This window comes from Orcinus orca, chromosome 5 (assembly GCF_937001465.1).
Source record: "Orcinus orca chromosome 5, mOrcOrc1.1, whole genome shotgun sequence".
Taxonomy (NCBI): domain Eukaryota; kingdom Metazoa; phylum Chordata; class Mammalia; order Artiodactyla; family Delphinidae; genus Orcinus; species Orcinus orca.
Window position 1 is genome coordinate 8,730,841 of NC_064563.1, and position 55,188 is coordinate 8,786,028.

Sequence of the window (55,188 nt, forward strand, 5' to 3'; positions counted from 1 at the left end):
CCAGCGGGCCTGAGGGCTGCATGTGGAGATATGAACACTCAGCCACCCTAAGAGAGATACCTGACCCCGCCCGGGAGCTGGAGCTGACAGGAGACTCAGGACTTGCTTGAAAGAACTGCCTCAGTAACCTTCCCACACTGACGTGGCATGGGTGTGATGCAGCTGCTGGGAGTGATCAGGCAGTACACCTGCATGAGTGGTGTGAAGGAATTATGGAATAAGGAATTCATTCTGTGGGACTTCCCTGGAGGTCCAGTGGTTAAGACTGTGCCCTTCCAATACAGGAGGTGTGGGTTTGATCCCTGGTTGGGGAACTAAGATGCCACATGCCGTTTGCCACGGCAAAAAAAAAAAAAAGAAAAAAGAATTCATTGTTGAAATCTGACCTCACACAATTTGTGGAAGGAGCCGGGCAACTGAACATCTGGGAAAGGAAGCTGGAAGGACCAGAGGAGTCCGTAGCCAGTCTGAGAAGCCAAGGCTATCCAGCCACTGAAGTAGGACCACAGAAGGCATGCTGCTGGAGGAATCCGGAGGGAGTATTTGCTTTGGGGGTCCACTTGCTGGTGGATCTGGGGCTGCTGTGGGCAACGTAGAGGGAGTGAGGAGAAGCTGGACCTGCTAGGCACCTCTGCATCTGGGGTCATCTCATTGAACCATGGCAGCGTTCAGATGTACTGCCCCCAAATTCCTTTCTTGCAAGTCTAACCTGGAACCACACAGGGAAAAGGATTCTGGAAAACATAGTTTCTAGCCTAACCAAGTTAATGGTGGGAGATGATTCTGGAGGAAAGGTGGTGAGTTCCATTTTGGACATGTTAATTTGGGGTTGACTGGAATCGTGCTCGTGGTGATGTCCAGTAAGTAGTCGGGCTTGTCCAATCTTCTTCAATATGCAAACAAGCTGTTCTAAGACTCTAGTTCTAATACAGGCCTGGGGTGAGAAAGTGGAAGGCCGCTGTGGATTAAGAACCTAGGAACTAAAGATATCGACCAGGAATAAAGTTAGCCTCAAGAAATACAGTGCAAAAGCCAAAAGCCTGTACCTTTCAAGCAGTGACTTGGGGCGGCAGGATGGGAGTGGGGATGGCGAGACTCTCCAGGGCAGGTAGGAAGGGGTGCTGGAGAGATGGCTTGAGACACCTTACCCCTGAGTGGGAAGACAACTGTACATTAATTGAGAGTCACTCTTTTCTTTTCTTTTCTTTTTCTTTTTGTGGTACACGGACTCTCACTGTTGTGGCCTCTCCCGTCGCGGAGCACAGGCTCCGGATGCGCAGGCTCAGTGGCCATGGCTCACGGGCCCCACCGCTCCACAGCATGTGGGATCTTCCCGGACCGGGGCATGAACCCGTGTCCTCTGCATCGGCAGGCGGACTCTCAACCACTGCGCCACCAGGGAAGCCCACTCTTTTCATTTTTTAAGTCTTATTATGCAGGCATAAGGCAGTCTATTCAATGAATGATCCTTATTTCAGAAATTTCAAAGACAAGTTTGTTACTTAACACAATTTGTGACCTTATTGCTTCACAGTTCTTCAGAATCATAGAGTGAGTTCTGACTGAGGTTCCAGGTGATGTAGTAAACATTCCAAGCAGAGAGGTCCATCAGCAAGTCAGGGGACCCTCCCACCGGCATCACCACCATCACCACTATCACCCACCCCTCCACTCCTACCACTGCCAGCACTAGCCAGGTTGGAGGAACAGAGGCTGGGAAAGGTGGTAAAGAGAGGGCAAAGGATGGTGGCAATCCCAAAGGAACATGGAAGTTAATAGCGCTTTCAGGTAACGTTTCTTCATTTGTATTGGATAACAAATGTAGTCAATGAACAATTATATCTGCAGTTTTCTTTTTCCTCCACTTTCTCAGTCATCAAATGAAACTTTGGCTTCCTGTTAGACTATGTACGTGGAGGAGCGGTATATTCCTCCGACTACCTTATACAAAAAGGGCTTCTGTCTCTCTCTCTCTCTACTTTTATTCTGCTATATTTTTCATGATAGTACTTATCTCTGATATTATGTGTTTCCATGTTTCCTTTATTTTTTTAATTTTTATTATTATTATTATTTTTTGCGGTACGCGGGCCTCTCACTGTTGTGGCCTCTCCTGTTGCGGAGCACAGGCTCCGGATGCGCAGGCTCAGCGGCCATGGCTCATGGGCCCAGCCACTCCGTGGCACGTGGGACCCTCCCGGACCGGGGCATGAACCCGTGTCCCCTGCATCGGCAGGTGGACTCTCAACCACTGCACCACCAGGGAAGCCCCATGTTTCCTTTATTTACTGTCTGTCTTTCATATCAGAATATAAGTTTCATTACAGAAAATGCCTTTGTTCGCATCTCTATCCCAAGCAAATAAACCAGTACCTGGCAAATTGCAGACATCCAAGTGTTTGTTGAATGAATGAATGAACGAACGAATATATGAAGATGCATTACATTCTAAGAATGGCTCCACGTGAGAGAGAGTTGTATTATGGCTCTATATAGGAAAATAAAATTCTGATATAACTTTATTTTTATCTGATGACTCTAGGTCTAACTATAGAATTGGTATGCCTTATATATTGTCCCAACAGTTCTACAAGCCTCAGAAAAACTGTATCCTTTATATGAATATTACCAAATAATAGCAATTTTAAAATATTTGATATACGTTTTGGTCAGAGAGCTGAAAAGCTTTGCCGGTACCCATTTTTTCCACTACTTCTCTGTGTGCCTGTCCACCTCCTCGGCTGGGTCGTCTTCATCCTTCTGCCTGCTAGCTGGTCATCCCTTTGGTTTGACCTTGGAGCCCTTGCTGCTTTCTCAACTGAGTGTTTTTCTAGGTCAGCTTCTCAAGTGTCATGGTGCCATTCCTAGCCAGATGAAGGTTGGGCTCCTGGTTGAGTCCTGTCATGGGGCTCTGTCCTGGCTTCATCTGACCTGTCTGGTTCTTTGTATGAGCACATGGGTGGGACTACAGACTCCTCCCCTCATAGCTTCAAGGGCAAGACACCAGCCTTATTCGTAAGCTGCACTGTAGCTGCACAGTAGCTGGCCTGTTGTAGGTATTGAAGAAGTGAATGGTTGCTGACTAAATACTGAAATATCGATGAGTGAGATTGATAGAACTGGGGGATTTGCTTTAAAATACTCCAGTAAAAATGAGTAAAATGAAATAACGTGGCTGAGGACACAGTGGAAACGAGGGTGAAAAAATGTTGGTAATGGTTGAAGCTGGTGATGGGTACGTGGGGCCTCATTATATGTTTCCATTTTTGTGTGATTTTAAAATTTTCCATTAAAAAAGGAACAAGTTTCTTTTAGATTCTTATGGTGGTTTTCTGCTGCTAAATCCAAATATTTGTACATTTTATAGACAACATTAATAAAATATATTGTTTTAATTAAGATAACTGAGTAAAGAAAAAGTTAAAAATAGAAAAACAAAACAAAAAAAGAAACCAAAATTGGTTGGTGAGGCAAAACCAGGAAAGCTTGCTACTAGGCTAATAGTTCAATGAGCATTTATGGAGTGGAAATTTGTAAATGAAATTTTACTGTAGGGATGAGTAGCTGTATCCAATAGAGTTGTGCACATCAGGGAATTAAATACACATAAGGAAAGGAGCAGACTAAATATACCCATATCAAATACAATTCATATATGAGTTGAGTTGAAGTTAGCTAATTTTTTAAAATTAAATTGAAGTATAGTTGATTTACAATGTTGTGTTAAGTTTCTGCTGTACAGCAAAGTAATTCAGTTATACATATGTATACTTTTTTAATATTCTTTTCCATTGTGGTTTATCACAGGATATTGAATATAGTTCCCTGTGCTATACAGTAGGGCCTTGTTGTTTCTCTATTTTATATATAGTAGTTTGTATCTGTTAATCCCAAATTCCTCATTTATCCCTCCGCCACCTCCTTTTCCCTTTGGTAACCATAAGTTTGTTTTCATTTTTTAAATTTATTTTATTGAAGTATAGTTGATTTACAATGTTGTGTTAATTTCTACTGTACAGCAAAGTGATTCAGTTATACATACATATATTCTTTTTCATATTCTTTTCCATTATATTTATCACAGGATACTGAATATAGTTCCCTGCGCTGTACAGTAGGACCTTGTTGTTTATCCATCCTATATATATAATACTAGTTTGCATCTGGAAGTTAGCTGGTTTTAAGATATCACATTTCATAAACATTTAAAGTCACTAACTTTGATTTTTCAGGTTTTAAAATATTTTGTAACCAAAGCATTTTTTTTCAGGTCTCTCATACCTCCACAGGCCCTTTCAAAGATCTCCTGCCCTAGGAATTGCCCATAAAAATGGATTCAAATGGCTTCATGTGCTGAGTACTGTTGTAGATGCTTCAGGTAGGAAGGAGTGTAAGAAAGGGTGTCTGCTTTCTGGAAATTTATCATCCAGCTCCTTTTCTTTCCTCAGGCCATACCTCTTTCCCTTTGCAGTCCTAAAAATTTCTGTCCTTACTATCCATTCTTTTCATCATTCTGCTTGGTTTGGGCATCTCCCATTCATTTTCTTGAGAACTCTTTAATTAGGACAAAAGCGTTTTTAAAAAATTATTCTATTTCTTTATATAATATTATTATATAAATTAATATTATATAAATAAAATTATTTTATTAGTAGGACAAAATCGAATACAAAAATAATTATGCTTTATATTTGAAATCACATTCCTAGATCTCAAGCATATACCTTCACTTGCCTAGATAAAATATTGTGCTGATTTATCTGAGTGTTTGTTCTTAGAGGTCTAGCTGACTTTCTGGAGATTTTGCTGAATTTCATTTGGGCCTACACAGGCCAATCACCAATTCCTTAAGTACTTACTATGTGTTTTGGGGGGGAATCACAGAAAGAGGAATAAGAATATTCTAGGCCAATATGAAATCTCAAGGATCCAAAACAAATTGCAAAGATAGGGGCCTGCTTGAAGAGATATTCAGTGCATCAATCCAGGCATGTAAATATCTTTTATCCTGTTTGCAGAGTGTTTTGGAAATCAAGGCAATTGTACACAAGAAAACTGACATATGATTCAGATGAGGGAGTCCCACTTACCTGGAGAAGAAAGCATTTTAAAAGGAAAAAGAAGAGACCATCACGAAGTGCAGGTCTACAATGAGATGATCACGTTTCCCTGTTCCATATGCAAGCATGAAATTGACCTACCTGGAATATTCCTCCATAAAAAGCAGCATGTAGCTCTGGCTACATTGGGCTTTCAGTGGATGGGTGGGGAGAAACCAGGGCTCTCAGCGATTGCTGATCAGAGGCAGTCCGTCATTGCTAAACTATTGTCATCGTTTGCATTTACTGAAAAAATCTTACAGGGCATTAATAATGCTTTTGAGCTCCTTTGCAAGAAACAAATACCAGCACACTATAAGATTATTGATAACATTCCCAAGAGTTCAATATATCCTCAAAAAATCTGTCACCTATTAATTAAAGGAGCAGCCATTTGCGAAGACAGGAATTCTACGTGGAGAGTTGACATGAATGATAAATTCACTGTCGTGAATAATTTTGGCAACAAACCCAATGTGTGTTTTTTTGGTTTGTTTGATGGACATCACGGTGCCTCGGCAGCAGACTTGACATCAGTGGAACTCCCAGTTTTACTTCTCCACCAACTTTCCAGACTTGATCCTTCCTACCAAATGACCCCTGAAGAGCAAACAGTAATCAATTCTTTTCACACAGTGTTTAGAGAAGACTACAGAGCTATAGAAGACACCTTCTCCTCCATAAAGAAAAAGACGAAAGCATTGAAAAGTGAGTATGAGAACATACACAAAGCCTTTGCAAAAGCATTTTGGAGAATGGACAGGCTTTTACGTCTTGGAAGGAAAGAAGTGTCCAGGGCTCGATGGAGCGGCTGTTCTGCAGTTACTTGCATATTGGAAGGCAACATTGAAAGTCCCAAAGCTAAGAAGTCTTCGAGAAGATTCAATGACCTTGATGCTTCTTTGGTCCCTTTCCAGGAGACGCCGAAAATAATTTCTGGAGTGCTACATATTGCAAACACTGGTATGTATATTGAATGGTACCAGGTTACACCTTAACATGTTTTATTCCTGGCAGCAAAACCTCTCTTGCTTCCAGAATTACCTAGTGACCTATTATTTAATGACTTACTAGTGCCTAGATATTTCACTGACCAATTTAAGAAACGACCAATAACCACAGTTTAAATGTAGATTTGCAGGCACAAAATGAATTGTAATTATGTCTCAAGGAGGCACGTACATGAAATAATGTGACCAAAACATGACGTTTTCTAAATGGGGTAGCAACACAGCTATTGATAAAGGCAAAGCAAATCTATTACATTTGCTCAGATCGGAATGAAACCAAAACATTCCCCACACTTCCCTTTTTCGGGAGAATGGAAAGTTCTTTGAGTGTTGTTAGTATAGCTGCTAAACTGGTCAGTTTTTCTGGTAACTAACATATTTGCAACAGGTCACTCTTGTGCTCACTGGCCAAGTTGCATCGATTTCACCTTAGGAAAAACAATCATCCGTGATTCAGTTTTATAGGCGTGTATTTCCTTCTCCAAAAATTTTGGCTGGATTCTTTTAATTTTATTTCAAGAAGCAATTCTTTTGACTTGCTGTGCTAAAGTTCTAGCTAAGGAGCTTGCCAAACTCGAAAGCCCAGAGGTAAAACAGTTTTAGCCAAGTTAACCCGAGTTCCATGCTCATTTCCATGAGATGCTTAACTAGGGTTCCACCACCCCTTTCCTCGGTAGAATTATTATTAATGACAGTGTCCACTTGCTGAATATTGCGCACAGAGTAATTTCTCATGTAGTCTTCCAAGAACTCTGATATCTAAAGATATCTAAGTATTGTTTTTAAAAAAATATATTCGACATGTAACATTGTGTAAGTTTAAGAAGCAAAACATGTTAATTTGATACATTTTTATATTGTAACATGATTGCCATTGTAGCGATAATTACCACTTCTATCACATTACATAATCATCATTTCTTTATAGTGGTTGAAAAAATTAAGTTCTAGTCTCTTAGCAAGTTTGATGATTAAAATATATACGTTCTCTCTGTTCCCAATATTGTGCATTAGACCTCTAAGACGTATTTACTGCTCATTGCAAGTTTGGACCCTTAAACCGCATCTGTTCTCCTTCCCAACCCCTGCCGCCATTTCTAAGTGGTGTTGACCCAGTTGTCCAGATGAGAAAATAGAAGCTCGGAGAGGTGAAATTATTTGTTCAAGGTGTCAGAGGTGATAGAAATTGGAGCTGGAAATCAAACTGCCTCTGAAGGAGATTGCTTCCAGAGTCTGAGGAGTCTGGGCCTCAGGGAGTGGGACTTTGGCCCACACCGGGGCCAGATATATTCACCAAGACCATTACAATGTCAAGGTCCCTGGAAGCTGGCCTGTTTCTGATCTAACTCTGGTTGTGAGCCCAAAATGAGAACACCAGATTAAGCAATACCACGGAGCCAAGTGCAATGCCAATTTCCTTGGAGCATTTGCCATTTCTCAGGCCCTACCCTGAGGTTTCCAAAGTGCTTCAGAGCAGGCCTACTTCATGGATGGAGAGTTTTCAGATTTCAAACTAATCTGGGAACTGACCCATATCTTTGGAATTTGGACTTCTATTAGAAAATATCATTTGATATCATGGTTCCTGGGAAATGAAAGGAAAATATACGAGATACTCAATAAGTAGATACTATCATCAAATGTTCAGTTTACTATGATTCATTACTTCCAAGCCCACTGTTGTTTGGCAGGTTCTAATTTCCAGGTCAAACATTTTTTTGGATCTAATTTACAGGCTTACATACATAACTGTGTTAAAATGTTTTCATTTGGGCATCCTTCATTCTAATAGAAACAAATAAGTAGGGGGAAAAAATCCAACTTGTGAAAGGGAGGTCATGATTTATGATACAAAAGTGCTCCTAAAAGAAAGTAATTTAAATGAGTTACAAAAAATAAATGTTCACACAAATTTATCAAGGGCATGTTTTGTATTTTATAAAACAAGACCTATAAAGATAGCAAGGGGATTCATTTTTCTTGTTTGAAATTTGTCAAATACCAGTATCATCACAACTCTGGAATTAAAAGCAAGAAAAAAACTCCACCTCACTTTATAAGGAAACATGAGTGTGGTGATACAGTCATTGAATAAGTGTTGAATTTGTGCATGTGGAAAAAGATCCTTCCAAACAGACATTCCTGACTTTTTTTCTTAGCACTTCTCATTTATATTGCATTTTATCACTTCTCCTGGTGCTCTCTTATTTTTCTTCAGTTAATCCTCACAGGATTAAAACTCAAACATATTGATACAGCATACATAATTACACTTTTTTCACAACATCAAATAAACCACAAATTTTTACATTTCTAATTAACCACACTAGTTCCTTATAAACATATGGGATTCTTATTTGATCCCCTAAATCCTTTTCCCCAGTGATTTTATATTTAATAGCTTTATTGAGATACAACTCACAAAGAACACAGTTCATCCAAGTAAAGTCTACGGCTCAGTGATTTTTACTATATTCACTGATACAGCCTTTTCTCCCCATCTTTTTATCTTTGAATCAAGTGTCTTGTTAGAGAACATATAGGTGGATCTTGTTTGTATTCATTTACTGTGGTTGTTGTTACAAATTTACCATAGATTTCGTGGCTCACACAACAGAAATTTATTCTCTTACGGTTCAAGAAGTTCTAAACCAGCATAACTGGCCCAATGTCTTCATGGCAGTGCTCCCTCCAGAGGATGTGGGAAAGAATTTGTTCCTTGCTCCTTCCACCTTCTGCTTGGCTGCCAGTATTCCTTGGGTTGTGGCCACATCACTCTGATCTCAAATGTGCTTCCATGTGCACATTTCCTTCTTCTGTGTCTGTAGCCAAATCTCCCTCTTGTGGTTGAATTTAGAACCCACCCAGACAATCCAGTGTTAAGCATCTCAGGATCATTAATCACATCTTCAAAGTCTTTGCCATATAAGGTAACATTTACAGGCTCCAGAGATTAGGTTCTGATATCTTTGGGGATTTTATTCAGCCAGCCACCATGTTTGTTTGTTCGTTTTTCCATTCTGCCAAACTTTGCCTTTTGATTCAAGTATTTAATTCATTTACATTTAAGGTAATTAATTATAGGGTAGGATATATGTCTGACATGTTTCTGTTTGTTTTCTCTCTCTCTCTCTCTCTCTATATATATATATATATATATATATACATCTTTTGTTTTTCTATTCCTCCGATACTGCTTTCTTTTTTTTCCCTCAACTAAGATTAGTCATCCTTTTTTTAAAATTTAATTTTATTTATTTTTTTATACAGCAGGTTCTTATTAGTCATCCATTTTATACACATCAGTGTATACATGTCAATCCCAAGCTCCCAATTCATCACACCAACTCCCCCACCCCCCACCACTTTCCCCCCTTGGTGTCCATATGTTTGTTCTCTACATCTGTGTCTCAATTTGTGTCCTGCAAACCAGTTCATCTGTACCATTTTTCTAGGTTCCACATAACGCGTTAATATACGATATTTGTTTTTCTCTTTCTGACTTACTTCACTCTGTATGACAGTCTCTAGATCCAGCCACGTCTCAACAAATGACTCAATTTCGTTCCTTTTTACAGCTGAGTAATATTCCATTGTATATATGTATCACATCTTCTTTATCCATTCATCTGTCGATGGGCATTTAGGTTAGTTCCATGACCTGGCTATTGTAAATAGTGCTGCAATGAACACTAGGGTGCATGTGTCTTTTTCAATTATCATTTCTCTTTTTGAATTACGGTTTCTCTTTTTGAATTATGGTTTTCTCTGGGTATATGCCCAGTAGTGAGATTGCTGGATCATATGGTAATTCTATTTTTAGTTTTTTAAGGAACCTCCATACTGTTCTTCATAGTGGCTATATCAATTTACATTCCCACCAACAGTGCAAGAGGGTTCCCTTTTCTCCACACCCTCTCCAGCATTTGTTGTTTGTAGATTTTCTGATGATGCCCATTCTAACTCGTGTGAGGTGATACCTCATTGTAGTTCTGATTTGCATTTCTCTAATAATTAGTGATGTTGAGCAGCTTTTCATGTGCTTCTTGGCCAGCTGTATGTCTTCTTTGGAGAAATGTCTATTTAGGTCTTCTGCCCATTTTTGGATTGGGTTGTTTGTTTCTTTAATATTGAGCTGCATGAGCTGTTTATATATTTTGGAGATTAATCCTTTGTCCAATGATTTATTGGCAAATATTTTCTCCCATTCTGAGGGTTGTCTTTTCGTCTTCTTTATGGTTTCCTTTCCTGTGCAAAGGCTTTGAGGTTTCATTAGGTCCTATTTGTTTATTTTTGTTTTTATTTCCATTACTCTAGGAGGTGGATCAAAAACGATCTTACTGTGATTTATGACAAAGAGTGTTCTTCCTATGTTTTCCTCTTAGAGTTTTATAGTGTCTGGTCTTACATTTAGGTCTCTAATCCATTTTGAGTTTATTTTTGTGTATGGTGCTAGGGAGTGTTCTAATTTCATTCTCTTACATGTAGCTGTCCAGTTTTCCCAGCACCACTTATTGAAAAGACTGTCTTTTCTCCATTGTATATCCTTGCCTCCTTTGTCATAGATTAATTGACCATAGGTGCATGGGTTTACCTCTGGGCTTTCTATCTTGTTCCATTGATCTATGTTTCTGTTTTTGTGCCAGTACCATATTGTCTTGATTACTGTAGCTTTGTAGTATAGTCTGAAGTCATGAGTCTAATTCCTCCAGCTCCGTTTTTTTCCCTCAAGACTGCTTTGGCTATTCGGGGTCTTTTGTGTCTCCATACAGATTTTAAGATTTTTTGTTCTAGTTCCGTAAAAATTGCCATTGGCAGTTTGATAGGGATCACATTGAATCTGTAGATTGCTTTGGATAGTATAATCATTTTCACAATATTGATTCTTCCAATTCAAGAACATGGTATATCTCTCCATCTGTTGGTATCATCTTTAATTGCTTTCATCAGTGTCTTGTAGTTTTCTGCATACAGGTCTTTTGTCTCCCTAGGTAGGTTTATTCCTCTTGTCTCCCTAGGTAGGTTTATTCTTTTTGTTGCAATGGTAAATGGGAGTGTTTCCTTAATTTCTCTTTCAGATTTTTCATCATTAGAGTATAGGAATGCAAAATATTTCTGTGCATTAATTTTGTATCCTGCAACTTTACCAAATTCATTGATGAGCTCTAGTAGTTTTCTGGTGGCATTTTTAGGATTCTCTATGTATAGTATCATGTAATCTGCAAACAGTGACAGTTTTACTTCTTCTTTTCAAATTTGTATTCCTCTTATTTCTTTTTTTTCTCTGATTGCCATGGCTTGGACTTCCAAAACTATGTTGAATAATAATGGTGAGAGTGGACATCCTTGTCTTGTTCCTGATCTTAGAGGAAATGCTTTCAGTTTTTCACCATTGAGAATGATGTTTGCTGTGGGTTTGTCATATATGACCTTTATTATGTTGAGGTAGGTTCCCTCTATGCCCACTTTCTTGAGAGTTTTTATCATAAATTGGTGTTGAATTTTGTCAAAAGCTTTTTCTGCATCAATTGCGATGATCATATGGTTTTTCTTCTTCAATTTGTTAATACGGTGTATCACATTGATTGATTTGCATATATTGAAGAATCCTTGCATCCCTGGGATAAATCTCACTTGATCATGGTGTATGATCCTTTTAATGTGTTGTTGGATTCTGTTTGCTAATAGTTTGTTGAGGATTTTTGCATCTGTATTCATCAGTGATATTGGTCTGTAATTTTCTTTTTTTGTAGTATCTTTGTCTGGTCTTGGTATCAGGGTGATGGTGGCCTCTTAGAATGAGTTTGGGACTGTTCCTTCCTCTTCAAGTTTTTGGAAGAGTTTGAGAAGGATGGCTGTTAGCTCTTCTCTAAATGTTTGATAGAATTCACCTGTGAAGCCATCTGGTCCTGGACTTTTGTTTGTTGGAAGGTTTTTAATCACAGTTTCAATTTCATTATTTGTGATTGGTCTGTTCATGTTTTCTATTCCTTCCTTTCAGTCTTGGGAAGTTATACCTTTCTAAGAATTTGTCCATTTCTTCCAGGTTGTCCATTTTATTGGCATAGAGTTGCTTGTAGTAGTCTCTTAGGATGATTTGTATTTCTGCGGTGTCTGTTGTAAATTCTCCTTTTTCGTTTCTAATTTTACTGATTTGAGTCCTCTCCCAATTTTTCTTGATGAGTATTAGAGTATTTTGTATTAGATAGTTTCTAGTACATCATTTTAATTCCTGTATTTCTTTTACTATATATATATATATTTTTTTTTTTTTTTTTTTTTTTTCGGTATGCGGGCCTCTCACTGTTGTGGCCTCTCTGGTTGCAGAGCACAGGCTCCGGACGCACAGGCTCAGCGGCCATGGCTCACGGGCCCAGCCGCTCTGCGGCATGTGGGATCTTCCCGGACCAGGGCACGAACCCATGTCCCCTGCATCGGCAGGCGGACCCTCAACCACTGCGCCACCAGGGAAGCCCGGCTCTGTCTTTTTTGAGGCTTGTCTTGTAAAAAATGGCAGGCAGTTTAAAACTCTGCCTATGCTTTTACTTCCTACTTGGGTTAATCATCAAGATTAGTCATAGGTGAGAAATTAAGGCTTGTTCAGGTCCTGGGCATGTATACAGCCTGCACATGTGCATGCTCTTCTGTTTCCCCAGGAGTATGTTTGAGCTTTTCAAAACCCTCTGTAGGGTCTCAGTCCTCAGCTCTTTCTTATACTTTTTGGGGGGTCAGCCTCTTGTCATCCCCAGATGCTTTCAGTGCCTCAGGCAAGTGTGATTTTAAACAATTGCTGCTGGTTTTTGGCAAACACACTGAGGATGAGTTATTTGCATAGAGTAAGCTCTGAGTCAAGTCAAATGATGACAAGATTTGAGAATGGAGCTTTCTTCAGGGACTTGCAAGACAGTTCACATAATGACAATTCTCTGGGGATAGATAATTTTAGGGAGGTCTAAAGCCATCCTTTCTCCTGCAGAGGCTGCTAGACTGTTGATTGCAGAGCTAGCATCACTATAAAATGTTTGGTTTTCAAGGCTACTGCAGAGCTGAAGAGAAGTGGTTGGAAGTAGGCCAAGTTACAAGGCCATGACCACTTGGTTTTACCTACTTTGTTTCTCTTCAATGTTTCTCAGATTTTTGCAAGCCTTTGGTTAATTTCCAGCATTTCAGAAAAGTTGACTTTAACAATTCTTGTCAGTGTTCTCATTCCTTTTCCTGAGGAGTAGATTTTCAGAGATCCTTACTCTGCAATATCTAATCTTTTCTTCTGCAATATTGAACCTGCTGTTAATCACATCCAGTGTAGTGTTCATTTTAAATTTTGTATTTTTCATCTTCAGAAGTTTGATTTTTAAAATTATCTTCCATGTCTGTATTTAACTTTATAACATTGAGAGTTGTTGCCTACTAATTCCAACATCTGCCTCAGTTCTGGGCTGGTTTCAATTGATTTTTCATTTTATTATGGGCAGTATTTCCCTACTTATTTGCATGCTTGCTGTTTTAGTTTCTTAGGGCTGCCATAACAAATTAGCTGAAACTTGGCAGCTTAAAACAACAAAAATCCATTCTCACAGGTCTGGAGGCTAGTTGACCAAAATCAAGGTGTTTGCAAGGCCATATTTCTTTCCTCCACTGTTCAGCATCAGTTTGAAATAGTCCATTATTCTGGCAGTCTGCGTGGTGGGTGAGAGGCATATATTTATTTTCAGTTCAGTGTTGCAGTGAGGGCGTGGTTCTTTGGGCTCCTAGCTTTGTTGGGGAAAACCACTAGTTTTCCCCACCTTGAACAAGCCCTAGGTTTTGTTTCCTGTTCCATAACCCCGTGAAAAGTCTAAGCTCATTTATTCAGCTCAATAAATGCTCTCAGATAAAAACTGGCTTTTGCTCTTGGCATACTCTGGGATTCAGCCATTATTCTTTTGACAGGAGAATTCTTTACTTTCTTACTAGCTCAACAATGTACATGACTTAAAAGTATATACATTATCCAGGATATTTTCCTATTCTCAGTGGGAGTCAATCCAAGACCCACACTGGCACATTACTGCTCCTTTGTAATATTTGAGTGTTTTAGCGTATCTGCTATTCCAGTATCTTTATGTCTAGATTATACATATTTGTTAATACCTTCTTTTAATGAGGCCCCAGAAACTACCTTTTTTCCTAGTGTCCTTGTTCTCTGTCCTGTGAGCTCACTCTAGATCCAGAGGCCAAGCATGACTTTACCCACTACTTCCCTATTACTCACAATCCTTTATTTGTTCCTCAAGCCCCCTTTCTTCTCTCTTCTTAAGGTTAACAATAACTCCTTTATCTAATCCTCACAACCTGTGAGGTAAGAATAATCTCATTTTAATAGAAGCTTGAGGCTCACCAAAGCCTTATTATATATGGTTATATCATTAGTGAGCCAGAACCCATGTCCTTTAAAGTCTCATTACTTCAAATGAACACCAGCAGCTTCCTGCTTTTAAGGTGTCCCTTCATTCTTATGTGTCTTCACCTTCCTCATTCACAACTGATGCTGTGTTTGCAGATCTTTTAATTTGTTGTGATTTTCCTATCTAGATGTGATTGTCCTTAGTGGTTAAATAAGTTGCTTTTAAAATTACTTCCAGCCCCATCTTTTTCCCCTAAAACCTAATTCAACTCCAGAATCACCTTAAGCAGGGGAAAAAAAAAAAAAAAAAAAAAATATATATATATATACTTATATACACACACACACATATACATATTCTTAAACAACACTGACCTTTTATAGAATTTTCCTTCCCCATCTCCCTTTTTTGGGGTATGTTGGTTTGTATATATGTGGACTCACATATATACAAACTGGATTCTGAAAATATAATCAACAAATATTTGACAGATAGTTGAGACTAATGTGTGAAGTACTGTTAGGCTCCAGTTGGAAAACGGTGAACTTGAGTTTCATGCTCACACATCTTACAAAACAATCAAAGGAATCTTTTGAACATACAGTGAAAACTAGCTCCACATCAATAAGGCTCTCATGCTAATCACCAGTAGGAAGAGTCAACACATGGCACCCATGCATACAATTTCAGCCTCTTTTGCCAAAATTAGAATCCTGAAAAAAACTGGATATAAGTTGTTTTCCTAACTTCATCTACAGGTGTTTCTACTATGCTTCCATTTTAGGGATACTTCACTAGGGTTTAAATTTCCTTAGTTTGTTTATGCTGCTTTTCAACTGCTCCCTTTTCTTTCTCCAATAACTATTTCCTCATTTCTCAAGTTCCAAGTTCCTGCTCCCTACTCCCTTAAGCCTATAACTCTTTTTAAGGATTTTCTTAGTTTTTTTTTTAAATGGGTCTGAAATGAAACATTCATAGCTTCATCTCAATCTCTTTCGGATAGACTCTCTTCAGTTGCTTTTCCCCTTCATGGAACAAAAAGGAAAATAACCTTTGTCAAGTGTCTACTTATTAAATTACCTTCTTAAACTCGACAAAAAATATTGCAGGTGGTAAATTGTTACTCACAGAAATAAAGTGACTTAATGAAAGTCACACAGACAAAACTGGGATTGAAGTACCAAGTAGCAAGCTCTCAAGACTTTCCTCTTCCCCATGCTGCTGCTTCTAAGGCAAGCCATCTTTTTATCCAGGGCACTCGTGCACCTTAGGGATGTTTCCTTTTCTCACCACCATCTAACATTTCTCTTACTCTTTCCTCCAGTCCTTTCCTAAAACTTCCGTTTAAATGACCTTCATGGCCCCATCTGGAAAAAAAAAAAAAAAAAAAAGATCTTGCCCATTCAGATCTAGAATTCCGTTTGGGATTGATTCTAGAGGTCATTCTGAAGTTGACGGGGACACTCCTCCTTTTTACAAACTAGAGACAACCCAGCAATTGCAGAAGGCAGTTATGTCATTGCCTTCTGCATAAGGAACACTTTGCCTGACTATACGTGTCATCTATTTTATTATTTATTTTATTGCTGAGTTGGGTCTTTGTTGCTGCGCACAGGCTTTCTCTAGTTGCGGCGAGTGGGGGCTACTCGTGGCAGTGTGCAGGCTTCTTATTGCGGTGGCTTCTCTTGTTGTGGAGCACTGGCTCCAGGCACGCGGGCTTCAGTAGTTGTGGCTCATGGGCTCTAGAGCAGGCTCAGTAGTTGTGGCGCACAGGCTTAGTTGCTCCTCAGCATGTGGGATCTTCCTGGCGCAGGGCTCGAACCCATGTCCCCTACATTGGCAGGCGGATTCTTAACCACTGCGCCACCAGGGAAGCCCCCATACGTGTCATCGTAAAAAGGCTTAAATATCATCTCAAAGCAGTTCATTTTAGTTCCCATTAATGTCCTTAAACATGTTGCCCTTCCAGTAACAGTTCCTTTTTTTTTTTTTAATTGGAGTACAGCTGATTTACAATGTTGTTAGTTTTAGGTTCCACTTTTGTTTGATAACGTTTTTCTGAACAGCACCCTCTCTCCAACTACTGAAAGCTGGTAACTTTATGTCTAGGAATTTGAATACTTATTTATGCTCAGATTCATTATGTTTTTGTGTAAAGGTCTTCTTCATCACAGTTCACTACTTAGTTATTCTCCTTTCCTCCAAACAGATATTACAGGAACCCTTCTTTAAAGCCAATCTCTCAAACTGTCATGTCTTGCTCCTCTCTCTTCCTTCAGTTCTCCAAGACACATGGATATACAGTGTTATTTTTAAATCTCCCTCCAATTTCCCATCTTCCTTGAAGCTCTTTGTTCATTATTCTATTCTAGCTTTCAGCTTAATGTAGACAACCACTTTCAACAACCCCGATTGCAGCTGGCAGCACATGCAACCCGAGGTCTAGGAAATAGAACTATTAACTCTGCATATCCACTTTTTCGCCATGTCTATTCCATTGATACTCTTCCAGGGCCTCTTATTATCCTCTATTTCCTGAGCTATGCACGAATAGTTGAGAAACACTGGGTACTTCCCCTTCATTTTATTCTTCCTTCATGCAAATTCACACAGGTTAAGGATGTGAGTTAGTCAGAAGGCACCATTTATCAGGATGAATCAACTGTCCAAGTAATTAAATAACTCAAATCAGATAGCAAGTCAATGGCAGGGCAAAACCTGCAGCCATTACTTACTGTCCTCATTTTCTAGAAAATTTTATTGTGCTGAGCTTAAGGGATGTTCACAATAATAAAATCAACGAAAATGGCATTTCCTACTCTGTAGCACAGCAATTAAAAAAAAAAGGCAAACAGTAGTACCTAAGATGTTTACCAAGCTCTCTGCAGAGGCAACTAAAATCAAAATACCAACGTATTACCCTTCCACTGTAACTACATAATCATATTAAATGCTTTTCAAATCACACAGAAACAATGCTTTTTCTTTTTGCTGAGTGAGCTTTGGCTTGCTACATGCAAATAAAACATTTAGAAGTCAGTGGATTGACTATTCTGAGCCTGTGTTTCCAGAGCTATGGTCGCACTATTTATATGTGTAAGTACACAAAGAAATTTTCTAATTTAAAAGAGGAACTGAACCATATGTTCTCCTAAGAGAACAATTCAGTCTACCCAGTTGGCATGTTCAATACCAACCCATGCTGCTTTGCTGGTACAATAATAATTTAAAACTCAGCAGAAGTCAAGAATTATTTTACTGACTTCTCTTCTGCAGAGTGTAAACAGAATGACCAGCAAAAAAGTTAACAGAAAATATTAATAACCAAACCACAAATAAAAGAGGTCATTCAGTTTTGAGGACTATCATTTATACAGCTATCAGGTTTCCAAAATATTTTCCACACAGTCATCTTTTGGTCCCATCCAATAACTCAGATATTAACAATTGCCATTATGTAAATGAGCCAACAGGCTCACTCTATGCCTGACACTAATGCTTCACCAGCTCAGGCTCTGTCCAACATATTAGGTGTGTGAACCTTACCTTCTGAAACCTAAATCCCTTTACCTAAAACGTTAGGGGATTAGAAATGAAGGCCTGCAACAACAAAATTCTGACTCCAGGTACGGTGCCATGTTTGAAATCAGAATATTCTAACGTAAATTTTGCCTATGATTCCAGCAATATTAACTCTCATAGGTATTATAAATATATAATTATGTTCCTAAAAACTTGGGAAAGTCAATTTTTCCTAACAAACTAAAGGATTCTGAGTCCTTTTTTGTATACCAAAGAAAATTTTGGTAATACAACCATCCTTCAATCTGTTCAGAGCATTATGTTAAGATTTTCTTAAGACTTTAATAAAGCACACATCATAGGTTCATCTGAATCATGAACAAACTACAATCAGATTTTTAATACCTCAGTTTTCAATCAAAGGGTTTAATGTTGGTTAGCTATTATCCATTTAATACATTAATAACACGTTTTTCTTCACGGGGCTGACAATTTCTTTTTAACACACATAACAAACCTAATAAGATGGACATTAACAGTGGCTTTCTAATTTTTTAATCACCCATACCTATAATATATTCAGGTTTTAACTTTGACCAGTTAAAAATTTACCTAACTGCACTCTTAGAAAAAAATCAAAGTTTGTATTTTTAATTGAAAAGGCATTTATTAAAACATTTTAAAAATGTCTGCTCTATGGAATGTATGTTGGTTATAAAAAAGTTCAATTCTTGATTCTACAAATATGTAACACTCAGAAGCTGCCTCATAAAAAAATTACTTATTTTTCATTATCTGTAGTTTGTTATTTTAATACTAAATTCAGTATTTTAAACACTAAATTGCTTAAAAATGAGGAATAAATTAGCCCCCCCATTTGAAATCTGAATTACTGTAAATCTTCTAATAATGATATCAATACTACATATATTTAAAAAATATTTTTAAGTGGCCTGGTTTCTATTTATGAAGTTAACAGCATGCTTTGATATAAATGGTTATAAATCTCGAGGATCAATTTTTAAAAATAATCTTTTAGGTAATGTGCAAGCAGTCTTATGCAGAAATGGGAAAGGCTTCTGCCTAACCAAAGAACATACTACACGAAACACAGATGAAAGAAGAAGAGTACTTCAGAATGGAGCAATAATTAGTTCACATGAACCATACGGGCTCCTACAAGGGCAAATAAAAACCACACGAGGACTTGGATTTCATGGAAATCTCAAACTGAAAAAATTCATTATTCCAGCACCTCAAACTATTTCTGTGCCTATAGATGACTTATGTCAATTCCTTATCTTAGCTACTAATGGACTCTGGGAAGTTCTGGATACAAAGGAAGTCACTGCACTGACAATGACAGCTTTTCAAGTATATAAAGAAGCACAGTGTTCTATCACAGGAAACAAATTGTCACCATCCAAAGGGTCTCTGCTTTTCCCAATCAATGAACAAAACACATCTAAACCAGAAACTAACATCCACATAGTGTTTCAGAGCAAATCTGAAGAAAATGTGTCAACTACAAATTCAAGAGAAAATTTGTCAGATTCAAAATATTCTATTCATAACCTTAAAAATATAGGAACATTTCCACCAAAAATGACTAAGCATGATCCTTGCAGTGAGAAAGAAACTGATGGACCAACCAGTGTAGATGGTGTGCCAAAAGACTCAAGTGAAAAAGAGAAAGGATCATGCACTAAGAGTTTCTATGGAGGTGCTGCTGAGTATATCAGCCGTGAACTTGTAAGTGCTGCTTTGGCGGCTGGCTCCAGAGACAACATTACAGTCATGGTCACACTTTTCAATGGAAGCGAGTATCTCCAGAGAGCAAAAACATGAAGACAATTCTTCAGTGAACCAGATGCTAGGATAACATCAACACCACACAAATCATTTTTAAGAATGTAGTAAAGGAAATATAAAAGCAGACTGTGGGTTATACAGTACCATTTATATATGTTCACTGTTTCATGCCAAAAAAGAGAAAAACCAGTACCTGCTTTTTGTACCACTTTATTCCAACCTGAGCACCTCAATATAAAACTAAACACTGGTGAACTGTTTTCCTTACTAATTTTGAATTACTGTAAATGTACAAGTTCTGCTAGCAGTTCAACATTTAAATAGATTAAATCATCTCTGACACATGGTAGATTTCATATAATGAAAATACCTAAAACAATTAGTGCAATATACTGAACTGATCAAAATAAAATGAACTTTGGAAAACAAGGCTGCAAGATTGTTACTAACATATCCAATACTTATGTTACAAATTACTGGTACATTGTTTATTATGGTTCTAGCCAGGTAGGAACAATTCAAGCCCCTTCCTTTCAAAGGGGGAGAGAAGGAAAAAATTAGCTGTTTTAGTAACTGTACATTTTGTATACTTTTAAGCAACTCTTAAATATTACAGAAAAGTAATAAACATATATGGAGACTACAACGCAGTACCCTATTTACAGTACAGCTGAAGATCGAATTTGAAATAATCAAGTTTGAATGTACATAATTGTTAGTGCATTGACTATTTCTATGTCCAAAGGGCACAAAAGCCCCTCCCTACTCCCAAAAAACAAAAGCTATGTAATGGCCAGCAGTGATTAAACAGAAATCACAGACACCTGGTTTGTTTCATTTTTGTTGAAGAACTTACATGTTTGAAGGGAACACTATTCTTTAAGATGCATTTTATCAGTTTTCATATTCCTAAAATAAGACAGTTACATATGATTTTTTTTTTTACTCCATTTAAAAAATAACAGGACTAGCTATAATTTAGATGCCACTGATGTTCATTTTTTCCTCCTGAAGATGTGGGAATGTTTCCTTGTGGCTAATTTGTTAAAATGTGGAATGTGTACTTTAAATAAGGATACTAAGTGAAATTACAGGTGGCTTGAATATCGTAGTTAAGCATAAATATCTTTAGAACCTCCTTCCAAAGAAGGAATTTTTTTTGGAAAGCCCAAATGAGTGAGTTCCAAATCTTTTTCACAGAACTGGCTGGTTAACTGTGGGTTCAGAGTCATCTGTTTATATCCCTGGTGAAGAGAAATGAGTCCCGCTAACATTCCAAGGAAATAAGTGTACACACAGCTCTCATCTTCCCCTTTCACTGCTGAAACATTAGTCAGAGGGTCACATGCATGTTATTAAAAATTAAGTTCAAAACACTTAAAATAATTCTGTATTAGAAACTTGACTATCGTAAGTCTCTTCTTTTTGGAAGTCATACTGGGCTGGTTAAATGCTCCAATTCCACTGTTATTAACAATTAGGAAGCAGAAGAACATTCCAGTTAGTTTAAACTGGAGGTTTAGTTACTACAGCACTGACTCCTGGTTGGCTGCGTGGGTTCAGTAAGGTCTACTCCTCTTCCTCTGGCAGAATTTGCTCCTGGATTCTGTGGTTCATTCTTCGGCAACTTTTTAGCTGAGAGATAAATTATCAGAATAAACACAATTAGAATAGCTGTATTTAATTCTTTATATAGATTCACTTAACAATACCAGAAAAGTTGTACTTTAAAGAAAATCTAAGTAAGTTCCTAAAGATAATGGCCAGCCATTATGTTTATAATAAAGAAGCTCAGCTCCAACCCATCAATGTTCTCTGGACTGCCACAAACTTTCTGGAACAAGTCAGGATATAAACGAATACCATCACCCCAGGAGAACTTGTCCTCTACTGTGCAAATTATTACCCCACATCACAACAGACTGTACCTCCTATTTTCTTCACTTATACACTTTACCCTTCAAACATCTATCATTTTCCTCTCTTGTGGCTGATTAAGAATCCTAATCTGATTCATTAGCAGCTCTTTTGAGATAGTGCCTTCAGGATCAAGTCCCTCTCATTAACAGGGACTTGATCCTGAAGGCACTATCTCAAAAAAACATTTTCCAATCTTGAGCCAGATAAGCATGGCTTGCCACACATTTGGACAAAGCCCCACAACTGGTAGTTATGGCTTTAGCTTTGCTAAGTTCTATGGAGCTTAACAGCTGTTCTCTGGAGTATGGCTCCCACTGATGAGAAAATGTACCAGCTAGATGTAGTCTGCTTGGATCCCAAAGATCCTTGATGTGTTGGGATTCATTAAACATTAAATATCTCTAAGAGCACCGACTGTAAGGGTGGCTAGACACACTGGTTTCTATCAGCCTTGGGGATACATCATTGAGGTAAGACTCTAGCTTTACCTTAGCTGTGAGGTTATACAAAAGCTGAACAAGATCTACCTCAAAATCTAAATGCCTAGTTGTGTTCTGGATCTTTTACAGTTTCTTTGTTGTAATATTCCACGATAGCATTAATCATCTTTAGAATCCTAGATGCTGGGCTGGGCAATGGATCTGGGAGCCAGGAGCACTGAGGTTTGGGAAGAAAAGTGTTCCCTTGGGCCACTTCTCTAGGAATGGCTCTAGGAATGGTACTGTAAATGGTAATAAAATGGTAAATTTCCAGTCAAATGTATTTACAAACAAAGCCCCGCCAGGACAAAGAGTAGGCTAACATTACAAACTTTATTATAATTAATACCAAATTAGGTTTTGGACTAAGTGATCATTTCTCCCTTTGGCATACTTCTGGCAAGGGCTTTTTGTAATTAGATCTGAGTGAAATTAGGAGGCTGAAAGAATTAAACTGGAATGAGGAACCTTTAACTTGTATTGGTTAATTTTTATTGTGTGAAGATGAACTACAACATATCTTCAGGGGGTCTCAAAAGAAGTAGTCTCCTGTCTCCTATCTTAGTGAGTGCTACCCAAAGCGGAGCTGGTACTATCTGCTTTGTATATAGATAACTGCAGCTTACCAACCTGACCCTGAATTGATTAGGACTGTGAGAAGCTAAAATTCCTGAATCAAGTTAAGGAAGATGTGCAATGAAAAAAGCCACTGAAGGACTTCCCTGGTGGCGCAGTGGTTGGGAATCCGCCTGCCAATGCAGGGGGCACGGGTTCGAGCCCTGGTCCGGGAGGATCCCACATGCCGCGGAGCAGTTGAGCCCGTGAGACACAGCTGCTGAGCCTGTGCTCTAGAGCCCGCGAGCCACAAGTAGAGAAAGCCCGCACACAGCAACGAAGACCCAACACAGCCAAAAATAAATAAAATAAATTAAAAAAAAAAATGTGGTTGTGATTTAAAAAAAAAAAAAAGAAAAAAGCCACTGAAGACCTTATCAAATTAAAAGCAGATGATAAATTTATTGTAGACTCCTACTAAACAAGTGTACTCTACTTGGGAACCCATCAAAAGTATAAATATGGGGCTTTCCTGGTGGCGCAGTGGTTGAGAGTCCGCCTGCCAATGCAGGGGACACGGGTTCGTGCCCCGGTCCTGGAGGATCCCACATGCCACGGAGCGGCTGGGTCCGTGAGCTATGGCCGCTGAGCCTGCGTGTCCAGAGCCTATGCTCCGCAACGGGAGAGGCCACAACAGTGAGAGGCCCGCATACCGCAAAAAAAAAAAAAAATAAAGTACAAATATGAGTTCACTGTGTGATTTATTTAAGTTACTAATGGAGAGGTTACAACTCAATTTACACTTGGAGTTTCTTTCAAGGAAAGAAACATTCTAATTTTAGAAAAGTAAATAAGAGCTCTAATACGTAGGCTACTTTCTGACTGAAAGAAATAACCTTACTAGCAAGTCTAAATAAAAGGTACAAATTAAACAAAGCCCATCTGGTGGAGTCTTAATAGCATCAGAAAGGTTTAAAAGTTCAGCCTGATTTGAAGGCCCTATTATCTCCTTGTTTCCCAACTTTTCAGATGTGGTTGTGGGTGTGATCTGTCCCATTTATTAAAAAAAAACAAAACAACTATATATTTGTCTCATAATCCTTCACAACTATGCTAGTATTTCCCTAATAAAATGCAAGCCTGAGTTTCTCAGGAAAATATTTTACACAGGCAAGTTTTTCCCTAAATGAAGCTGCCACTAAACTCTCTCACCTAGTGAAAAATAATATGACAGTACCTGCAGCTCTTATTGGGTTTTCTTTAGCCTCTGAATCAGCTGTTCACTGGTTAATTTGTATGACTTCAGTATAAAAGAATACTTATTTGGGACCAAGGATGTGGACACCCCAGTTAATAATCACTGCTGTATAATAAAAGATGTTGTGGGATGAGATGAGTGCTTGGCACACGGACATTGTGGACGCAGCAGACTGTGAGAGCCACCACAGTAGACCCCTCCCATGGGATCTGCACCTGAAAACTACTAGGAGGCAGCTAGAGTCAATAAAAATATTTTAATTGTTGTTATAGAAGAAAGAAGGCTTCAACTTCATCACCTATAATCAACGACTGTGCAACAGCAATCATTATTAGTTAAAAGTACTTAGAGGAAAGGTAAGAGCACAGTGTAGGATCAAATGACCATCGAGGCAATAGAAAGCCTGGATATTGTTTTGCTTTCCCTTGTTCTCTCTGTGCCTCAGTGCTTTGAAACTTTCTCCATTACAATATTTGCGTTAAAACAATTTGTAAATCTGTATGTACAATGTACTTGTCTGTGTTATAGTTGTCAGTAATCAATGATTTAAAAAGAACCTGAAAAATAAACAAAAATAGTGTTCAGAGCAATGGAGAGATGAAAATAGTTATTGATCAGTAAGAAACAAATCTCATCATGTCTATATGTTGCACTGAAAAACATTACTGAGTTTATCTTCCTTTTATATAAAAACTATAATCTAATAGAAAAACATGTATTTATCCAAATTTTTCAGTGAAATCTTTAGAAAATCTATCTGCTTGAACTATCAGCTCCAAGTTCAGGCTTTCAACTCACCTAGAAGAAACTTAACTAAACTGAAAGCACTGCAACCTAATGGGTAATAATTTTTCGAATTTAACAATATGCCTAACAAAGTAATGCTTCTGGAAGAAATCTAGGATAGTAGTATAATCATTAAAAACAAAACAAAACAAAATTCCAAGAATTAAAAAAAAGACAGTCAAACCAAATATGCCCCCAGTGTAACTTGTTCTACCTTTATTTTTACTGTTTGCAAAAAAGTTAATCTTACCTATTGCCATGAATATTTCATTTACATTCATTGATGTTTTAGCTGATGTCTCCATAAATAATAAACTGTTGTCATCTGCATAGGACTGTGCTTCCTGTTTATAGAACAAAAATTGAGATATATCCTTTGCACATACTATTACTATACCTGCCTTATTTTTGTTATAGAAAAAGAGAGGCTTCCTTATTACTACTCCAACTCGATCACCTACAACCAACAACTGTATAATAAGCAATTATTTATAGTTAAAAGTAAAACAAAGGTAACCACTGCGTAGTCTATAATTTCCCTTTTGCCTTAACTTCTTGCACAATCCCATCCTACTTTATCTGGTCTCACATTAAATCTACTTTCAGATGATGAGTTTCGGAGAGAGGGACAACAATCCTAAATATAAAACTCTCTTTGATCTTTATGGCAATTTTACCTATGCTCGTTATTTACAAGGAAGGTAAAGGGAAACCAAATGTTTAACACCAGCTTCAGCCACTAAATGGTACCCTTGTATTTAATTCTGAATGACTTCTACAAGCAATATTTTAATTTTGAATGTCATGAATCATTCCTTTGAAAATTCTACAAGCAGCATTTTAATTCTGAATATGTCATGAATCATTCCTCTGAAAATTCTATTACTACTTTACGTTGTCATGCTTTACAGTTTACGTGTATTATTGCCTTTGATCCTCACAGCTGTTGTGAAGAACAACCAATTATCATTCCAATTTGATAAAGAAAAAAAATGAGTTTCCTTTGAAATGTTATGTGACAGGGCCACTTGTGACTATAATGTAAGTGCGCTGCCTCTCTATGCTGAGGAGGTAAGTATCTTAGAAAGAGTAATAGATACTATACCTCACATGGTTGTCACCAGAATTAAATGAAACCACATGTGCAGATTCTCAGTTTACTACCTAATAGTGCAAGAAATATTAGTGCCCTTTCTCCCAGTACGTGTACTCCATCATCAAAAAAGAACATTAACCCATCACTGATATTATACATATAATGGCCACAACCAAACTTCTCTGGTAGAGAAGCTGAAGAGCAAGAGGAGGGGAAGTTTTAAAATGTCTAACTAGAGACATTGCTTTATTTTAAATGACAGTACTTTATTTTGCAGCTGGGAACACTCTTAATTAGCTATATTAGATAACATACACACTGGATTTAAGCTTTTATTTTTGAAGGCCCTTTTAAGAACCACCACATATATGTATGTGTGTATGTGGGTATGTATATGTGTGGTGATATATATAGGTAGTTAAAAAAAGTTAGGAAGGATACTAAAGTTATACGTGGGGTTGGAGGGATTAGGGTAGGAGGCAATCACCTTTTGCTTTATATATTTCCACACTGTTTGTGAACAATTACTTCTTTTGTAATTGTTTAAGTCGACAAAATCTTTGAATCAACTTATATATTACAATTAAATAAAGATATTAAAAAATTCAGGTTTATCATGAGATTTTATTACATAGTACACATCTGGCTAAAAACTTTTTATCATTTGCATCGTTTTAAAATTGTAACTGTAATTCAAGTGTGGGTACAGAAGAAAAATATGCGCCTCCAAGTGAAAGTTAAATTCAACATACCTGGAAATCGACAGCTCTTTTATTTGCGAGGTCAGCCTTGTTTCCTGACAAAGCTATAACAATGTTAGGGCTGGCCTGCCTCTGAAGCTCTTTAACCCAGTTTTTGGCTCTGGCAAAGGACTCCTGGGAAACAAAGAAACAGCTATTCGGCACAGGCTCAAAGAATGGCTAGGGAGTGTGTCTGTGGGGCGAGGCTTTAAAGACTGTCCAGTGTGACTCCTGGAAAGCAATTCTTAGCACTACTGTAGTAGCTGAGACAATTGCATCTTATTTTTTAAAATCAGCTTCTCTATTTCATAAAAGCTTTGGCAGAAATGTCATGCTTGGCTAACAAAAAAAGATTAAGAAAAAATCTTTTCTATAATTGAAATTCTGAATACCAAAAATGGATACTCAAACAAGTTTCTTTGTAGAATGCATTTCTACTTACCTCGTTTGTGATATCATATACAACTATGGCTGCTTGTGCTCCTCTGTAGTACATTGGTGCTAGGCTATGGTATCTTTCTTGACCAGCTGTATCCCATATTTCAAACTTTACTGTTGTGTCATCAAGACACACCGTTTGAGTTAGAAAAGCAGCTGAAAGAAGAAAATGTCTGCAATAAGTTTATCATTTTCCTACTAATATTTTAATACTACAGAAAACACCTAGAAACCTGATATACTGCATACCCACAGTTAATAGTGGCTTTAAATACCTGTAAGATCTATGCTTCAAAGCTAGATAAATATATGCTTACATATAAAAACCTTCATAGTAAAATCACAGCTTGAAAGTGTTTCCTACATTCTTAAAAAGTGTGTTGTAATATTAAATAAGTTTTTTAAAGTTCTTAAATTGTTTTACAAATTGTGTATCTAAAAACTTTAAATTGTAACATGACTTGAGAAATATATATATTTTCTTTCTTTCTTTCCTTCTTTCTTTCTTTTTTTTTTTTCGTGGTACACGGGCCTCTCACTGTTGTGGCCTCTCCCGTTGCGGAGCACAGGCTCCGGCCATGGCTCACGGGCCCAGACGCTCCGCGGCACGTGGGATCCTCCCGGACCGGGGCACTGAACCCGCGTCCCCTGCACCGACAGGTGGATTCTCAACCACTGCGCCACCAGGGAAGCCCATTGATATTCTTGAAAAACTGGGGGGAAGGTGGATCAGCATACCTATAACTACCATCTATACTGACAACAGCATACCTCTTGCTCCATTCTCCTGGGTTTAATTGGCATAATCTGGGAATTTAGTCCCAGTCCATTACCACTAAATCAATATATTTTTTATATTATTCCATCAAAACATCGACACTAATTTTTATAATCGTTATTACCTCAACCTAGACTTAATTTGTTTAATAGAGATTCAATATTAACTCCTAGCTTTCATTCCTTGCCTTATGGATTTTGTGATTTGTACTTTTTCCACCTGTTCTTTTCTGAGATTTTAATCTTAATAATAAAGTAGCATTTTATAATGATATTCCTCCTTTTAAAATTAAGAGATTGCTGTCACATCCTGCAAAGAATTACTGTATCATTTATTTTCTCAATTGCTTCCTGAGAACAATATGAAGTAAAATGTCTATTATAAGTATGATTCTCTTGGCTCTAAGAATAAACATCAGGAAAAACACCACATGGATGCTTCTGAAAATAAGTTGACTTATAAGAGGTACATGATAATCAAGTGAATTGAACTTTAAAATATAACTCTTAGAGTAAGTTTTTAGATGTTGTTAGCTGCACCAAAGACCTACACACAGCCATTTTCCCCAGCATGCTGGCCAACAGTAAGAACACCTTACAGTTCCTTTCTTTCATTAACTTTGGTAGTTAAACCCTGCTGCTCTATCACTCAATTTTAGTTGGTAAGCTCTTTCCTTTTTCTTTCAGCTCAAGATGTATTCAACTCCTCTGAAACTGGCATAGAATTAAGTTATAAAGTTTTCAAAAACTCTGTCCTCCCATGCAAGAGAATTATGATCCAATCCTGTAAATTGTAGCAGTTTACGAGTGATGTTAATCTTAAGAGATTTACTAGTTAATACCAATGTGCTGAATAAACCAAGTCTAATTTGATTTACATCTCTTCTATATTAGACATAACATTTATTTTCTGTGCTATTTTTATTAGGTCAACTGACTGCTGTACTGGCTTTGGTATCAACAAACTATAATCTTCTCAATTTTGCAACCATCATGATTGGAAATTTCTTTATTTTGAGTTAATTCTATTAGGGTTCTGTGAATTCTCACAATTGGCTAGTCATATTTAAAATATACTCCAATTCAAACTTCTTTTACCATCCAAAATTAGCAAAAATATCCATTTTTAAAAATCCTGTATTTATGATAAAGGATACCAAGAAAGTACTATGTCACTTCTTCCCAGTCACGAAAAGTTCTCATGCAGAATCAGTATTTTTATTTATTTACTTTTTTTTTTTTTTTGCGGTACGCGGGCCTCTCACTGCTGCGGCCTCTCCCGTTGCAGAGCACAGGCTCCGGACGTGCAGGCTCAGCGGCCACGGTTCACGGGCCCAGCCGCTCCGTGGCATGTGGGATCTCCTGGACCGGGGCACGAACCCGTGTCCCCTGCATCGGCAGGCGGACTCTCAACCACTGCGCCACCAGGCAGTTAAGAATCCGCCTGCCAGTGCTGGGGACATGGGTTCTAGCCCTGGTCCGGGAAGATCCCACATGCTGCAGAACAACTAAGCCCATGCGCCACAACTACTGAGCCTGCGCTCTGGAGCCCGCGAGCCACAACAACTGAAGCCCACGTGCCACAACTACTGAAGCCCGCCCGCCTAGAGCCCGTGCTCCACAGCAAGAGAAGCCACCGCAACGAGAAGCCTGCGCACCGCAACGAAGAGTAGCCCCCACTCACCGCAACTAGAGAAAGCCTGCATGCAGCAACGAAGACCCAACACAGCCAAAAGTAATAAATAAAATAAATTTTTAAAAAATGTATCAAGCGTCCATTCCATCCTTAAGCCTTAAACCTGCACTTTGCACAAAGCTCTTAGGGCAATCTCTCTAAACCTAGAAACCAGAAGAGAATGTCCACCATCACGATTATGTAATATCACTTCAGATATTCTTATAATAATTAATGTAATAAATTATTGGAAAGAGACATAATTTGGAAGAGGCAAAAAGCCTGAAATGAAAATCCAAAGGCGTCAGCTAAAATAAAGCACATAGTAAATTCCTTAAATTGGCTGGAACAGATCAAAGAAACAGCCTTACAAACACAGGCAGTGACCAGATTTCAGTGTTATGCTGGGAGGAGACTGGATCCCTATCAAATTAACAAAGAATAAGAACAATCAATTCACTCAACTCCTCTCAGAAGCCATCCTTCATCACACCCTTTTAAGCAGGTCCTACCTTTGTGCTCCCAGAGTTCCCTATGCAAGAACACGTTTCACACTTTATAATCACTGGTTTACATTATCTTCTCCTAGACTAGGAAGTTCCTTGAGAAACTAGCTATTCTTGTCCATATTCAATATCTAAAATAAATCTCAGTTCATATAAATGTCCAAAAAGTTTGCTGAAGTCCATGAAAGATATGTGCAACTATTTGGGGGCTATTTTGACTAGATACAGTTCCCAAATGGGAAAAAATAGGTATTTCAAAAGGCCTCTCTCTACTCAAGTTATTATGTAACAAACACAATCTCAAAGTACCAACAAGATCTTTTTACCTGGGTAACACCATACTGTTAATGTGATATGATAAAAAGAGCATAATTACGGGGGGAGGAGAAAAAAGACCAATATTAGAGGCCAGTGGAATGAGTTTTAGGGTACAGTCAAAAACACATTAGAACTACTTAGAAGTGCTGTAGTGCCACAAGGGCAGAAATATAGGAATAGGATAACCCAGTATTATAAACATTATATAACACAAAGACCATCAAGATTTTCCAAAGTTCTCAAGGTTTCAAATACTACCAAAGTATTTAACTTCCCCCATAAAAGTCAGTGAAGTACAGCTGACATCTTCAAATCCTCAGTGCTTCTAAAAGTACATTACTAGTCCTTTACAAAGTTGTAAAAATAAACTCTAGCACTCAAAATATAAACTACTACATAAATACTGTAGCAACATTAACCAACCACCAACTTACCTGAATCTGCAAAACCACTTTAATTTATCCAAAACGTCTATTTTCTGGCTAAGAACCATCACTTTCTTAGACCTCTTCATTTTCTCTTCACTTCCATCACCAGCACTAGCAGTTGGTTTTCTTTTCGGGCCCACATTTCACAAAGAAACAGCTTTTATCACTTCGAGAGTTACTGTGTACGCGACGACAAGTAAAGAAAAACAAAGCTGCGTTGAGATGCAGGTGCTGGCCTGTCTAATAGGCTTCCTCTTTGGGCTTCCACGATCAGTTCCTATTTGCAAGCTTGGCAGTAAGCAAGTAACACTTCAGTCTCAGCAAAACTACAAATTACTGAATGACAGACCTTGGGGTCAGCTGAGAGTTGGTGAAACTGTAAATGTTAAACCTGCAAATACCAAAGGCCTATAATGTGTAAGACCTCGATAAATAGTAAGCAAGGAGGAGACACTGCAATACACTGGGCAAGGGAAAGAACATCCAAAATCAATAGCATTAACCAAAGGTTAACAACTCATAAAAAAAAGTTTAAACTAACACCTAAAATGATTCTACATGAACTAAACAGAAGGGCAAAAAAGGAAAAACCAAGGAACCAATATCACCCCAACCCTCAACTTATTATTTTATCAAATTTGATAAAAAAGAATTACTTTATTAGAACTGACCAAAAATCCTATAAGACTATCAGGTTTGATTATATAAAAATTAAAGACTTCAGGTTTGTAAAACATGTATCATGCACTCAAAACACAAGGACAAACTCATTTAGAAAAATTTCTATACTGGATATTATGAGATTAATTTTTAATATGTAGAAAGCTCATATAAATCTTAACTCCAAAAGCATCAAAGATAAATGTGCAAGAAAATCCACAAAAGGCATGTAACACAGAAAAAAATCAACACCACTAGTAATCAATGAAATCATCCTCACAGCAAAAATAGTTAAGTATTATCCCTTAACTTAGCAAAATTAAAAAATGAAAATAAAAGAGTGTAGCAAAAACTGATGCTCTGCTGGAGATACTGTATTAACTGTTTTGAAATAATTTTGCCAACATGTGGCAAAGCCATGAAAACTCTATTTGTTAACCTAGTATCTCATGGAATCTCTAAAAGATGATATGGGAGCAGGAGCGTAGGGAGAACACACCTTTAAGTTCAAAGTATTTTTGTATTTAATAATAAGAAATAACCTAATGTATAAGTGAAAAGGCACTGATGGTTTGGTTAAGTATTAAGATGCAACTAAATTTAAAATACTAATAAAATGACCTCTTAATTGCCAAAAAGTAAAAAAAAGAAAAACAAAAAACCCCACATACATACACACACACACAAATATATATATATACATACATACATATATATATATAAATATTTTTTTTTCCATGACTACGTCCTCCCTTACATAAAACTTTCATGGAAGTGGTGGATTTGATGCCCTATTAAAACTGAAAGGATATAGTTGTTAGAGAGGGGAAGAGCCTTGTTCAACATCTCAGATGCTGATCAGGGGCTTGTGAACATAAAATCCAAGTTAGAGGTTGTTTGGAGGTGAGGTGTAGGGGAAGCAAAGGTTTTTAGAGCCAAGTAATTCAATGGTTGGGTTCGATGGATCTGGATCAAACTTCAGGGAGAAAGATGGCAGAAACTGACCAACTGGCATCAAGAACAAGGTATCAAAGTTATCTGTGAAGGAAGAAATTGGTTTGTTGGGAAAATGACTATCAGTGGCAGTAGTATTATAATACAATATAATGAATTTTATCAGATAATATAATGAATTTTATCAGACAGATGAGCACTGACTTCAGATGATAAAATCGTACACAGACAAAGATATGGATGGTCTATGGCAGTGGTCCCCAACCATTTTGGCTCTGGGGACCAGTTTCATGGGAGACAATTTTTCCACAGATTGGGGGAGAGGGGTTCAGGAGGTAATGCGAGCCATGGGGAAAGATAGGGAGCAGAAGATGAAGCTTCACTTGCTTGCCTGCCGCTCACCTCCTGCTGTGTGGCTCAGTTCCTAACAGGTCACGGACCATTACCAGTTTGCGGCCTGGGGGGTTGGGGACCCCTGGTCTATGGGACTTCCCTGGTGGTGCAGTGGCAAGAATCCACCTTACGATGCAGGGTAGGTGGGTTCGATCCTTGGTAAGAGAACTAAGATCCCACATGCCGCAGGGCAACTAAGCCCGCAGGCCACAACTACTGAGCTTACACGCCTCAACAAGAGAGCACGTGTGCTGCAAACTACAGGACTCACGCGCTCTGGAACCTGTGTGCCGCAGCTAGAGAGAAGCTCACGCGCCACAATGAAGAGCCTGCAAGCCGCAACGAAAGATCCTGCATGCCGCAACTAAGACCCAAAGCAGCCAAGAATAAATAAAATAAATAAATAATAAATGATAAATCTTTAAAAAAAGAATATATGGATGGTCTAAAAGCCAACAACGGCCAAAATAAAAGCTGCGGCCATTTTTTATTTTCAACTGTATATGTGTATAGAAGAGAGTACCCAGTAGACCATGGCAGCAAAGAAGATGAAGACCACGTATTCTTGGAAGAGTTACAGTTCAACTAACGCAAGGAGGAAGGTAAGAAAGGGGATAAAAATAGATTGGGGCAGAAAGGAAAGCGTACACAGTGATTAAGCCCAAACAGAAAACACTCCAAAAGCCTGGCAACAAAGTATAAATATATACTTTGATCTCTATATACAAAACATAGAGATCATATATAAAAGATGGCCATACATGGGCTTCCCTGGTGGCGCAATGGTTGAGAGTCCGCCTGCTGATGCAGGGGACGCGGGTTCGTGCCCCGGTCCGGGAAGATCCCACATGCCACGGAGCGGCTGGGCCCGTGAGCTATGTGGCCTCTGGGCCTGCGCGTCCGGAGCCTGTGCTCCACAACGGGAGAGGCTGCAACAGTGAGAGGCCTGCGTACCACAAAAAAAAAAAAAAAAAAAGAAAAAAGATGGCCAAGAAGCACATGAAAAGCTGCTTACCATCACTAATTATTAGAGAAATACAAAACTACAATGAGGTATCACCTCATACCAGTTAGAATGGGCACCAGAAAATCTACAAACAACAAATGCTGGAGAGGGTGTGGAGAAAAGGGAACCTTCTTGTACTGTTGGTGGGAATGTAAATTGATACAGTCACTATGGAGAACAGTATGGAGGTTCCTTAAAAAACTAAAAATAGAATTACCATATGACCCAGCAATCCCATTACTGGGCATATACCCTGAGAAAACCATAATTCAAAAAGAGTCATGTACCACAATGTTCACTGCAGCTCTATTTACAATAGCCAGGACATGGAAGCAACCTAAATGTCCATCAACAGATGAATGGATAAAAAAGATGTAGCACATATATACAATGGAATATTACTCAGCCATAAAAAGGGACGAAATTGGGTCATTTGTAGAGACGTGGATAGACCTAGACTGTCATACAGAGTGAAGTAAGTCAGAAAGAGAAAAACAAATATCATATATTAACGCATAACGCATATATGTGGAACCTAGAAAAATGGTAGAGATGAACCGGCTTGCAGGGCAGAAACAGAGACACAGATGTAGAGAACAAACGTATGGACAACTAGGGGGGAAAGTGGTGCAGGGGGTCATGGTGGTGAAATGAATTGGGAGATTAGGACTGACATAGTATGTATAGTATGTATTAAATGGATAACTAATAAGAACCTGCTCTATAAAAAATTTAATAAAATTCAAAAATAAATAAAGATGGCATAAATTAATCAAACAAAAAATAAAAAGATGGCCATATTCCCAAAGTAAATCCAACTTATGAGATGATCTATATAAATACTCATCATATTGAACTCATTCTTAAAGACCAATAAGCATCTGATAAGGACTGATATCCAGAATATACACAAAACTCCTACAACTTAGCAACACAAAAATCCAAACTACCCAATTAAAAAAATGGACAAGGGACTTTAATAAACATTTCTCCAAAGATAAATGGCTGGGAATTCCCTGGTGGTCCAGTGGTTAAGGCTTGGCACTTTATCTGCTGAGGCCCAGGTTCGATCCCTGATCAGGGAACTAAGATCCCACAAGCCATGCAGCATGGCCAAAAAACCAAAAAACATACGCGCACACACACACACAACCACACGGCCAAGAAGCACATGAAACGATGCTCAACATCACTAACAGGAAAATGCAAATCAATACCACAATGAGATACCACTTCACACCCATCAGAATATCTATTATCAAAAGGGAAAACAAGAGTTCCCAGGATATGGAGAAATTGAAACCCTTGTGCACTGATGGCGGGAACATAAAATGGTACAGCCACTGTGGAAAACGGTATAGAAATTCTTCAAAAATACTAAACACAGAATTTCCATATGATCCAACAATTCCACTTCCAGATATATGTCCAAAAGATGTGAAAGATATTTGTACACCAATGTTCACAGCAGCGTTATTCACAATAGCCAAAAGGTGGAAGAGACCCAGGAGTCCATCAAAGGATAAAATAAGCAAAATGTTGTATATACATAAAATGGAATATTATTCTGACTTAAAAAGGAAGAAAAATTTGACACGTTTACAAGATGGATGAACCTTGATGACACGCTAAGTGAAAAAAGCCAGTCATAAAAGGACACTATCATATAATTTCTCTTATATGAGTGAGGTTCCTAGAGTAGTCAAATTCAGACAGAAAGTAGGATGGTATTTGCCACAGGTGGGGGGCGGAGTGGGGAAATAGGGAGTTATTGTTTAATGGATAGGGTTTCAGTTGGGCAAGATAAAAAAGTTCTGAAGATGGACATGATGTTTGCACAACAATGTGAATACACCTAATGCCATAAAACTGCACACTTAAAATGGTTAAAACTGTAAAATTTTTATTACGTGTATTTTACCACAACAAAAATCATTCAAGCAACATCTAAAGATAATTGTTGCCAAATGAACGCAATCTTGGAAAATATTAATGATACATAGGGAAGTCTGCATGAAGTCATGCAAAATGAGGATCAGTTTTTCTCCAACATTATCTAGGAGGAAGATATACTTTTTAAAAGACTAATTCATGCAATTTTTTTCAGAAATAATATGGGAGTAACAGAGGTCAATGTGTTTTTCTTTTACTATTATAGCTTGACAGTTACTCTTAAAGGACACCCAACTCTTCTAAGGGAATCACTAGCCAGGACATAAGCTAGTCACATGTCACTAGTTGAACATTATCATACTAATATTTCTGATAGTACATTAATGTACACTGTTTTAAAATTAGTCGTAGGAGTTTGAACTTGGTTAGTATTAAGTTAGTATCCCAAACCCAATCACCCTAGAATGAACTGATAAAACCAATATTTGAACCTTCAAGTCTGAGAGTCTGTGGTTACCACACCAAGGGCACAATCCTTAAAGTCTTTACTCACCTGATGGGTTTTATATAACAATCATGTTCCAAATACTAAACTGGGAAGCAGAATGAAGGCACACATCACAAAGAGGAAAGGTGAAGAAATGGGAGAAAGGGGAGAGGCTGTTAAAAGCTATTAGCTAGTATCAGACAAATGCTCCCCAACAAACATCAAGAGAAAAAGTTAATGAAATTAACTCAGCTTTAAGGGATATATGTCCATGAAAGACATTTAACAGACACTTTGTTAAATAGTTTAAACAGTATTTTAAAAAATTCCTATAATGTGCAAGCAAAGATGACTTCTGGTTCTGCATATAAGGAACTTAGAAGTCGCCACTCCATCCTGACAAATGAAAACCTAAGTAAACTGAAAAATCAACAGTTGTTCTTAGATCTGAAAAAGAAGTGAGGTCACAGGGCAATCTGTTGTCCCCCAAATTGGAGAGACAAGCCAGGTGGATACAGAAAACCACAACATGTAAGGGCAGAAACCTGAGGAAACCAGTGCTGGTGTAGGAAACTGTAATTGACAAATTGCTGGAGGTTAGGTATGGACAAATCTGAGTTAAAAACTCCAGGGGAACCCACCAGACATAGGGGAGGAGGGGGGCACCAGACTTTTGTGAGTTTTACATCCAGGAACTTGATCAGGTTCTCACAGTACATATCAGAGAAAAATCCCTGCCTGCTTCTGGCAAGGTAGGAGGAAAAGGAACCATTTTGAAATAAACCAGACTAGCATGTTCTTAACAAAGCCTGTCCCCATGAGAAACTAGTTAACTAGTTAACCTGTTGGAGTATTATCAGACTCTTAACTGACTTGGGGGAAGAAATATCCAACTCAAGCCAGTTCTATCCTTCCATGTGGGAGAAGGGAAATCTCTAATTCCAGTCCATTCTAGCCATCCTGTCTCAATCCAAGGGGGGTAGAAAAAAACTGATAACCACTTGTGAAGTTCACTGTTTAGACAAACAGGCTCACTAAAAGACAGACCTAATCACAGGACTGTAGAATGGTCCCCCCCCCGCCACCTCTTTACTGCACTACTAAAGGCCTATTTATGGCACTTGCTTTTACCCAGTATATCATATCCAGCTAGCAAGAAAAATCACAAGGCATACTAAAAGGCAAAACACAGTTTGAAGAGACAGAGCAAGCATCAGAACCAGGAACAGCAGAGATGCTGGAATTACCAGACTGGGAATTTAAAACAACTAGGATTAATGTGCTAAGGACCCTAATGGTAAAGACAGAATACAAGAATAGATGGACAATGTCAGCAGAGAAATGGAAATCTTAAGAACACCCCAAAATTGCCAGAGGTCAAAAATACCATAAGAGAAATAAAGAATGCCTTTGATGGGCTTATTAGATGACTGCACATGACTGAGGAAAGAACCTCAGACCTTGAGGTCTATCAATAGTAACCTCCAAAACTGAAATATAAAGAGAATAAAGACTGAAAAACACTGAACAGAATATCCAAGGACTGTGAGACAACTACAAAAGGTGTACTATATTCATAACGGGAATACCAGAGGAGAAGAAAGGAATAGAATATGTGAAGCAATAAAGACTGAGAATTTCCCCAAAATAATGTCAGACACCGAATTACAGATCCAAAAAGCTCAGAGAACACCAAGAAAGAGAAATGCTGAAAATTCTACTCCCAGGCATATAATTTTCAAACTAAAGAAAATCAAAGATAATGTGCAAGGATTGTGCCCTGGCTATTTTGCAAAGGAGGCCTCTTCCCCCCTTCTCCTTAGTGATATCCCTTCTCCATTTGGTTTAAGAACCTAGCACTTAATACTTCCCAAGTCTCAAGGAAATCTACCAGACTTTAAAAAAATTACTGGCCTTGAAAGTGACTCTTTTAACGCTTAGCAATAAGCCTATCCACTAAGTGAGCTTAAAATAAAAGTCCTGGGGCTTCCCTGGTGGCGCAGTGGTTGAGTCCGCCTGCCAATGCAGGGGACGCGAGTTCATGCCCCTGTCTGGGAGGATCCCACATGCCGTGGAGCGGCTGGGCCCGTGAGCCATGGCCGCTGAGCCTGAGCGTCCAGAGCCTGTGCTCCGCGGCGGGAGGCCACAGCAGTGAGAAGCCCGCATACTGAAAAAAAAAAAAAAAAACCAAAAATGCAGAGGTCAATGTACATAAGCATGGCAAAGATCTGTAAGTATGACGCTACCTTGAGTTAGTAAAATAGGATAACAGGCATTCTGTGTGTTGCTGGTTGGAGGGCGGTGTGGAAAAATGTATCAGAATTACAAAAGTATATAACCTAAGACACAGCAATCAACTTTGAGGAATTTATGTTACAGAAATACTTGGAATATGTGAGAAATGACTATGAATTAAATTATTCAATGCAGCACTGTTAACGTCCCAAAATATAAAACAATGTGCAAATCTGAAACTAGAACTGATAAAGCATATTGATTATGATCCATTCAAAGGAATGTTGATACAGCCAAGAAAAAAATGAGGATGCTCTTCATAAAATGATATGAGAAATCAGACTGTATTTTCCAAGATGGCCAGAAGATTTCACATACATTCTTGTGACAACATGACACTGACACTTTCCTCAAATCTGTACAAGCCTGTGATATGAACATAATTGACACTATCTATGTGAACTTCTGGGAGGTAGGTCATAAAAAGCTACCCAGCCTCTGCCTGGTATTTTGGGGATATTCATGTTTGAACCCAGCCATCATGCTGTGAGGAAACCCAAACCAGGTGGCAAGGCCACATGCAGGTGTTCTGGCTGACAGCCCCAGCTGAGGTCCCAACCAATAGCCAGAATGAGCTGCCAGATGTGTTGAGATGATTCTAGCCCCAGCACTGACTGCCACCCATGACATCAGAAAATCACCTAAGCCCACTCAACACCCAGAAACAAAAGAGATAATAATTGTTTTAAATGACTAAGCTTTGGGTTCATTTGTTTCTGAGCAGTAGATAACTGGGACAGTATTAAAGTGAAAAATAAAAAGTATACTACAGTAGGTCTGGTATGTTTCAAATTGCATAAAAAGGAGAAAATACACAGATATAAATATAATAGTAACTTTGCAAGGAGAAAGTAACACTACCTCTGGGAAAAAGAACTAAGTGGATAGAAGACAGGAGGGAGACTTTTCGATGTCAACCATTTGAGATTTGACTTATAAGAACAAATCAATGAAATAATAAAAATGTGATACATGTGGAGGGCATAAAAATGAACACAGTGGTGCTCACTTTGGAACATGAGTGATTTGAATTTTTATTTAAAAATACTTTCACATTATTTTCCTTATATCAATAAATCGATATATAAGGGGCTCTGTACCTGCCAAGTACCACACATTTTATAACAGAATGCTTATGTCATGCATATCCTGACCCTAAACTTTATCAATTCCAGAATACAGGTGGCAATGAAGAAAGATCTGTCTTTAATCCCAGCTGTCACTTAGTTGCAAAACCTCAGGCAAATCACTTTTGTTGCCTCAGTTTCCTCATCTATAAGATTAGTATTTCCTCATATAGCTATGGTAAGGTCCAGATGACACTGTGAGAATGCTGTATAAGCTCTATGACTGCATCATATGACATGGAGCTAACTTAAAAATTACCTTACAAGCTATCCTAAAATTACCCTGTACTTCCTTGAAGTCACATTTTTTTAAAATTTACAAATTACTTATGAATACAATAGATGAGAAAGTTAGGATTGTCTAAGTTCAAGTTCAAGCCCTCTAATATTAAAGGACCCTATGTGTCCAAGATACATTCACATTACACCTCAAATAGAATTGGTATCAACTAAGTGGAACCCCTCTTGGCTCTCGTTCTATGTGAGGATAAATAACTTTTTTTTTTATTGGCCGTGCTACATGGCACGTGGGATCTTAATTCCCCAACTAGGGATCGAACCCGCACCCCCTGGCTGTGGAAGCAGGAGTCCTAACCACTGAACCACTGAAATCCCTAAGTAACTTTTTTTTTAACTGAGAAACGCTGAAGGTGCCTGATCATTAGAGTGACTACAGTCCCATATCATCAAGGTATCTCTTCTTTTTGAATCCAAAGAGTGACTGCTATCTTCAGCTTTGCAAACAGGCTAAAACCACAAATGACTGGTTCCTCATCCTGCTGTTACCCTTCCTCATCTATATTACCTGGAAAAGAGGGTGAATGTTGTTCACCAGCACTTCCCTCAAATACTGTTTTGCAACACTTGTAAAATTCTAAGGATTATTTCTTATTTTCAAAATCCAATATGTGACTTCACTCTCATCTTGAGGAATTTAGTAATTTGGTAGTTGCAGTTCATGTTTACATCAAAATAGCCAATGATCAAAAATCAAACGCCTCTGGAATTACTCCTGCTGCCTTTCTCACTCTAATACATCCCTATTTGCCACCAAGAGGCCTGGCAACAAAAGGCTCTCAATGATAACTCCAAATGATGAATTAATTCAGCATGCATCGTAAGAAAGACTGCATATAAGTAACCTCAGATTACTATGGTGTAAGACCCAAAAGGTGGAAAGGTTAACTTTGGTTTCTAATATTTAGCACAGTGCTAGGAGGTTGGTAAATTTGTTGAGTAAATGAATTTCTGAAAAGCTTGATAATCTTATTTCCCAGCAAATTAGTGAATCAACAGAAGTAGTTCACCATACTTAGAGCTAACTGGCAAAATCATTCTACCAAACAGCTTTGAACACTTCAGCAACACCAGAGGGCATCGATGAATTAAGTAAGACAGGGCAAAAACAGACGTTCATGATCCCAAATTGTGAAATAAATTTTAAGAGGAAGAAAAGGTTTAACTATACTGATTGCATTGTTTAATGTGGAGGAGAGTACACACTTTAAAAAAAGTCTGCCCTAAAAGAATCCTTATTTAGCTTACTCTTCTCATTTTATAAATGTGTAAACAGTGCTGTTTGTAAAAGGAAGCCAGGATTGAAGCTAAGCTTATTGGCTCCTAATTCACAGCAATGCTTCAGTAGCCACATATGATAACATTTTAAACTGGAACACTGGGGAATAACTGATGTTAAGACTATTAAAATTTTTTAGGTCAGAACTGGTACAAACATATAAAATACCAAATCTTTACCAATTTCTCCTAGTAATACAACCTATCTCAAATACTGAATATGTACTTTCTAGAAGGAAATATTATTATGCAGAAAGGTAATATTCTTTCAATTAGAACCAAAAGATAAACTCCCACAAATTTTAACTCTCACTGTAACAGAAAGAATAATGAATATTTCAAAAAGCATTTTTCTCATGAATTGCAAACTATATGCTGGTGGTTTGTCCCTAGGTCTTCTATCCTTTCTCAAAAGTACTTTTAATTGAAAACAATATGCAGATGCAAAAAGATAAAGTAAACAAATGCACAGATTACAATTACACAAACAAGTCTTTCTTACAGCTAACAAGTGGAGGGCAACAGTAGAAAGCTTACTACTACAGGAAAAACATGCGTTATTCAGATTTAAATTTTCTAGCTGCTTTTATTTTTCAGTTTAGGAAGCAAATTTAGTATGTACATACATGTCGTATTCTATCTAACTGTGTAATTTCTCTCTCTGAGAAAACTTCCAAAATATCTTAGTTGATGTGGGGAGCAGGCATTTAATGTAACATACATAAATAACCGCTTTTTTGAAAATCAACAAATGGTGGGAGGGTTAAGCAAGAATCTACCATACAGAACTTAAAGAAACTTAGTTGTATATGTTCATGCTATTTACTTGAAGGAATCTGCAAAAACTCCATTTTTGGAAAGGCTCAAATTTAGGAAGTACCTGCTCATAAAGTTTTTTACATCTCATTTGTTCCTATAAATTTTAATAAGAAACTTTATCTTCCAAGAGGAGAAAATCTGGACATAAAATTCTTTAACACTGTCAAATCCTAAATTGAATGCTCTGCACTAGGTGGAAAAGTCACGGTTCTAAAATAATGTCATGTCATGACAATACAACAAAAATATCAAGTGATAAAAATGACTCAGCAAAAAGTAATGGTGGTGATGGTAATAGCTAATATTTACTAAGCATTTTACTCAATGCTAGGCATTGTGCCAAGAAATGTATATGCACTTTCATTTAATCCTTACCAAAAACCTCAAGTAAGGTACTATTATTTCCATTTCATATAAGACACAAATAAAGCTGGGTATGACTTGCCTCAGATGATACGTGGTATGTGCTGGAGCTAGAATTTTAAATCAAACAATGTGGATACAGAGCCGCTCGCCACCCCTTTCTTAACCACACGCTCGACTCTTAAGAAGGTCCTGGTTGTAAATTGATAAGGTAAGGTAAAAGACTGTTAATAATAACTTTGAAACCAACCTTGTTTTTCTTAATTTTAATAATTTTTCCCCCAGATGTTTTTGAATCTGAATAGAAGAACAAGTCCTGGTAGCCCCTTAGAGAAAACTGGACGGATGTTAAATATAGAATAAACTTTGTTCTTCCAGTAAAAACAACCCTGAAATAATTATTTCAGACACTCTACTTAGGGTTAATAACTGCTGAAAATAGCTTAAAAAAGAAGGCACTTATTTCTTTAATTTCGTGTATAACCAGTCCTTGATTATTTGTGGCAATAAAAGGGAACAGCATCAGTACAGATAACTGAAAACTATGGATATTCTAACTCCCGTAAGTAAAGACAAGGCAGGGTATCCTTGATGGAACAGAGAAGGAGCCATGCTCTCTTAAAAAGGCCTAGCAGGTTAACAGGAAGGGGTTCCCATACAAAGAAATAACAGGTTAATATGTAATGTAACCAAGTACATAATACTTGAAATTCTCAAACTGGAGGAGTTAGATGAACAGCAAGTTTTAAAAAAATCCTACAGTTTAAAAAAAAGAAAAGCAATTATTCCATTTGTGGGAGAACTTTAATATGTAGTGTAAATGTAATACTGGCTCCTCAGAACACAGAAAGCAGGGGTTCTCAAACTTTGGCATGTACTAGAATCACGTGGAAGACTTGTTAAAACTTAAGATAAATCTTTAGGTGTCCAAGGTGTTAAATGAAAGATGGCCAGTCCAAACATCCAACAAGTATTTACTGAAGAGCTATGTGCCTCCAGATGAAATAGCAAGAAGGATGACAACCCTCTGAGCCTAATGCTCCCTGCTAACCTTATGGGCTAGTCTTAGACAAACAATGGGAACGTAAATGTCATGCAGACTTTAAACCCCTACAAATAAGCTAGAACTCCCCAAAGCGCTAAACCCACCACCTAACTATCTATCTCATTATGAGTGCTATAGAGCCAAGGGGCAGGGGTGTGGGGTATTGTGAGACAACATGGATTCTTAAATCAAGCTATCGTGTTTAGGAAGAACCACAAAAACTAAAGAAACCTTGATGTTCTTGATGAATATAAGGTTCTAGAATACACAAATTGAAGAGTGCAGTATATGATTTCCACCTTACAACACAACCAGAGATGAAAATTTTAAGTGAGCTCTTCAGACCGCAACTAATGTTATTAAACATCAACAGTTAAGTAAAAAATAAAGAACAGATGAAATGTAAAACATCTGGCCAGGTTCATTTTTAGACAGCTCCTACCACACATCAGCCAAAACAAAAAGACATATTACCTACAAGTTACAGACCTTAAATAGCTCAAACCTTGAGATCCTTAAATGCTTAGATTCTAATCTAGTCCTTAAGAGTGAAGAGCTGCTAGCAAAGAGCATAAAAAAAACAGTGCTCAACTGTAGGCAAGTTAAACCAATACGTCTTACACCTTAAACTTACACAATATTATGTCAGTTATCTCTCAAAAACAAACAAAAAATCCAGGGCTCACAGCTGTAATCATAATGGCACTGTCATACCTCCTAAGGATATTAATATGTGGTCAACATAGTGGAAAGGTATCCAGCCAGTAACCATTAACATAGAAATTGGGATGTAAAGTCCTAAAGTTGGTTTAAAAAGCCAGCTCAATCTGTACTCGTAGAAAATATTAAGGAAGTTTTATGTGTTAGAATGAAAACCTTTTGACAATTTCATTAATGAAATGTAGACAATTGGTATTGGTAATTGGTATTAAATGGAAATGGAGATTTTATATATATATATATATATGTATGTATATATATATATGTGTGTGTGTATATATATATATATATATATATATATACACTCCCATACACACATATCAGAGAATATGTATATTTATGTTGATGAACTGATAAGGGGTTAAATTTCTCTTTTAAATGTCCTTCCTTAGATGTCATTAGGAAAAAATACATTTCGAAGATAATAGGGAGTAACCAAAACAAAAACAAAGTTCTAGTCTTAGGCTACATTTCCCAGGAGTTAAGTTCTTTACTACAGTACTTCAGTGTTTTTGTTATTTTAATATGCACTGTGAGGTGGGCAGGGTTAGCACATAGCAAGTCCCAAACATATCGGCCCAGGTATTTTGCCTACGATGCATATGTACTTTGGAAAATGCTGCAACTGACAATCACTTGCCAAAAAGCAGTTATAATGACTAACTTTTTCCACCAGTTTAAGGTGGGTGGACATAACCTCAAACTCTTTAAAACTCTTCCTACCATGTGGGCTAGTTAACTTTGGCCCAATTTGCTTTCTGGAGGAGGCTAAAGCTTGAGAGGTAATACTTCATTATTAAATCATACGTATACATATTTTTATATTTCATTATTAAACGGTATACACACACACAAATGTATTCACAAAGAAACCACAAAGAACGTGTGATACACTTCATTAAAGCTTTTTAAAATACCAAGATTTCTGAATCAAAATAAAAGCTGCATGGTATGGACTATACTTTTGATGCTCATCCATTATAAAAACCATAAAATACTAAAATGGGATCACATTGTAACATGACGTACAAATGGAGGGGGCTGACAATCACTGTTATACTGCTGAGTCTATTAAAGTGGAAATACCACTTATCTACTACATTTCTTGTATGTAGGGAAAAGCCAGGAGATACTAGAGTTCTGTAATTTATCTTATTGGGAGGATCTGAAACTACAAATAAAATTCTCAAGTGTACTTACTTGAGAACATATACTCAATGCATAGCATAAAGTTATGCTCCTGAAAGACGGACTCCAAGAAGTTGCTACATGCCAATGGGTATCTGCCTTACATATTTCAAAAGTAAGACTTTAAAACGTATAAAATACCTGGAAAAAATATGGTACTGCTTAGTTACACACCCCTTGCAAAATACCGCGGATCTTAAAGCTGTCCACACAGTACCTCATTCAAAAGCTTCATTTGGCAGATGAAACTGACGCCCAAAAAAGGCTGTTTTGCCCCGCTGCTATATACAGTTGTGGATTTCTCTGATGAGGTTCAATTATCTAATTTCTTGTCTTCTATTCACAGCAATGCTCTGTTAGTTGTCTCCTCTTTGTCCTGTATCTTACCGTCCCCTTGCCTCAGTCTTACCAAAAACACTGTAAGCAGTGCTTACTCTACCTCTTTCCCCTCTCCTTCCATCTTTCTCTCCAGGTCCCATTTCCCTTTCATGTCCCTCTTCATTAATCACTCACTTTTTCTCTTCCCTCAGTTATTTAGAATTAGAATTTTAATGTTAACTCTTTTACTATTTACTTTTACTATTTTCACTATTCATTCTAAAGCCAATATAATTCAGCACAAACATGTATTAACTTGAAGAAGCTTCTAATCATTATCAAGAAAGATATCAATCAAATCTTATACTTGGGGACATTGATTCCACTCATGTTTACATCTGTGTTTTAGCTTCCATATAACCATCTTGGGGATAACCAGTAAATCGAAATATTAAACAACATTACCTTAACAAAAACCAAGTTATAAAGCTTGAGCCTGCTGCTCAGCTCTTCACTCTGAGACCTACTTAGTACCTATCATCATACAATCAGAACAGCAAAATCTTATTTGTCAACGTATGATTCAATTAAATGAAGAAGGGATAAAAGAAAATCTTACCCCCAATGGTACTCTCTTGAAATTCATGAAATTGGCCCTTCACAAAACGAAGCACCAGGCTCGATTTGCCAACAGCAGACTCTCCCAGAAGTACTAATTTGAACTGGCATATTTTATTTCCAGTATTTGGCCCATTGGGTCTTGTTGCTCCTCGATTAGCCATGTCCAAATTTGAAAGAAGTCCCTAATTTCAGTCTCTTAAATGAACTTCCAGGATGCAAGGTGTCAATTTTTTTCTTTCTGGAGGTAGAGAAACCTGTAAAAAAACAAATATGAAGTAATTAAGTATACAAATCAGCAAAACAAAGCAAATCTACTATTAATCACTTTGGTAAATTCTGCCTGTAACACATTATTGCATGACAATTATAACCTCTAATAGACACTGAGTGTCATTTAGTTTAATTCACTACCTTTGTCAGTACTGTAAAGGCATGAGATTTGAGCCTAAAATCATGCTGTAATCAAGGCTTTTAAAACATTTTAAAGCTAACCTTTATCAAAGACTCAATTTTGTGCCAGGTGATTTTAAGTACTTAACACAGCCACTCAACAATCCTATAAAGTTGACTATTACAATCCTTAAAAATGAGGAAAACAGGCACAGAGAGGTTAAGTAACTTGAGGTCACACAGTTACTGTGACAGAGCTTCAACAGAGCTGAGTTTCAAACCCTGGCAACCTGAAAGGTGACTCAAGTACTTAGGTTAAAACAGTTTTGAGTAAAATTAAGTTAATAAGTGGAAAGCTCTTAGAATAGACCTTAGAACACAGTAACAGCTCAATAAATGTTGGCCATTATTATTTGAAGGCTTCTGTTAAACAGTACATGTTTTTTGTTTATTTAACGGTAGTTTTGGAGCAACAAATATATTAAGTAGGTGGTGTGTCTGGTGCCTAAAAGACTTAAAACTGTTTTCTGATGTGCTCAAGTATATCAGACGTGGAACTGTTAACTGTGGTTCTCTATGTGGTGAGTGAATTAGTGTCTTAGTTATACTTTTCTGTAGTTCTGGAGCTAACAAATGTGTCGTTACTTTCTATTTAACACATTTAGAAAAAGCTAGCCTGAAGGGCAACTTCTATGTCTTCTACTATTATCTAAGAACGCTAATTTTCAATCTCAAAGAATTAGGGAACTTTCAAAGAACTCTTTTCCAATCTATTCACAAATCAATCATCATAGTTTTCTTCCATCTTTAATCAAAAGCTGATCATGTGCTAATAACATTATATCTGATGATTCCCCTTCTCAAATCACTGTTCTATTTCATTTAGGTACCTAATAAGATATTTGCCTTACCCATGAAATTAGTTTATACAAGAATCCCTCTTGACCACGAACTCATTAATAAACATATCCATGAGACCTTACATTCATGGCAATAAAATCACCTCTGCCTTACCTAAACAGCAGCTTTGAAGAGTCCTTACCTTTTAGTAATACGTATTGAAATACTGACAAATGAAATAATAGGTCTGAGTTGCTTCCAAACAATGGGGGCGTAAATAAAACAAGATTGGCCATAAAATAACTGAAGCTAGGGTGATGGGTTCATTATACTATTCTTCCTACTTCTGTACATTTAAAAAATTTTCTGTAATAAAAAAATGCTCCAACCCCACATCTATCCTCCTACCACCCCAAAAACATATCAGATTTGGGGATATAATCCTGGCTAGCTATACCAATTTCTGCTGGAGCAAGTGCTTTCATTTCAAAGCCTCTATTTCCAGTATACCTAACTTTCATAACTGCTGTGGGAAGTAAACAAGAAACTATATATGTAAAAAGTTTCTAATACAGTGGTCAACACACAGCAGGGATTTAAAATTGGCAATTAAAGTGCCCCTTTGATGAAATAATGACCAAGTATCAAAAGAAAGTCACGTAGACTGAAAATGCACCAACACACCTTCAGATAGTACATACGATAGCAACTAAAACACTTCCCAGCTGTCTGATTACCTACAAAACAGCAAACTGAATTACTCATCAAGGACAACATGCTCCGAATTTCCAGTCCTCCCAAAATTGCACGGAAAACATCAGATGCCCATTAAAAAAGATTATGATTTAGCTTTGTCTTTTAAGGTTTAAAGCCTTGCATTATAGTTCCCTCCAAGGATCTCCAACAAAACATATCTAAATCTAATTATAAATATAAGCATAACATTAAGGTTAAAAGTTACATTTTGTAATAGTTGCATTCACTACTTAAACTTTTGTTTCACAAAAGCACAAGATTTTGCACAAAGTGCATTTTAAATCTTTTGAAAACACCTGGCATTCTAGAGTTAAAGTCCTCCTGGGTGCTCCTTGATGAAAACTAACAGCAGCTTACGTTTCTGGGTACTTATTTTGTGCCAAGCACCATCCTATGAATTAGGCTCACAGCAACCCTACGAGCTCTTTTTATTATCCCCATTTTACACTAAGAATAAAGTTTCTGAGCTGTCCTGAATTACCGCAGTGGTGTCCATGTGGGTTTTTTCCCTACTAGTTATGTGAAAGGCAATTGACTGGACACTTAGGCACCACTTCAGCAAAAAACAAAAACCAAATATGTGAATTATGACGTTCAGAGCTTGAAAAAGTCTGAGTCTCAGGAGGATAACCAGCTTCCAGGGAGGCGAACAACAGAGCACGTTTAAAGGGCTCTATCCAGTGAGTGTGTTCAGCGACCTAGTTGTGCCGAGTTGTTTAAGGCTGCGGTTCACCACCTTCCAACGATGAGACAAGAGTCCCTAGACAGCCCGGCTTCCCGAGCCGCCTCCTCCCTCCATTACCCGGCTCAGGGAGTCGGGGGGTAGGCGGAGCTCCCCAAATTCACACCTGCTGGAAGCCCCAGTTCCTCCTCCGAGAGCACCTGAGCAACTGACACCAGCTCCGATCGCCCGAGCAGGCAGGCTCCGCCAGGCCCCTGGGCCGTCTCTCCCATCCTCCTCCCCGGAATCCGGCCTGCTTCTGGCCGGAGACCACCCCCCCCCAACCCCGGGCTGCCAGGACGGAGCAGGCGGAACCGCGGCCTCCGGCCCTCTCTCGCGGCGCCATCTTGAGAAGGGAACAGGGTGACACCCGTCGCTCCCTCGGCCGGGCCCCAAATCCTGGCCTCCGAAGCCCCTCGAAGGATGAGTCACCAGGGCCGGTGGGTCGAGACGCCGGGTTCGGCCCATCTCCAGTCTCGGGCCCCGACGCGCGAGAGGGAAGGGCGGAGGACTCCGCGCCGGCAGGGCCCGCGGACCACCCGGGGTCCCGACCCGCTCCGCGCAGGCGGAGGGCCGGCTCGGTTACCTGAGTCCGCAGCTCGCGGGGCCGCGGCGCCGAAGCTTCCGGCTGCAGGTCCCAGGCGGAGCCCGAGAGGAGGCTGAGGCGGCGGTGGTGGCGCGTCTCCTCGTCTCGCCGCTCCCCTCAGACTGGACGGTGCGGGGCTCGTGCCGCGGTGCCGCCCCCGTCGGTCTCCGTCTCCGCCTCTCGCCGCTCCGCCTTCCTCTTTGCTTTCTCCTCCTCCGCCGCCGCCGGCGCTCGAGTTCCCACTAAATCTTCCTCCTCCTCCCTCCTCCCCTCAGGCCGGCCGCCGGCTCCTTCGCTAACCAAAACACAAACACTCCAGTCCCAGCGCTGTAGCCACTTCCGCCGCCCGGCGCCGGCCTCGCCGCCACGTCGCCGCACGTCGCAGACTACGCCCCTTCGTCACTTCCGGTCGTTCCCCGTCCGCCCGTTCTATCCGCTCCCCCGCCCCCTCTCAGAGCCTTAAGAGTCCGGGCTGGGCCGCGGGGCGGGGCGGCCGCGTCACGTGACCCCAGCGAGCCGCGGGGTCGGCTACGGCCGCGGGCCGCCTCCCCTTGCCCGCTTCCCCGGGGCGCGCGCGGCCCCGCCCCCGTCGGCGCCATTGTTATCTGGGCGGTGGTCGATGGCTCCCCGTGGCCGAGGGCGGGGACGAGGCGGGGACACTCCTTGGCCGGCCTGCTCTAGGGGGAGCCCAGAAGAGCTTGGGTTTGTTACTCCCAGGCGGTGTGGGGTGGCGAAGTTTTCTCTGTGAATATTAGCTGTCAGTTCCCCTTCCCCTACCTCTGCAACAGCCCAACAATGCCCCCTCGGCTTAGGGGCTTTTTTGTGGGGGCTTTTCTAGCACAAGAGAGCCTTCCAACACGTCCCTAGGGATGGGTGGATAGGTAAGGGGCATTGACTCCAGGGAGGAGGATGCGATCCTCCCCCGACCCCCGAAAGTTGTCTTTAGGCGGGGGCATTTTCAATAACTTGCTTTTCTTGACAGCCTACCTGTTTTGGGTGCGAAGGGGCAAGTTATAAAATAATAGGTAGCTTTTATAAAGAATTTCCCGTCGCGGGTTACTGCACTAAACGCTTTACAGGAATTATCCCATTTTCTTCCTACGCTATGGGGCTCTCACTCTGAAACTAGCTCTATCGTCCGCCTCCCTCTACATTGGAATATTACCTACCCAAAGTGGTCCTCGCCGCTGTCTAGCACAGCAGCTGGCAGCCAGGAGTCTTTAGTCGTGGCTGTGGAATTCACGAATGTGCCGTGCCTGTTTTACAGGTAAAGAATTTGAGGCACAGAGATTGTGTAACTTGTCCAAAATCACCGCGGAGTAGGTGATGAAATTGTGTTCTAACCTGCGGGCTGGCTCCAGAATCTGAGTTCTTAAGCACAGTTCCGGTAAAAGAACCCAATACATTCATTAGCTTCCATTGCAGACCTACTTAAGGCAAGCTGTTTTGGCTCCATCTCACACAACAGTCCCTGGCTGGGCATCTGAAACAAAGCAAAAAATTCCTTTCGGAATTTGGGAGAATGTTAAATCGATTTTTCCTCAGGATGAGGGTTGCTTTTTCAGTTTGCTGTTTACTATTTATAGCCCTGCCATGTGGCCATCAGTTTTGATCGTCTAGATGTGTACTTGGCCTAAGGTATCCTGTCGGTGCTCTGTCAACATTTTGCAATGAAGGTGATTTGAACCCTTGAACAGCCAGCCTTTCAGATCAACCTCCCAGTTACCCCAAGAACATTATGTGTCATGTGCAAACGGTGTCTGTGGCACTTTATCCCAAGGGGTGGTTCCAATATGGTATGTTAGTCATGGTGATACCTCTTGGACAATCCCAGGAATAATCAGGAAATAGGATATGTCACATCAGTTTTGGCATGTCAACAGTATGCCCCAAACCAAACCTATTCCATCCCAAATGTGCTTCTGCTTGGTGACTGGTATTAACAGCCTCCCAGTCACCTAGACTTGAAAGAGCAGAATCATCTTCAGCTCTTCGTTGTCCCATTCTGTCACCCAAAATTCTCTAATCCCAAATCTAAGCTCTAATCCCAAAGCCTGGGCCATGGTAGTATTTGTACAAGCTGAAATTAATGCACACTCCTGCCTTTTCAACCCATTCTTTACACTTTGGCCAGTCACTCTCCTACTCAAAAATATGCAATTGCTAAATAGAGTACAAAGTTCTTCAACTCTGGTCCCAACCCATGTTTCTTTCATTCTGTTTCTAAAGCCTCCCTCTCCCCAAACTCTTGCCTTGTGACCTAATCATACCAGTCTACTCTGTGTTCCCAGAGTGTTGCCTGTGTGTTTCCATCTTGGCATCTTTGATCACTTTGTTCTCTGCACCTTGGAATACCACTACCTCTCATCACTGCAGGTCTCACCTTGGCCAGGATGCCAACTCCTCTGGATGGCATCTGAGGCTACTTCTACTGGATTTAGTGATCTTTTTCCTGTAGTTTCATGATACTTTACTGTCTGTAATAGTTCTAATATGTATCTGCCTTATTTTACAGTTAGAGAGTACCTGCCTAGACTTTCCTCCTCAGGCTTTCATTCCCATTAGGATTTTAAAGTTCTTAAGGACCAGGACCATAATTTATTCATGATTTAACTTCCTTTCAGAGGAACTTTGATTGATATCATAGGGACGCCCCAAAATTTGTGAGCTTAATTGCATTTTTTTTTTTGCCACACCATGCAGCTTGTGCAATCTTAGTTCCCTGACCAGGGATAAAACCCCGCCTTCCACAGTGAAAGCACTGAGTCACTAACTACTGAACCACCAGGGAATTCCCAAGCTTAATTACATTTAGAATGGTGAACATTTGACTTAAGTCCTCACAAATAACACCTGGATGCTGAAATTTATACATTGTTAGGAACTCCCCATCATTGTTCTAGGGTATTGCTTCCTCATTCATTTCTTTCTACCAATTTTTAAAATATTTATTTATTTTGGCTGTGCCGCGTCTTAGGTGAGGCACACAGGATCTTTGTTGAGGCATGCAGATTTCTTAGTTGTGGCATGCATGCAGGATCTAGTTCCCCGACCAGAGGTCGAAACCGGGCTCTCTGCATTGGGAGCACAGAGCAGAGTCTTACCCACTGGACCAGCAGGGGAGTCCGACTTTCTACCAATTTTGTCTTTTAATTCACTTCCTTCGTGAGGGAATTCCTGGCCTACCAGAGGTTAGCAGTGCTTTCATTGCTGGGGCCTGGGTTCAATGGTCAGGGAACTAAGATCCTGCAAGCTGTGAGGCAAGGCCAAAAAACCCCAATTCTCTGTATTCATGAATATATTCCACAGTATTTTATAGTTTAGTCATAATGTTTGCCTGGGGAGTTCTGCTCCAGTGGCTGGTACCTCTAAGATCCAGTAGTAATTTTGGAGAGATGGAAATGCCACAGTAAAGCTTTGCTCTTGTACTGCCACTCACAATAGGCCTGTGTTTTTTTTCCCCCTAACTCTGGATAACTGAGGAGGACTGATAATTGGATACATTCTAGTAGCAAATGGGAGATCCTACTGAAACCGTGTAACTTGGAGTGGGACTTGAACCCACAGGCCGGGACCCAAACCCAGCCAAAACCCAGATTGGGACTTGAACCCATGGTCTTTTAATGGAGATCACACCTAGTCTCAGGACTTAATGAAGCTCATGTTCTTGATGTCTCATCGCAGAAAGAATTCAGTGAGAGACAAAGTGATAGGTAAGAAGTGGATTTATTTAGAGAGAAACACACTCCATAGACAGAGTGTGGGCCATCTCAGAAGGTGAGAAGAGCACCAGGGTAGGGGGGTTGTCAGTTTTTATAGGGGTGGGTAATTTCATAGGCTAAAGAGTGGGAGGAGTATTCCAGCTATTTTGGGGAAGAGATGGGGATTTCTAGGAATGGGGCCACCGCCCACTTTTTGACCTTTATGGTTGGTCTTGGAACTGTCACGGCGCCTGTGGGTGTGTCATCAGCTTGCTGATGTGTTACAATGATCATATACTGAGGCTCTAGGTCTAGTGGAAGTCGACTTGTCCACCATCTTGGACCTATTTTGTTCTAATCTGTTTATGTCATGTCCTCGGGCTATGTTATTCTTTTAAAGGTTGTGCCCTGCCCCCTTCTCTCCTGTTTAACTACTAGGTGGTAAAATTTCTTAAGGAAGCTACAAAATGGATGGAGCCTAAATAAAGTCATGCAGAACTGAACACTGCCCTTAGTGCTGCCTTTGCCCTCAAATCTCTAAACACCGACTCAGGAATTCCCAGCACTTGCATCTCTCAATCATCCACAACACTCCATGTCTTCTACCTTCTCCTCCAGGAAATCTTTCCATTGTGTAGTTGAAGAATGACTCTTTGCATAGATGGTAATGAATGGTAACATTCACTTTTAAATGGGACTGTCTGGAGACAAACCGAAAGGTAATTCTGGCATAAGGAATTGTAGGCATGGTGGCAAGGCAGTGAGAAAAAGGCTATGGAAACTTGAGCTATTCAGGTTTAAAAGCTAGTGTCTTTGTAGGACATCATGAAAGCCTCAGCTCCAGGTCACATACCTAAGGGATTTCTAAGCCCATCAATTGTAAAGTAGCTTCCCTCCATATCAAAGTGTTCTGTTTTCTTCATGGTACTCATCACTCATCATGTGAAATGATCTTATTTATTGCTTTACTTGATGGTTATCTATCCCTACTAGAATATAAATTCTATGAGGTAGGGATTAGCTTAGTCCATTGTATTCCCAGAACTGACACAAAATGAGGACTCAGTACTGTAGATGGTTGTAAACAAAAGAATCGAATGAACACTTATACGGACATACCTTGATTTACACACAATCAAGTCATTTAAATTGCTTAGGGGGAGAAGAATATGTATACTAGCTATCTAGAAAATTACAGTACACTGTTTTTACAAATGTAAAATAGTATCCCTTAACCACTTTTAAAAAAAATTGGGGGGCTTCCCTGGTAGCGCAGTGGTTGAGAGTCCGCCTGCCGATGCAGGAAACACGGGTTCGTGTCCCGGTCCGGGAGGATCCCACATGCCGCGGAGCGGCTGGGCCCGTGAGCCATGGCTGCAGAGCCTGCGCGTCCGGAGCCTGTGCTCCGCAACGGGAGAGGCCACAACAGTGAGAGGCCCGCGTACCGCAAAAAAAAAAAAAAAAAAAATTTGGACTTTGCAAATTTTTCATGAGGCTTTCTTAAAAAAGTGGAATCTCATAAATTTCATTCAAATTCTAAGCGAGGTGTTCTGTATCCCCTGTATGTGTAGAACATGACAAATATTCACCAAATATACATTCATTAAACCTTGAGTTTAAAAAAAATCCCATACTTAATTTTGAGTTCGCCACATTATTTTAAAAAGTCAATATGCATTACTGTGTAACGCATTTCAAATTTTAATATATTTACTTGAAATGCTAATTAAAGCCTATTTATTGGAGTGTGTTTTCAAAGACTTTAAGATGTTCCTTACCACAGCTGCCAAATATAGTAACTTTACAGAATTTTTAAAGGATGTCTTAAGTGCTGAAAGAACTACATGCAGTGTGCATGTACTTTCACAAGGAAGGATCTAAAATTGGTGGTCACCACCAGAAAGAGGGTTATTTATTCTCTGATCGC

The 55,188-nt window shown here is 39.0% G+C and overlaps 2 protein-coding genes across 4 annotated transcripts; one reads left to right on the top strand and one right to left on the bottom strand.

Moving 5' to 3' along the window:
* The first annotated feature begins 220 nt into the window (after positions 1-220).
* On the top strand, positions 221-20,608 carry PP2D1 (protein phosphatase 2C like domain containing 1). The gene is given in 4 exon segments (XM_012533798.3): positions 221-1,788; positions 5,019-5,126; positions 5,128-6,062; positions 19,055-20,608. Coding segments are annotated over 4 exon segments (1,875 nt in total). The 5' UTR covers positions 221-1,765; the 3' UTR covers positions 19,864-20,608.
* RAB5A (RAB5A, member RAS oncogene family) lies at positions 20,022-50,831 on the bottom strand. 3 transcript variants are annotated; one of them, XM_033431987.2, is made up of 6 exons: positions 50,730-50,831; positions 46,266-46,521; positions 27,104-27,255; positions 26,674-26,796; positions 25,076-25,169; positions 20,022-21,462 (listed from the first exon to the last, which is right to left on the bottom strand). In XM_033431987.2, the coding sequence occupies exons 2-6, from the start codon at positions 46,426-46,428 to the stop codon at positions 21,347-21,349; spliced, it is 648 nt and encodes a 215-aa protein (XP_033287878.1). In that variant the 5' UTR covers positions 46,429-46,521; positions 50,730-50,831; the 3' UTR covers positions 20,022-21,346. The 3 variants fall into 3 exon arrangements, with proteins under 3 accessions (XP_033287878.1, XP_004271965.1, XP_012389269.1); XM_004271917.3 differs by lacking the exon at positions 50,730-50,831 and adding an exon at positions 49,561-49,949; XM_012533815.3 differs by lacking the exons at positions 26,674-26,796; positions 50,730-50,831 and adding an exon at positions 49,561-49,865.
* Between the last annotated feature and the right edge of the window lie 4,357 nt (positions 50,832-55,188).

Excerpts from the sequence above, each read along its gene's own strand:
- RAB5A (XM_033431987.2), bottom strand. The coding sequence starts at position 46,428 with ATGGCTAATCGAGGAGCAACAAGACCCAATGGGCCAAATACTGGAAAT. Across the intron at positions 26,797-27,103 it reads TATATGATATCACAAACGAG|GAGTCCTTTGCCAGAGCCAA; the intron begins GTAAGTAGAAAT and ends TTTGTTTCCCAG. Across the intron at positions 25,170-26,673 it reads AAAGAGCTGTCGATTTCCAG|GAAGCACAGTCCTATGCAGA; the intron begins GTATGTTGAATT and ends TTCTATAAACAG.